Source organism: Setaria viridis, chromosome 6 (genome assembly GCF_005286985.2).
Source record: "Setaria viridis chromosome 6, Setaria_viridis_v4.0, whole genome shotgun sequence".
Classification (NCBI taxonomy): Eukaryota; Viridiplantae; Streptophyta; class Magnoliopsida; order Poales; family Poaceae; genus Setaria; species Setaria viridis.
In genome coordinates this window covers 1241110-1313198 of record NC_048268.2, presented here as the reverse complement: position 1 = coordinate 1313198, position 72089 = coordinate 1241110, and the positions used below count along the sequence as shown (strand labels likewise).

Below are 72089 nucleotides of genomic sequence, written 5' to 3'. Positions count from 1 at the left end.
AACAAGTTTGCTCATAGCACAGTTTGCATTCCTACTGTGAGATTGAGGAAATCAAGAGTTTCATCTTATAATCGGGTGCAGAATCCAGGATTTAAGTATGAAGCACTTCTAAGCTTGGATTGGCTTAAGCCAATGCCCCTATGAAGCAGGAAAACATCTTCAAGGATAAGTATGAAAAGATGACTTCTATAAACTTTTTGAGGACTTATACCATGATAGAGTTAACTTGCAGAGTATCAACACAGATAGCATGGTAAAGGAACTCCCTAATGACAAATCTCCTCAATCAGATGGTTTTAATGGTTTCTTCCGTAAAAAGTGTTGGGATACAGTAAAAGAAGACTTCTATAAACTTTTTGAGAACTTTTATCATAAGTTGCAGAGTATCAACTCCTCTTACATCACACTAGTCCCTAAGAAGGAAAACCCTGAAAAGGTTGCTGAGTTTAGGCTAATATCCCATCTAAACTATTCTCACAAGGTTACTACAAAAATCCTAGCATATAGATTGCAGAAGGTCATTTTGGAGTTTGTTCAAGAAAACAGCATTGAGTTATAAAATCAAGAAGCATTTCAAGACTGTTGGGACTGGTCCTTTCAATATCTTTATCAATGTCACCATTCCGAAAATGAAATAGTGATCCTCAAATTGGATATTGAGGAGGCGTTGGACACAGTTAAGCATGTTGCTATCTGCAAAATGGTGCAAGCAATGGGATTTCCATCTAAATGGTTGAGCTGGAAGTACAATATTTTGTCCACAGGTACTTCACATCAGTTTTTCTAAATGCAATACCAGGAAAGCACTTTGTATGCTTGAGGGGTGCATGACAGGGAGATCCTCTCTCTCCTGTTTGTTCTAGCTGGTGATCTCTTGCTGAGTGTCATAAATAACGCTTACAAGAAAGGCTTGCTTCTCCCTCCAATACCCCAAGATGAAGATGTTGAGTTCCCAATCATCCAATAGTCCAATATGCAGATGACACCTTACTAGTTATCCAAGCATGCTCCACTCAGCTAAAAGCTGCTACAAACCATTACACAGTATGAAGGCCTAAAGGTTAATTACAAAAGTCAAACATGGTGGCCAATAATGTTCCTTCAGAAAAAAATTGAAATGCTTGTAGATTGGGGAGCTTCCTTTCACCTACCTGGGATTGCCTCTAGGAACCACCAAGACACTTGAAAGAGACTTTGCCCCACTTCTTTGTAGAATTGAAAGAAGATGATCATCCAGCACCATGTATCTGAGATATGCAGGCCAACCACAGTTGGTAAACTCAGTATACTCTTCCTTGCCAACACAATTCATGTGCTACTTCAAGTTCCATGTGACGCGGTGATACATGAGATTGATATTTATATAGAAGAAAATTGCCTTAGGAGAGGGTCTGACATCAACAAAAGAGGATATAATTTAGCAGCTTGGGAAATGGTTTCTAAACCAGAAGAACATGTGGTCCAAGCGGTACACTCGGCAACTCTGAATGATGATCTTTTGCTGAAGCATCTAATAATTTATATTTCAAGAAAGATGCCCCTTGCGTTCATTTGATTTGGAAAAAATACTAATCCAATACTGTCCCTCACTTGACAAGACAAAAGTTTATTCTGGTAGAAGGACATCTTCTTCTGAACCCAATGTACAGAGGAATTGCAAAATGTATTTCAGGCATTGGGGACACCATAGGTCTTGGGGAACATCTTATGCTTCATAAAATGTTTGCCCATGAATATCTTAGGTTGTTCTCACATGTGTGCCCAAGTTAAAATACTTTGCATGGCTTCTTCTGAATAATATATTAAATACTAGAAACATCCTCCGACAAAAAAAATACTTTGTTGCAAACTGGGTATAACTGTGCCGTCTGTCTTGACAATGTGGATGAAACTTCTCTCCAGTCTCTCCACCATTTCTTGGAGTGCCCTATATGGTGTCTCCTGCTGGTTTGCCAGTGGGATCCGATGGGAATTGAAAACTAAATGTCTACAAAATGGTCCGAGAGTATTGATTATAGGAGCCTGGGGCATCTGGAAGCAGCGAAATGGTCTAATTTTGATGGAAAACCTCCCAACATTGCTGCATGAAAACACATCTTCAACATGAATTTAGTACTTTTCTTATCATCGAGGTTTAATATTGAAGTAGGAAGACCTCTTCAAAGACAACGAGACTGATTCGCATCACAAATTATGCAAAAAAAAATGAAATATGGATGCATGCCTAACGGTAGGGACGATGGGCCAAACAAACCTCGTTACGTGCGCAAAAGATGAATATTCACCCCTACCATTTCAAACAAACCGAATCCATTTCCTGCGCATTCCTAAACGTCTAGGCAGAACATGGACACATACCAGACATTTAGTCACTCCAAGAGTATCATCATATAGCAGAAATTAAACACGGAACATCAGATTCAGTCGGACATTTAGCAGGGTATTCCACACAACTACTGCAACAGCAGATCCGATGAAGACGAAACCAGTCAACCTCACTTCCTAGGTTCAGGAGATCCATATGATATGCATCACCTCCCTAATGGCAATAGAGGTCGCGGACGACATATCCCCTGGGCATGAATTTGTTGATGCCCCGGATGAGATAGGGGTGCCCCAGCAGAACGAGCTCCATGCGGTCGGCCACGCCGGCGACGCTCAGCCTGCAATCCACCGACAGATCAACGAAATCAGACCGTGAATTCCTGATGAACTAGGCCCAAAACTGCAAGCTAGAAATTAAGCTATATTGTAGCAGCCCCACCTCCCGAGTCTGTACTCGTCCAGGACGGCGTGGAACTCCTCGACCTTGCCAGGCTTGCCGGCGAACTCGATGAACTCGCGCTCCGCGGCCGCGACGTACCGGATCGCTTCTTCTATCGCCGGCCGGAGTTCAGGTGGCGGCGGCGGTGGCGGCGGCGGCCTGCTTGGCGGAAAGGCAACAACCAACAGATCACAGACGGGCAAAGGAAATCCATAGCAGAACTGAAAACTGGGAGCTTTTTCTTTGGATCGGATCGGATCGAGCCGAGCAGCACACGGCAGACGATGGATGAAGAAGGGTGAGGTACTCACTGGACGCGGCGCCGGGACGACGACGACATGGGCACACGGCGGCCTTCCTCACACGCGCGCTTCCTCATCGGCTCGGTCGTCGTCGGCGGCGCTCTCTGGTTCTCCTCTAGCTCCGGCCGCCTGCTGGCTAGTGCCCTCTCGAGACGATGGGGAATGCGGACGCGAGAGAATTGAAGCCGGGGCTCACGCTTTTCATAGGGCAAGAAAGGCAAGTCGGCGGCCCGGGCACCTAACACCACAGGTGCCACGACAGACAAGTCATCTCTTGTCCGTTGCGTTCGGAAGGGTCGAGAGACTCTGGAGAGTGGACACCGGACAGGCCTGCGCGGCCAGCGGCGTGGGAGACTGACGGCGCGGCAGCGGAACCCTACCGGGACGAGGCTGACTGACTGACAGTCGGGCCAGCCTGTTTGCATGACAGTGGGGCCTACCTGATTTTGTGACAGTCGGGCCCACACCTGAGTGTCTGACAGCACAGCGCCGAAAGTTGTTGTTGCTTTGTGCTTGTACAGCAAAGGAAACAGAGAGGATATAGATGGACTCGTTTTGGTCCATGGTGCCGCCACGACATTTATTCTACTATTTTTAATATCACAAGCTAATATCTATTTCGATTTGCATATTTATTAGACAAGATATTATTTGAATATCATGTGGGATGGAATTTGTATATTTTCCGTGAATCCATTAGATGGACCGATGCTACACTATCTGCATCATTTAATGGCGCAACCAGCCACTTTACGCTTTGTTTTTATAGAAATAAATTAATTAATTTTAAGTAACAATGTTTCTAGAGTTTGATCCAACTTATGTAAGTAACAATTTTTAGTAATTTAGTTCATGGGAACATTTGAGGGTCAAAATTTGCACCATCGATCAGTAATCAACAATTTAGAATTTTATTTTTTTACAATCAATTATGTAATTTCATGAATTTCAAAGTAAAGAAGACAACTTTGTTTTAAGTTTACCTACTCTGAGTACCTTTTCTAATCTTTGATTTCATAAACACAGCACTAACCAGCTGCAAATACCCATGCCATGCTCAATCTGAATGAAAGTGAAAGTTCCTACAAATTCTATCACTTCAGTTTGCATGCAACATACCAAATAAAACATTGCAGAACCCGACATCATTCCCTTGAGCGAGGCATGGTTGCACCGTGTACAAAAGCAAACTATAGTAAGCGCGAAGCACGTAGAGATGGTTATTCTTGCTTATGCATCAGATATCAATATATCTACACAAATTTTAAATGAAGAACGGATACATAACTTTCCAAAGACTTATTTTTCCTACTCTTCCATTACCATTGGTTGCGTTTACATCTCATGGATACGCTAGAATAAAGATTATTACTTCATCCAAAAGAAATTCGCTGTTACGCTGTTACCACGTTTGGAAATTCCCAATTGACCTGCTCAGCTAGAGATTTAGGGTTTAGGGTTTACAATGTACCGCCAAAATGGATATTTTCCTGTACGGTTTCAAACAAATCGAATCTATTTCCCGCGCATTCTAAAACACCTAGCGGAACTCCAAGGGTATCAAATAGAAACACGGGACAGCAGATACAGTCGGATACAACAGATCCGGTGCTGACAAAACCAGTCAACCACACTTCCTAAGCAGAAAGCACGGAGCTAGGTTCAGGACTCAGGAGTCCCTAATAGTAATAGAGGTCCCTGACGAAATATCCACTGGGGAGGAATTTGTTGAAGCCCCTGATGAGGTAGGGGTGCCCCTGCAGAACGAGCTCCATGCGTTCGACCACGCTGGCGACGCCCAGCCTGCAATTTTCACATACGGCAAAAAATTCAATTCGTGACCTACTAACCGCAGTGCTGCAAGCTACTTCTCGTTGTAGCAAGTAACAACAACCCCACCTCCCGCGCCGGAACTCGCCCAGGACGGCGTCGAACTCCTCGTACTTCTCGGGCTTGCCGGCGAACATGACGAACTCGCGCTCCGCGGCCGCGATGTACCGGGCCTCTTCGTCTGTCGGCGCCTTGACTTCAGGCGGCAGCGCCGGCCTGCTTGACGGAAATTAAGGGAAACCAACAGATCCATCACAGACCGGCGAAGCAAATCCTTGGAAGGATTTAAAACATGTGGAGGTTTCTTTGGATCGGATCGAGCCGTGGACACAGAGACGAAAACGGTGAAGAAGGTAAAGGTATACTCACTCGACGCGGCGCCGGGACGACGACGCCATGGGCGAGCCATGGATTTCCTCATGCACGCGCTTCAGGCTCCCCGAGGATCCCATCCGGTCTCGGTCGTCGGCAACGCCGCTAGCTCTCGTTCTCCTCTACCACCGGCCGCCGGCTAACAGCACCAAGAATGGAGACACGAGAATTAAAAGCCGGGCTCAACGCTTTTCATACGACAAGGAAGGCAAGTCGGCGGCGCGGCCCGGCCACCTAACAGCACAAGTCATCTCTTGTCTTTTGCGTCCGGCCGGAAGAGTCGAGACCCTGGAGAGTGGACGACAGGCCTGCGTGCGCGGCCCGCGGCGTGGGAGGCTGAGGGCTGCAGCGGATGTTTTACTTACAGTGGGGCCCACCTGATTGACCGACAGTAAGCCCCTAACTGGATTGAGACTGTTACAGCACAGCCCCGAATGATGCTGCTTGTGCGTTTGATCCTGGTTTTTTTTTGTTCCGACTATTTACACAGCAATATAATTTGCAATAAACAGATGAAATCCAGAAAACAACTTGGTCGAACTAATGCTATGGTTCACTATGTTTGTCGATTTTTCATATTTATTAGACCAGATACTATTTGAATAATATGTGAGATGCATGGAACTATATATTTTCCTTGAATCCAAAGACCGATGCTACACTATCTGCATCATTTAATGGCGCAACCTACCACTTTATTAGTAGAATGTTTGTAGTCTACGCTTTATTTCTACATAAACAAATTATTGCCAACATATTATATTAGTAATTTGAGAAATTATTGTAGAGTGCTCGAAAAAAATGAGAGTCATCCATCCAGCGAAATCGAACGGTAGAAACAAAGGAAGTACTATAAAGTACCTAAAGAGAATTACCAAGAAGTACCAATTTGGTGGGACCAAATACTAAAAATAATGAGAAATTACTATGATACCCTTTTAATTATGTGTAAATCTATTTAATTCTTTTTTGTAAGAAGGATAAGAAAGGAAAGTACCTGCAAGTATATATCACTGGTATTTTAAAAGCATTGTAACAAAGCTCAATTGGTACTTTAAAGCATTGTAACAAAGCTCTAGTAATTTATTTAAAAATGTCTTTAGAGTATTATACAATTTGAGGGTCAATTCAGTTAGGATTCAGGCATATATTTGATAAATTTGCACCGCTGCAGTAAACAATCAACTATTTAGAACTTCAACTTTTTACAATTAATTATTTAATTTCTCGAATTTAAAGTAGAGAAGGCGACTTGTTTAAACTTTGCTTACTCTGCACCACTTTTCTTACAACCATAGAACCAAGCAAGAATTTAAAGGATTGCTAGTTACCAACCTTAAAATAAGATGTTGACGTGCATCTTCAAAAAATGAGAGTTTCTTTGAGCAATTGAATGAACAATGGCCGCAACAATGGTGAAAAGAGTGGAGGGAGTCGGGTTGAAGAAGATGGGAGGATGGGAGAACAGGGTTTTGTACAAGCAGACTTTGTGATAAGAACCGACGGTGATAGCCCCTTTCACCGCCGGTCCATATAAAGAACCGGCGGTGATCACGGCTGGATCACGATACGAACCGGTGAAAGGGTATATCACCGTCGGTCCCAATGGCTAACAGCCCCACTTACTTTCGGACCGGCAGTGATATGTTCACTCAAAACTGGCAGTGATGGGCTGGCGATGATAGCCCCGTCTCTAGTAGTGAGCTATTGTGCGTTGAGAGACGTACGTGATGAACTTTTCTAATCTTTGGTTTCATAAACACTGCACTTACCAACCGCAAATACTCAGGCGAATGCTCAATATCAGAGTGAAAAATTTAAAAATTTGAACTTAAAAATGTGAGAACTTATTATAAAGAAATTTTAGACCCCTAAATTATCTATAGTATGGAAAAAATCAAGAGTAAAGTTTTGTATGCTGTTGAGCTCTCCGAATTCGTATGAAAGAGTTACAGGGACTATTCTAGGCGCAGGTTCATCTGCTTACGGACCGTCCTAGAAATATATATAGGAGCAATTTCAAAAGGCCTGTTCTTCGAGCTCACCTTTAGATTTGCAACAGCAGGTGTACTTCTCATCTGTTGATGAAAATAAAAGAGTGGGTAGCTAAAAATAGTTTCTGTATTAGGAGAAATACAATTGATAAAAAAACATTCAAAATTTATGAATGAATATTGGCGCAGTCAATTCGGAATAATGTTTCCAGTGCACTACAGCTGACAGGCCGTTACAGTGACATACCAAACCCCCTGTGCCAGGTAGATGTATGCTCTACGTTGGCAAGAGACATGCATGCATGGTCACAAGCAATGACGCCAATCATTCTGTACCGTACCTGATGATTCTTGATGTCCTCAAAGTGCTATATCTTGTATGTGCAATTCGACGCAGAATGTACTAATACAAGAATTCCACACACATCTATTATTGGAGGACATGGCCGAAGCACTTGATCGTACCAAAATTGAATAGCAAACACGAAACACGTTCTGAAGCCATTTCAAACGGAACATTGCATGGACATATAGCAAACACGATAAACGTTCTGAAGCCACTACTCTCACTCGAAGAGTGTGAAACAGAAACACGGGATAACAGAAACAGCAGCCAGATAAATCCCACAAGTACTGGCAGTGCAGACGGGTAATGGTTAGGCATTCAACTACCCGATCTGGTTGGTCATGGGCTACGAAGATCCATGAAAGAGAAACACACACAGCTGAGTTTAGCAGATCATCTAGGCCTCACCATCGCCTCCCTGCTCCTCCTTGAGCCCGCCTTCGCTTGGCATGAACACATTGAAGCCGCGGATGAGGTCTGCGTGGCCATGGAACACGACCTGCAAGCGGTCCATCGCGCTGGCGACGTCTAAGCTGCAACAATCCACAGATAAGGAACAGCACAACAGACAAAGAATCAGCACGTCATTACATGCATGTCATGAACTGACGACCTCCCCCAATATAGTACTGCAAGCTAGCAAGCAATTGTTACTGACTGACCTCCCGAGTCTGAACTGACGCAGGACGGCGAGGAACTCCTCGTGCTTCTCGGGCTCGCCGGCGAACTCGCGCTTCACGGACGCCACGTACCGGAGCGCGTCGTACGCCGGCACCGTCGGCGGCCGGTCTGCGGGTGGTGCCGCCGGCGTCCTTGGCGAAGAGGGAACAAATCAGATCACCGGACGAAAATTAAAACTATCAGAGCATGCACAGACCGGCCGAACAAGCAAATCTCTCCAAGAAATTAAAAATGGGAGAGCTTTCTTTGAATCGCGAATTCAACCAGCAGATTCCGCATCGGGATGGAGGCGCTAGACGGGGGTACAGCAGGGCGTGAAGGTACTCACGGATTGCGACGACGCCGGGACGCCGTGGGCGCACCGTGCTCCTCCTCCCGCGCGCGCTTCATTTCTCCAGCTCCGGCGGCCGCCATGCTTCTTGCGTCTTGCCCTTTTGCCTGTCAGTTTCAGAAGACTGAAGAGAGTGGGGAGAGAGGGCGGCGCTGTGTGGGAGACAGGGTGACTCAGGGCGGCAGCGGAGAAGGTTAATTTTGCTTCGCTCCCGAGACACAAAACCCTAAACCATCTGCCTGATTGGCTGACAGTGGGCCCACATGAGATGAGGCTTTTTACAGCCGAGTGGTAATTAGACCTCTCGGCTCTCGTCACGGGATGGGCCCAGGATCCCTATCAGGGCTAGATGGGCCGGCTTGATAGAATTGCAAATATTTACTCCCGTGATCACACAACATAGCTTGCTTTGCTTTATTTTTTTCACATGCTATTTAAATGCCTGTGGGTTACTATTGGCAGAAAAAATGTATCAACTAAATCTGTATCATATGAGGATTTTGCAACTTTGCCAAAACTCCCATAAAATACAACCTGTAACATTGTGTGATGCCAACACGCAATAGCCAGAACCACTCGAGCAAGCTCTTGCCAACCCATCCTTGCACCTGAGTGGGCACCTTTTTCTCACCACCTTGAGCAATATCTCAACATCTGAAGAACTCCACTTATACTTGCATAATTAGCTATATTGCTTTGGAGGCTGTAGTAATTTAAGATTAAAATAACGAGGCACTAACCATCATCCATGGCCAGCACCACCAAAACTTCTATTCCAATAATCTAGCCCATTGAAAGCAAAAGTTAAAATTGTTGCTTGCATTGTGTTTTAATATTTCTTTTCTTTTCTTATTCACACAGCAATGCAAAAAGATAGATTGACTCATTTGTTTGGTCTATATGTACTATTGTACTACGATCAGAAAGACGCAGTTGTCAATTTGATATTTAACGAAAAGAAAGAGGCAATCGCAATCGGCAGTTTCTTACATGCATGCTTGCTAAAAGACAGCATGCATCACTTGAAAAGCTTTTCTCTGTTTCATTCATTTCTTTATAGATATCTGCATATAGCCGTAAGAAGCATCGTAATCGGTTCCTCTCAGCCTAAACATCTAAACATCACAAATATAGTAGAAACTTATATTATACCAACATGAAGAAATTTTTTTCCTGCAAGGCACTGTATTCAACCAAGATTAACTTAATCCGAGTAACTTAACACAGACCCTGGAGTAAAAGATGGACTCTAGGAAATTCAAGATCCAATGCAACTATAGAATTAAAAAAAACTCTAAATGGATTTATTGAAAGAAGAAAATGTATGCACCTATATAAAGACGACAATGCCAACATCGAAACCTTGCTCAACTGTTCTTTCAGCTTAACCTTCTTTATAGGCATCAATGGAATGATGAATTGTTTTTTAAGGTTAATCATGCTGTGAAAGCTAATTTTGTCTAAACAAAGGGTAAGCTCTGTGGTGGGAGGCATGTCTAACAGTGGCAAATATATTGTGAGAATGGTTAATAATTGTGTTTCTTGCATGGTTCAATTATGAGAGAACATCTATATTAACCATCGTTTGATGCTAGGGCAGTTGCCAATCTAGCGCTTATGGACCTTCTTGTTTATCAACCAGCAGCTCCATTCAGCTGATATACAGCTCTACAACAAATCAGAAAATTACCGCAAAAGGTAAGAAATGATTATCTATAAACTTCTTCTCTTCAAAAAAAATTATATAAACTTGATTGTTTTGTGAATTTATATCAGATCATATGTAGAAGCAAACTAGTAGCATTTGGGGGCATAATATGTCGTTTTAATTAAGGTGATTACCCTGCAGTTTTGTTTATATGGTAGCATTTTTACATGAAAATTGAATTAAAATCGATGTTGCAAGAATCTTAGGAAATATGCCACCTATTCGCAAGCCCAACATGGGATTGAATATTGCTTCAAAAGATGAAATATCTCACCCTGGTTTCTTATTCCCAAGCCCAAGATTGGAAAGAATATAGATACCACATGTTTCATGAACACGTAGATCATCTGCAATTCAAAATATTGTTGTTTATACTTGGCAGTAGAGGGTAATCTTTTTTCCTTAAATTTTTCTTTTAGGTTTAACTTATGGCAAATGAATCCTTCATCATGCATAAATTGTGTATAGGATTAGATGATGCAGTTCTGTTTTCCGTTTTCCTAGCAGGACACACAGCTTGAAGATAAGAACAGGCGCCTGAAGAAACAACAAATCATTTGTATTTGTAGTTACAGAACTTCCATCTATCCGCTGGCAGCAAATAAAAGGCACGTAGGATGCAGACGCCTAATGTGCTAACTATAAAAATAAATGGTGGTTGCCACTGATAAGAAAATGTCCTCACTGAAGATGGATACTCATCTGAATATGTGATGATGACTGCATTGCATTCAGGAAGCTCACTTGACAACGATGATGGTTCTGATATATCATTGAAGCTAGCTATCGTTAGTATACTCTGGAGCATTGATGGGTGTATTTTGCCTTGGAGGTATCTAAGTTTTGATAAATTGCTACATATATATTCTAATTAAGGTTAAGTTGTCATTTTCAATGTATTGTGCCTATATATCCTGAGCTCTTATCATGAAAAGGTAAAACTAATAATTTTTCTTTTATTTTCTTTGCACTGTTAAATTCTAAAATTCTGAGGATGTCACCTTAACTCTGAACTTAGTTGCAGGTTGCCTTGAAAGTAAGGAGCAGTGTATATTATCTGAATGAGTGGACTGATGATTGTAGTAGAGTTGGATCTTAGAGTTGTTAAGGAAAGGGAAACTGGAATAAACTAAAATTGCAGCAATTTAGAGCAGAGCCAACAAACTGATCTCACCGTGGTAGTCATACCAACATGTACAATTGCCAACCACTGGCTAATCATCGAACAACCTTAGCTTCGCCCCAGCTTCAGCATACATCACATCCAGGATGGTCACAACCAGAGATTTAGATGATGCCAACTCTTTGTCCATCCCATCACTCGAGCACATGCTGACCTGTAGGAATAAAAAAATAAAACAAATCATAAGATCACAAGTAAATTGCCAAATATGAATTTGACAAATATAATTTCGTGAATCACTGTTCAAGGGTGAATCACAAGAATCCGCGAATTCCAGTCTCAAATTCTGGTAAATATGTATTTAATAAATTTAATGTTGAGTATAAAAACTTCACAAATCCATTTTGCTTTTCTGGTCAATCTGAGCAAACCTTCACTCTTTTGGACTTGAATGAGGTTGATTTCTGGCTATTATTGGACTTAATTTTGCTCCCACTTTTATTGTAGGACCTGTCTGTCAGGTTCATAAAAATGTGAGGTTTTTACCACACCTCACAAAACGTTTGGTTGTAGGAGTGACATAACATATAATTATTGTAAATTTAATAAAAAGGAATTACTAACAAAAATATACGATTTTTCTGGTACGGAGAGACCAGAATTCACAAGTTCGGAATGGAATTTTACCAAATTTTGAACCCTATCCCTGTTCAAAGTTCATACGCAGTGCTGTCTAGTATTGAACAAGATAACGCCAAAAAACCCTTGTCCCTGGTCTGAGTTCATTAGTAGTGCCTTCTAGTATTGAATAAGATAACACTGGAAAACCCTTGTCCCTGATCCGAGTGCATTAGCAGTGCCTTCTAGTATTGAATTAGATAACACTGAATTAGATCCAGTGCACAAACTAGATCAAAAGTATGCAGAATGAACCCAAAACCATCTTTACAAAGATATCAGTGGAAAAATAGCGAAAGGGACAAAGTTTCATATTGTTGGGGCAAAATGGATAAATGAGCAGGTGCTTTCGTGCATATAGTTTCAGAGAAGTTATATACTCTGTTATTCCTGATTTTAGAAAACTATGAGACATGTGTGGCATTACTCCTTTGTATGCATGGCATGGCTTATTCAGGCTTCATACATTTAGGCAAAAGGGAAACAGTCATTTGGACGCACAGCTGCCGGCCAGCAAAATATTTCAAACAGTCAGGCATCAATATTCTATCACCTAAATATATCCGACAATGCCCTGTTACAGACATGGCATATTCAACTCTTATATATGGTCATCATTCTTCCTTCACTATAATGTAACCCTTAGTATATATCATCAATAAGCTAAGGTCGATCTAACTGTAACCTCGCATGACAATTAATTATATTTTGTATGAGCACTTTCACATTAACAGTGTTCAAAATGTCGAAATTGTAGGTGTATGACCATCATGTACAGCGCTTAGATTCAGTTACATAATTGATTATATACGATGCCAATCTTAAGTACGTCCTAGCTAGTGGTATATTCTTTCCGGATATTGACAGGGTTAATAATTTTATGTTTGTCACACTAGCAAGTAAACCTATGAATTTACTGCATATATACATATACATCATGCCCAAATACTGAACTGAATCCTGCAGGATGCATGCATGAACGATGGCAGATATTGCATCCAGTTTTGAGAAAAATGCATAAATGGACTGTGCTAATAACACACAGCAACAGCGTCCCATCTGTTTCTGTACATCACATGCGGCTCTTCTTGCTTAAATTCTTTCATCCCTTAACATTATTATTACTGCGGCTACATAATTCCATGTTTTTTAGCGGTGATCAGACAAACTGCACTAATAGACCATAATCCCCGTTCATATCCGTGCATCAGACAGACTGAAATTGGTAAAGGCTGCTGCCATCTTAATTTCTAGATCATAGAGAGGAAAAAATCATATCTAAGCTAGCTTGTTAAGATATACATGGCAATATTAGAGTAGCTCCAGCAGCCAACAGAGAGGAAGGTTCTTACCGTTTTTCAGTCTTGGAGATCCGAAGCACAAAGGGATGAAGCTAGGTCTTTGCTTGAAGAATTCTCATCTACAGACGTAAGGAGAAATCATATTTTGTATCATAAAAGGTTGACGACAGAGAGAGCAAGTCTCACCAATGCTTTTTTGCTTGTCACGCATGTTCATAATGCACTTATTCTGCAAAGCCTTGGAAACAATATTGCCGCAGCCAATTGGGTAGGTAGATGATTGTTCCTTCCTTAAACATCAAAAATAAATGGATATACCTAGAAGTCCCGACAAATTATAAAAGGAGCATTTATTATTTTTAAATACTTTTTTTTTGTCCAGTCTTCTGTTACCGCTGGTTGAGAGTATCCCTCATGTAAGACTATTCATTTATCAAAAAAAAATCCATGTCAATCCATTACCACGTTTGGCACTTCCCAATTGTCAAGCTTGGCTGGTGCTGCCCATACGATGTACCAAAAAAAGAATATTCTCCCTTACCATTTTAAACGAGCTAGATCTATTTCCCGCGCATCCCAAGACATGAATATATATGCCCAACATGAGATATACGCACAGATTACTCTCACTGCAAGATTGTCAAATAGAAACATGCAAGACAACACAGGTACAATCCGGTATTATTTGGTAGGCTATTCCACACAACCACTGCAAGTGCAGAACCGGCGCAACCGTTCAACCAGTGACTCGGAAGTACTACACGGATCCACCATGTAATAGGAAAGCACAGCCATATCTAGGCATCACCTGCTCCTCCTCCTCCCTGCTGGTCATCCAGCTTAAGAGCGTAACCCCTTGGCAGGAAGGTGTTGAACCCACGGATGAGATCAGGGTACCCTTGGAGCACAATCTGCATGCGCCCGACCACGCTGGACATGTCGATGCTTCAATCGAAAAGAGAAAACAGATCAGTCACTGAAGTCGTGGACTAATAATCCCCCAAGTAACTAGCAGCAAAGCAAACGGAAGGCAGTATCTCCTGAATCGATCGATCGATCTAGTCGAGCAAGCAAAGGTACTGACTACATTAGGAAGCAACAGTCACCGACCTAGTGTAGTAATAGTCGAGCAGGACGGCCCGGAACTCGTTGACCTTGTCGGGCTTGTCGGCGAACTCACGCAGAAGGACCTCCAAGAATCGGGCCGCCTCGGCTCTCGCCGGCGCCAACGGCCTCACACGAACTGGTGGCTCCGGCGTCCTTAGTGGAAACCAAACACAAGCACATCGGAAGGAAAAAAATTAAAAGAAACATTAGGTAGCAAGAGCGGCCATGAAACAAAGCACATCGGATCGACGACAGCAGGTGTTCCATTTCCGGATCGTGGTGCCATTAGATCGAGGCGACAGCAGACCGCCGGCCGGGCACGGCGACGACGCCATGGCCATGGGAGAGCGAGCGATCGAGAGCGAGGATAGAGGGCGAGAGGTGCTGTGAAGCAACTCACGGCGGATCGAGGCGAGGCCGGGATGCCACGGGCGGCGCCGGCGCGCCGTGCTGGTGCTCCTCCTCCTCCTCCCGCTCGCGCTTCAGGCCGCCAGTGTACCCCATCCCGTCGGCCGCCGGAGCAAGCACCTCGCAGAGAAGGTGGGGAATGGAATGTGGAATCGACAGAGACACGGGAGACGCACGCGTTCTTTATACGACAAGCAATGATGGAAGGGACGCCATGTCATTCGTCCGTTTGCACTTTGCACTCGGAAGAGACACCAGCAACGAGCAACCGGCGTTGGAGCCTAGCTGGAGAACGTGCATGAAGGGAGGGCGGAGAGGTTGGGAGATTGTGGGCGGAGGACGGAGGAGGAGGATTTCGCTGCCGTGTTTTGGCTTTCTGTACACAGCGCTGACTCACTGACAGTGGGACCAACCTCAGCTGATTCCGTTTACACAGCACCGTAAGCCACCTACCGAAGGGTATTAGTTACACTATTAATTCGCCCTCTGACGGGCGGGCCCAGAATCACATCTATAATAGTACTGTTGATAAAATCGTAGCCACGAGCTAAGGTACAGTTTGCTTTGAGAATTAGATTTACTTATTAGCACATTACCATACTGAAAATTATGTTTACCATCCAGTTTTTTAACGTTACTCAGTTTTCCAAACTGTGCTTGTTTTTTTTTTTGAGTTTTAGGTAAACAAAAAGAAGTCGTCAAAGTTTTTGTTGTTGACTTCTAGAAGCAAATACCACGCGCTAACATGAAGCCTGTGACTTTCCGGCCTCTAGAGAGAGGTCTTGTGGCAGCCACACACGGCAGCTCTTATAGTAGTGACGAAGGTCATCTTCCGAACTTGCTATCGATCGCTCCTGAATTGCCTCATTTGCGGAAGGAGATGCAAACACCAAACACTAAACCTTTTCATATATATCCAGATGCTAATAATGAATTATCACCGTAGAGAATAACACATTATGCAATATGCCAAGCAAAAGATTCAGAGGTGATATCACATGAAGAGGACATGTTTCTTGCACACTATGCTCATATATAGTGAATAAAATCTTTCTAACAACTCTAGGTTGATTATGCAGTCATACTCATCATCAAGCAGCATGCAACATGCTCTCTTTTGGTCTTTAGATTAAGGTTGATTCCTGGCTAGGGGACTTAATTTGATTCAAAAGTTATTGTTGGACTGTCTCCATGTCTCATAAATATGTGAGATTTATTACCACTCTACAAACAGAGTTTGGTTTTAGGACTGACATAACATCTAATTGACTTAAATTTAACAAAAACAGAATTCCTTAAAGAATATGCAAATTTTCTTGAAGAATTCTCCTCTGCAGACATACAGCAGGAGCAACCAAATTTTGTATCATCGAGGTTCGCTACAGAGAGAACATGTCGCTCCAATATAATGCTTTTAGTGCTTGTCACAAATGTTCATAATGCAGTTATTCTCCAAAGCCTTGGAAACAATATGGTGACAGCCAATTGGGCAGGTAGATGATTGTTCCTTGCTTAGACATCATAAATGGACATACTTACTACTCCCGACAAATTATTATAAAAGAAGAACATTTATTACTTTTTTTAAAAAAATAGTTGTCCAATATTCCGTTACTGCCGGTTGAGAGCATGCCTTATGTAAGCGTGGCTACAACAAAGATTATTCCTTTATCTGAAAAACCCCACATTAGATCGTTACCATATTTGGCACTTCCCGTTTGTCAAGCTTGGCTGGCGCATTATGCGCCCGTACGATACATAAAAAAAGAATATTCTCTCCGACCATTTTAAATCAGCTATCTCTATTTCCCACGATATCCCAAGATACCTAGACGGAACATGGATATATGCCCAGAATGAGATATTAGGCTCTCACTGCAATTGTCAAAAAGAAACACGGGACAACATAGATTTAGTCTGATATTATTGGCAGGCTATTCCACACTTAGTCCGATATTATTTGGCAAGCCATTCCACACACCTAGTGGAAGTGAAGAACCGGCGCACCCGGAACTACACAGATCCACCATTTAAAAGGAAACACGGGACAACACAGGTATAGTCTGATATTATTTGGCAGTCTATTCCACACGACCACTACTGGAAGTGCGGAATGGGCAGCCCTGGCAGTACAGAGATCCACCAAGTAACAGGAAGCACACAGCCATGTCTAGGCATCACCTGCTCCTCCTCCTCCCTGCTGGTCATCCTGCTTGAGAGCGTAACCCATCAGCAGGAGAGTGTTGAAAGCACGCACGAGGTTGGGGTACCCTTGGAACACGACCTGCAGGCGGTCGACCACACCGGCAATGTCGATGCTTCAATCCAAAAGAGAAAACAGATCAGCCAGTGATAAATCTCCAAGTAAGTAGTAATTAAACGCAAGCTAGGCCGCCGTAGCAAGCTACTGCTGAGTGCTGACTAGTGTAGGCTGTCACGGACCTCATGTAGTAGTAATCGAGCAGGATGGCCTGGAACTCGACGATCTTGTGGGGCTTGTCGGCGAACTCACGCTGCAGGAAGTCAAAGAATCGGCACGCCTCAGCGCTCGGCGGCGCCAACGGCCTGATCACACGAACTGGTGGCGCCGGCGTCCTTCGTGGAAACCAGACAAGCACATCGGAAGGCAAGAAGAAACATTAGATCGCAAGACCGGCCATGAAAAGTCTCAGAAAAAGGGGAGCTTGGCTTCGGATCGACGACAGAAGGTGGTTCCGGATCGCCGGTGGCATTAGATCGAGGCCATTGCATGCAGGCCGCCGGCCGGACACGGCGACGAAGCCATGGCCATGGGAGAGCGAGAGTGAGGGTAGATGGCGATAGGTACGGTGAAGCAACTCACGGCGGATCGACGCGAGGCCGGGATGTGACGGGCGGCGCCGGCGTGCCGTGCTCCTCCTCCCTCTCGCGCTTCAGGCCGCCGGTGTAGCCCATCCCGTCGGCCGGAGCAAGCACCAGCAGCTGCCTGGCTCTCTTGACGGTGGGGAATGGAATGGGGAATCGAGAGAGAGACACGGGAGACACGCCGTTCTTTATACGACAAGCAATGACGATGGAAGAGACGCCGTTCATTTGTCCATTTGCACTTTGCACTCGGAAGACACCAGCAACGGTCGTTGGAGCTTGTCGAGACTCCCAACACACTGGTGGTGCTAGCTGGAGAGCGTGAAGCTAAGGGAGGGCGGAGGGGTAAAGAGATAGAGGGCGGCGACGGCGGAGAGGGGTTGGTAGTGCTGCCGTGTTTTAGATTCTGCACGGAGTGCTGTTTCACTGACAGTGGGACCAACCTCAGATGATTCCGTTTCAGTGCCACAAGCCCCCGAATAAAGGGTATTGTTAATTAACAATTAATTGGCCCTCAGGACACACCTGCCGGCGAATTGAATATCTATAATAGTAGTGTTGATAAATTCGCAGCCACAATGTACAGTTTGCTTTGAGAATTAGATTTTAAATACATAGATTCTGCCATCCATCTAGTAAAATTAAAATGAACTACAATTTAAAATCTATATATTTAGAAAGTCAGAACGATCGACAACTTGAAATGAAGGGAGTAACACAATAACATACTAAAAATTATGTTTACCCTCCAATTTTTTTTTTGAGTTTTAGGTAAACAAAAAGAAGTCTTCGTAGTTTTTTGTTGACTTCTAAAAACAAATATCGTAATAACACGAAGCTATGAATTTCCACCTCTGGAGAGCTACAGGGATAGAGCCAAGGTCATATGGCAGCCTCACACCAAGGCTCCTAGTTGTGAAGAAGGTCATCTTCCAGTTCGTCATCACTCCCGAATTATCTAATTTGTGGAGTGAGATGCAAACGCTAAACTTTTTTCATACCAGGATGCTACTCTTCAGCGTAGAAAAAAGCACATTATGCAACATGCCAAGCTAAAGATTCAGAGGGAAGATCACATGAAGAAGAGGACATATTCCTTGAACAATTGAAGCTCATATGGAATAATATCTTTGTAACAGCCCTAGGTTGTTTAAGCTTAAAGCATGTCATTACTAATCATCAAGCACATTAATTATGATTAGTTTAGAATTAAAAACTTAAATAATTTTGAAAACATCCCTATTTTTATTTATGCCTCCATGTCAGCATGGCTGACTTTGTCAATCACTGTCAAGTCAACACTTCACCATGCCGGCTGCCCCAGGCACGGAATCCTGTGCAGATAAGGCTTGGCCATGTTTTGGAGTCCTGTTATATCACTGATTCTGTCATTCTCCCTCATGGAGTTAGCGGAGTTCAAGTGACTTGGGTAGTTGTAGTTGGGTGGTTTGGATGAATACATGCAAGAGAAGTTGCAAAAGCCTCAATAAAAAACAATGCAGGCTAGTGTCATTCTCCATATTACTCTTTTTACTGTGTTAACTATATTGTATTAATAGAAATATAGCATAAAATCATTAAGCCACTTTCATCATTTAATTTGAACAAAGTAAGAGATGATACTTATTCATTTCAATTATACAATTTTCTGCTACCCAGACCCAGGGTAACTAGCATCTCCATTAGAAAAAATACAAATGTGGATTACAATTCTTGAGAGGGTTGTTCGATAATTGTTGAGACATAGCTTTCTGTTAATTACTACTCCAGTTCCATTATCAGAGGGGCCTAAAAAACTTTCTTACCAAAGAGCTTCGTTAAACTCTGACACATGGAATAAGCTGAAACAAATAATTCAAGGGAGATAACAATGTAAAGTAGCCAAAGCAGGTAAGAGATGAAGGGTTATATACAGTTGGTAGATCTTTATTGATCAAATCACATAGGCTAAAATAACCCTCTGCTTCGGACATCCAAATATTACTGGATCGTATTCGTCACACTATTTAATATATTAAACATTGCAAAGCGGCAGAGCGATCGACAAGATATTGATGGGGCATCAACTTTGTTTGGTAGGAACTAGATAAAAATACCTTGGGACCAACGGTGTAAAAGACAATATGAAGATAATCCTTTGTGAAAGTTGACCGGGACACTTGCAGATGAATGCGGTTGGAGTATTTAGCATATCGCAGAAGCTGGACCTCGTATCTCATGGCAGTCAGCCCTATGAGTACATGAAGAGAATTAGTGAAATGCTGCATTGACATACAGTTGAAAAACTGATAACATGCTAATGTCAAAGTCAGAATAGATTAGATGTTAATGATAACTCCAATAAATGTAACTTTGTCCACATCAGCTTACAAGATGAATAAAGGGGATAAATCGTGCGATGCCAACACACTTGTGTGCCATGCTTTAGCCAGAACCACTCGAGCAAAGCTCTTAATTGTCAGTGCCAACCCATCCTTGCCACCTGAGCCAGCAGCTTTGTCTCACCACTGCACCTTGAGCAACTCAAGAACTCCATTCATTGTATCTATCGTACTTGTTGCGTGGTCATTCGTACACAATTAGATTATGTTGGAGCCTGTAGAAATTTCTGACAAAAACAATGAGACACTTAATTATCATCATCACGGCCAGCACCACCAAAACATTTATTTCAATAATCCAGTCCATTGAAAGCAAAATATAAGGTTGTTACTTGCATTAAATCTTCTTTTTTTGTTTCATTATTTACACAGGATAATGCAAACAGATAAGATAGATTGACTCGATCTGTTATTCTATATGTACTACAATTAAGAGAAATACAATTGTGAATTGATATTTAAGAAGAAAGAGACAATCTCCATCGACAGTTTCTTACATGCCTGTTGCCTGCTAAAAGAAAGCATGTGTCACTTGAAAAGCTTTTCTCTGTTTTATTAATTTTTTATAGATATCTGCATAACCATGCTGTGAAAGCTAATGAGGCTGCCGGACTGCAATTCTTCATGGAAATCTTCGTCCTTGCCGCGTGCTAAATCTGAAAATTGCGCAATGCTGTTATCTTTGATGTTGTGAGTCCAAGCTTTAATGTTGGGGCTATGAAGTTCTGAGAACAAGCTACTCTCCAAGCTATTCGGTTTAGAGAGGATCGTCAAGTTCTTTTCATGAAATGGCTTAATTTAGTGTTGTAAATCAGTGTTATAATCTTGCCGTGATGTAACCCCCTGCCCCCTCAACCTTCCCTTCCTCTTCCTCTCTTCTTCTATAAGTATGTCTCTCTTTCTTCTATAACCTTTTTGGACTTCCTAACCGTAATGAAAATTGAAGTATCGTGAGGAACTCCCCCACAGTTTGTCTTTAAAAAAAAGATTGGTATTATTAAATTTGTCCTTGTGTCTGCACTTTAAAGTTTCGACTCTAAATTTTACTGGTGTCTGCATTACCTTGTTCCCAAAATCTGGTGTATGCATTATCCCTTGGGTTGTTTGAATTCTCTTGCTAAGCTTTCATATTGATGACAAATCACCATACAAACAAAAGTTGCAACATCATTGTGGCTTAAATAAAGCAGCAAACAAGCTTATCGAACCTTGGTAGTTGTACCGACATGTATATTTGCCAAGCACCATGCATTGCGTCGAACACCCTTCAAGCAGCATGCCGATCGAGCTTCCCTTTGTCCACACCACCTACACGTACGCCAGCTGTGGGAAAAAATAGAAGAAATCATATGATCACAAGTGAAATGAAAAGTACGAATTTCATAATAAAATTTTACGAATCACCAATCATGGACAGAATCATAAAGATCCGTGAATTCCAGTCCCAGATTCTAGTAAATATATGCATTTACTAAATATAGTCGATAAATACTTCACAAATTCAATTATGGTTGGCTGATCAATTCAAGCAAACCTGCACTCTTTTGGTCTTTAGGTTGAGGTTGATTCCTGGCTATGGGACTCCATTTGATCCAAATATTATTGTTGGACTGTCTCAATGTCTCATAAATATGTGAGATTTGTTACCACTATACACATAGAGTTTGGTTTTAGGACAACTGACATAACATCTAACTGATGTAAATTTAACAAAAACAGAATTCCGCAAGAGGCGGCGCCAGAAGATGACACTATGCCATGTGCCCCAACGAAGATGCCGCGGAAGATGAAGACATATTTGAGACACTTAAAAATTAAATTTACCCCCGTAAGGATATTGTTTGAGACATTCACGGTAATACCTTGAGATACTATTTAGACTATTGAGGCATACTCATAAGAATTGTACTAAGTAAATATGCAATAATTGGTGTGAGGTCAAGTTGGCTAGTGGGTGGAGTATTGTGCAAAGCAGTCTGAACCTCTATTCGTATTTTATTAAATATGAATAAAGTTTGTGTTTCCCTAATATTTATCTATTTATTTTTGTGTACTTAGTATACTAGCATGCCCACACTCTCTTTTCCCACGCGGAGAAAATTTTATTATTTTTCTCTCTAAACATCAGGCTTGCTACAACTAGTTATTTGGACAAACACAGACAAGCAACAAATTTCATACAGTCAGGAATCAACATTCTATGATCACCTAAATATATCTGACAATGCTCTGTTACATAGGTCATTTTTTCCTTAACTACAATGCAAACCTTAGTATATATCATCACTAAGATTTAACTTCTAACCTCGCATGAGAATTAATTATATATATATTTTACGTCATGTGTGTAACGTGGTGCTATTCCAAACACGGAAGCACTTTCACAATAACAGTGTTCTAAATGTCGAAATTGCAGCTGTATAACTCAAGAATTTCTCTAATCTACCTAAAAGGAGTGCAATTTAGATATAGCAAGCTCCAATTTATAGCTCATATAATCATATTCATCATTTGCATATAATGATATATACGGTGCTCAGGACTGCTAATTTAAAGGAGAGAGCCACATTTCTCACGCTAACCTTTCATATTGATGATAAATCACCATACAAACCAACGAACGACTGATCTCACCGTGGTAGTTATATATACCAACATGCATAATTGCCAAGCACCACTGGCATTTGAAATAGCACGCCCTTCGAACACTGTTCCCAGCTTCAGCTAGCATACATCCGAACCAGGATGGTTGCCATCCTATATTTGCAGATCCCATCGTTTGAGCATACACCAGCTACGTACAGCAATAGAAAAATAGGACAAATCATAAGATCACAAGAAAAATGCCAAATATGAAATGAATAAGTATATTTTTCTGAATCACCTGTCATAGGAAGAACCAAAAGAATACGCAAATTCAAGTCCCAAATTCTGGTAAATATAAAATTTCATAAATTAAATGTTGAGGATACAAACTTCAAAAACTTTGTTATGCTTGGCTTGTCAATCCAAGCAACCTGCACTCTTTTGGTCTTGAGATTGGTTCCTGGCTACGGGACGTAATTTTGCTCCCAATTTTATTGTGGGATCTGTCTGTCAGTCTCATAATATGTGAGATTTGTTTTCGCTCCACACAGAATGTTTGGTTTGCAGGAGTGACATAACATCTAACTAATGTAAATTTCATAAAAATGGAATTCCTAACAAAAATATACAATTTCTCTTATACAATTGCATAAGTTCTGAATGGAATTTCGCCAATTTTTTGTTTGAACCCTAGTCCCTGGTCCATGTTCATAAGCATTGTCCTCTAGTATCCAACAAGATAATACAGAAAACAGTACTGGTCCCTTGTCCGAGTTCATAAGCAGTGCCATCCAGCGTGCAAACTGAAGCAGAAATATCCGAAATGAATCCAAAATCATCTTTGCAAAGATATCAGTGCAAATAGTGAAAGGGAACAAAGTTTGTTATGGTTGGAAAATTGGATGCAGAGCAGGTGCTGTCCTGTATAAAGTTTCAGAGAAGTTATATACTTTGCTTTTCCTGATTGTAGAAGATAAAGAAACATGTGTGGCACAATCAGGCTTGATAAATTTAGAAATATTGGAAACAGTAATTTGATGAACACAGGCGAGCAACAGATTTCAAACAGTCAGGCATCAACATTCTATGATCACCTAAATATATCTGACAATTCCCTGTTAAATACATGCCAAATTCAGCTCTTACATATGGTCATTCTTCCTTTACTATAATGCAACCCTTAGTACATATCATGAAAAAGATTTAACTATAACCTCGCATGAGAATTAATTATATTGCCTACCTAATGTGTGCAACGTTATGCTATTCCAAGCATGAAAGCACTTTGAAAATAACAGTGTTCAAAATGTCGAAATTGCAGGTGTATGACCATCATGTACAGTTCTTAGATTCAGTCAGAATTAATTTTATGTGACGCCATTCTCAAGTCCTTAGCTAGTGATAACATTCATCGCAGACATTGATAGGGTTAATAATCTTTCCTGAATAAACCTAGCAAGTAAACCTGTGAATTTACCGCCATATATACATTCTAGCTAGCTCAAGTCCTATAGCTAGTGATAACATTCAAGTCCTAGCTAGGTTTGTCACACTACCAAGTAAACCTGTGAATTTACCGCATATATACATCATGCCCGAATATTGAACTGAATGCTGCTGCATGCATCATGAACGATGGCAAATATCGTATCCAGTCTTGAGAAAATATGCATAAAGGGGCTGTGCTAATGACACAGCGCTCTGTTTCTCTACCTCACATACAGCAGTTCTTTCTTAAATTCTTTCATCCCTTGACATTATTCTTACTGCTGCAATAACTCCATGTTATTTTAGCGGTGATCGATCAGGTATATAGCACTAATAGACCATAATTCCCCTTCATATTCATGCATCAGACGGATCGGACTCAAAATGTATAAGGTTGCTGCTACCACGTTAATTTCCAGATCACGCAGAGGCAAAAATCATATCGAAGCTAGCTTGTCTAGGATATACAGGGCAAGATTAGAGTAGCTCAAGCAGCCAGCAGAGAGGCCAATCTCGGTCGCAACTCCTCACTGAGCTGCAGGTTACAAGATCTATAGCGCTACAACCGCTGAACACATTTCTCACCCTTTTTCAGTCTTGGTGGGCACAGGGATGAAGGTCTCTGTTTGAAGAATTCTCCTCTGCAGAGGAACAACACAAATTAAAGAAGCAAACATATTTTGCATAATTGAGGCTCACCACAGGAAGAGAGGGTGCCTCCAATGCTTTTAGTGCTATTCATAGATGTTCATAATTAATGCACTATTCTACAAATCCTTGGAAACAACATTGCCGCAGCCAATTACGAAGGTATAGTTTTTTTTAGAAAATGAATTATCTCCGACCTCTACAACCACACAAATTCATACTAAATTCATCATTAGAGAGGTAGATGACTATTCCTTGCTTATACATTGGAAATGGATATATATGTATCCCGACAAATTATAAAAGGAGAACATAGTTTCCATTACCGCAGGTTGAGAGTATGCCTGATGTAAGAGGCCAGACAAAAAATTATTCCTTTATAAAAAACCCCTAAATTAGGTTGTTGTTACCACGTTTGGCACTTCCAGTTTGCCGAGGTTAGCTATGTGCCCATTTGATGTACGTGAAAATAGAATAATTTTTTCGAAACATTGGCAGGAGCGCTGAATCTATTTCCCGCGCATTCCAAAACACCTAGGCGGAACATGGGTATATAACAAGCATGAGATATACGCTGTCAGGTCACCCTCACTCCAGGAGCGTCAAATAGGAACACAGTAGAACACAGATACAGTCTGATATTATTTAGCAGGCTATTCCACACAACCACTGAAAGTGCAGAACTGGCGCAGGTGAGCCATATTCAACCAGTGTGCACACAGATCCAACATGTAATTAACAGGAAGCACAGATCTGTTTAGCAGACCAAGCTAGGCACCACCTGCTCCTCCTCCCTGCTAGCTAGTCATCCAGATTGAGCGCGTAACCCCATGGCAGGAAGGTGTTGAACTCACGGACGAGGTCGGGGTACCCTTGGAGCACGACCTGCATGCGTTCGACCACGCCGGGCACCTCGATTCTGCAACGAGAACACGAAAGAAGAAACAGATCAGCAGGTGAAGTCGTGGACTAATCCCTAGTAATTAGCAGCAAACGGAACGCCCTGCCTGCTGCATCGATCGATCTTCGATCGATCTCTCGAGGTCATCGATCTACTGACTACTGTAGGGATCGGAGCAAACTGTGACCGACCTCATGAGGCAGTAGTCGAGCAGGATGGCCAGGAAGTCGTCGACCTTGTCGGGCCTGTCGGCGAACTCGCGCTGCACAGCCAGCAAGAACCGGCACGCCTCGACGGTCGGCGGCGGCAACAGCCTCACACGAACTGGTGGCGCCGGCGTCCTTAGTGGAAACGAAACAAGCACATCGGAAGCAAGAAAAGAAAACATTAGATCGCAAGATCGGGCATGAAAAATTAATCGCCGGGGATAGAGCCGACAGGACAGGGGTCACGGCGACGACGGCGCCGGGCGGCCATGGCAGAACGAGAGCAAGAGCGAGAGGGCTATGGAAGCAACTCACGGCGGATCGCGGTTGAGGCCACCGGTGTACCCCATCCTCTCGAGCTCCTTTGCCTCTTGACGGTGGGGAATGGAATGGGGAATCGAGGGAGACACGGGAGGCACGGCGTTCTTTACACGACAAAGCAATGATTAAAAGCTCACTAGCGGCGCACGGCACGGCAAGTCGTTTTGTCCGTTTGCAGCTCGGAAGCACGACGGAGAGCCGAGACAACTTAACCCTAACTACCTGATTCACTGACAGCGGACCAAAACTGAGATGACGCTGTTACTGTACATCCCTGCACTGAAGGGTTGTAATTGCAAATATATAACTATGGTGTTGAAAAAAATCGTAGCCACGCACGTGCAAGATCAAGTTTGCTTTGACAAGGGCGTGGTTGGTGGGCAGAGGAACCTGATCAATACATAGTTGGCCTCTGGATGGACTCCGGAGAGCGCGTTGGGTGTCGTCATCCAGTGCAGCAATAACTTCTCATCGGCTGGGCACGCCTCCGTTAACTCTAAAGAGAGCGAGGCGGCTGCGAGGACGAGACGAGAGAGCTGCGTGCTGCGACCGGCGGCCGGAGAGATGGGGGTTCACCGGCAACCTGAAGCGCGCGCGGGAGGACGGCCAGGGTGCGCCCATGGCGATCCGTGTCCGTAACCCGTACGTGAGTTGCTTCTCCCTCCCTCCCTCCCTCCCTCCCTCCCTCTCTCTCTCTCTCTCTCTACCATGGCTTCCCTGATTCCCTCCCCGGCGTGATTTCGCCATTTGGGATCTGGTTTCTTGATTCAAGGAAAGCTCATACTTTGATGTGATCTTCTTTGTTGGCGTTTCTTGTGATCCCGTGGTTTCCAAATCCGATCTGTATTGTTTCCCTGCCTGCAACAACCTGACAGGAGGCCGACACTAACTATACAAGACTCGATCCGCTTCATGGCGACCATGAAGCGGGAGCTCTCCGGCGAGCTGGAGAAGTACAACGAGTTCATGGCCATCATTCGCGAGTTCAAGGCCGGGAGGTTAGTGATGCGAACCATCCTTGCAGGGTGAAAGATATTAATATTGTTTCAGCAGCCTGTGTTAGAAATTAGCTTCCATCCTGTGTTTTACTTTCCAGCAGCTTATCTAATGTGTGTTACTCCCTCCACTTATAAGCGCACACACATATCAAGATTTAAACTTTATAATCTTTGACCAAAGATTTAGCAAACATTTTTTAACTTTTATAATATAAACTTAAAATATTTGGATTCGCAATCAAATGTACTTTCCAATGATCATAAGTTTATAACCATAAACAATATAGTATAGGATAAATGAACGGTCAAATTGTTATTTAGGAGACCGTGTCAAATCATATCACGCCTTCTAAAGATAAATGGAGGGAGTATATGTCTATTCTATCTAGGCATCATGGGATGCGCGGGAAATAGATTATGGTCGTTTGAAATGTTTGGGGATACTATTAATTGCAAATGTCTTTATGCATATATTCAAGTCGGCATGTATTAGCTGAGCTGGACAAATGGCAAGCGCCATATACGGTAACAAGATTTTTTTTATGAAGGGATAGTCTTTATTCGTCTTTGGATAAGGCACGCATACAACCATTGGTAACGAACACTAGGAAAATGTTAAATTTTCTTCTCTTAAAATTTGTGTGGATTTCTAGCAAGGAACCATTCATCTCTACAACATTATTCATGCTTTTTTGCTACACCCAGGTACTAGAGAAGTGTTGTCATCAACTCCTTGTCCGATAACAGGAGGTCCAGATCTTCAAATGTAGTGCATAAGTTCCACCTCGTGTTGGACAAGATTGCACAATACAGTGAAATTATCAATAATCATCGGGTGGATACTGAATTGCATGATTGCGTGTCCATGTTTTTTGTTAAACTTGATAAGTTGATATACTCCACACCAGAAATTACTGTTATAGTCATTACATTACCTGGTTGTGGGAGGGCACAATTTCTATTGTTCTTGCACACAAGTTCACTGTTTTGATCATTACACTGTTCTTGCGCAAGGAAGTAGAACGGCATTGTCCTTTTTCCTCTCCTTTTTTGAGATAGCAAAAAAAATTAAATAAAATAGAACGTATAGGAACAGACTGGTGCTGGTAGAAATATAAACTGGGAAACGAACGGAATGCACTTGACATCCACCATCATCCTTTTTCCATTCTTCGATAGTTCTTTGTTTGGGTATTAATCCTAGATGATCAAGTTTTTCATCGGTAAACCACGAAGTCCTGGGACTGGTCCAATGGGCCTTTGCATTTCTCCTCTGTGACCGTTCCCAGGCTCATGATCGACCATACCTGACACCCCACACTGTTCCTGTAGGGCATCAGTCGTCACATAGCCATAACAGTAGGATGAATTGTACGTATAGTCAGGCAGAGTGCCGATTTTGGATTTAAAGTTATGAAGGTTGGATCTTTTTGGGGTTAACACATGCAATTTTGTTGTATGGTTAATTAGGTTTCATTGGTGAATCTGTTGTACCTAGCCACAGCAATATTGATCTCAGGGTCTTTAGATTGTAATGTCACCCCATCCCCTCATGCTTACTTATGATGTTGACCGTTTGTAACTAGCTAGCTCTAGAGGCATGATCAAGTTTTAGAAAGTCAAATATAGTATGTTTATGATTTCTACCCTGTATGGAGACACTGTTGGTCATGTGCCATAAATTATTAAGGCGTTTTACTTCTCCATGATCCTGTCAAAATTAGGCTTTCAAAATACAATTCGTTTCGTGCTGAACTGATGCGGAAGACCATTATCACAAAATGGTCATTTTGTTCAAGTAGGCCATGTTATCCATTGTTCCATTGTGATTTGACCATCTGCATATGGTTAAATAACAAGGTAAAACATCTTTTTTGTGAAAGAGGGTAGTGAGGTTGGTTCAAATGTTTCAGTTTAGCTTTTTAACGGGCAGTGAACTTCTTCATGTCTGCATGCCAGTGTTGATACTGGCTAGGCTTCTGGCTTCTGGGGCTGAAGGGATGGATCAATTGTATGAGGATGCTAAATTGCCTGCCCACTCATGTATTAAGCTGTGGTACAAATTAGTACTGGTTCTTTCGTTGCATTTGCTTGTAGCTCGTCTTGCCCACTCATGTACTGGAATGGGGTTTATTATGTTACTGAAATGGGTTGTAAGCCTGGGAGTCTCATTCATGTGCTGCTACTGTAATCTTAAAAGGTATCATTCTCATTCAAGTGCTGCTATACTGTAATCTGAAAAGGTATCAAGGATATATACTCATTCAGGTGCTCGTCAGCCTATTGTAATTATGCTAAGCATTTATCTGACTAGATATGATTTCTGGTTATACTTATGGATGAAGAATCTTTTGTTATCCGTTGGTCGATATCATGCCTTCATGGCACAGATATGCTTATTGAGACATTCAGTCCTCCGCATGTTCACAATACAGCTAGGATGTTCATGGATGATTAGATGCTTGGTGCTTCACTAGCAGTATCCTATTTTCATGTTAAAAGTCACAGACTAATAAAATGGATCATGCTAATGCCTCTTTTTCAGTTTCAGTGATAAACAAACTACAGCAAAATAACCACCTAGCTGCCATAAAAACATTTCTGCTAGACGATTGTTGGTTTATTTTTCTACTGTATCCTTTATTTCACTGTTTGTAACTTGTATGTTTTTCTCTTTCTCTGTAAATAAATGGCAGGGCGAGCTCTGTTTCTCTGAAACCATATTACTCTATTTTTCTATGCAGCACTCAGGTACGCAATATGGGAAAGTCAGTGATTTGCAATGGTTTCCAGTTGTCCTTATCAGACAGGACTTTGTAGGTAAATATCAGTGAAGATGCAAAATCATAAAGGACTGAGATTTAGAAAATCACGTATTAAGACTCTACAGAATTAATAATAACAATTGACATGTTCGGACATGTGCAGAATTTTTTGTTACTTGAGTAATCATGCAAGCATGAATTACTTCGGTATGAAATTCCTTGGAAATCTTTGCTTCCTTCTTAAAATTTGTCAATACTTTATCATTAACACATCTAATCAGTTCTGACTTAGTGCACTATGAACTATGATATTAGCATGCATGTTAATTAGTTTTTCAACTGTATGCCAATGGAGCACTTGACTACTTCTCTTCATGTACTCTGGTAGGGCTGCCATGCAAAAGATATGAGGTCTGGCTTATGCGATATGCTTTAAATGCCAACCGCCTTCATCTGCATGTGTCCCGTCAGTAGTACACCTTCACTACGGATTATATACACACACACACACCGTTGCTTTATTTTTTTATTTGGTTCCTTCCAATCAAAAGTTATTGCCGCCTTGTTGATCGATCTGCCATTCTGTCAAATAAGATCCAGTTCTTCTCTTGCTCGCCGCTACTAATGGGGTCTCAGTTGATTTTCCTTCCTTTAGCTACTCAGATGTTTCAGTTCGCTAAGTTTGAAAGCCCAAAGAGCGCAGACTAGCCACAGAGCTTGGATACAGTTCCCCGATCAGAGAGGGTTATTGTAGCCTATGTGATTTGATCACTTAAGATCTACCAACTGTATCTAACCCTTCATCTCTTACATGATTTGGTTCCATTACATTGTTATCTCCCCTTGAATTATTTGATTTGTTTTAGTTGATTCCATATGTTGGGGTTTAGTGTGCGGTCGCAGAGGCTGGAAACTATTTCCTTTATCTAATAAAATATATTGGCGCTTAAACCTCTCATGTAAGTATGTTTTTAAAACACTTCTGATAATGGAATTGGAGTAGTAATTAAGAAAAAACTATGTCTCAGTAATTATCGAACCACCATCTCCCAATGGTAATCCACTTCTATATTTTCTCTAATGGGCATGCTAGTTGCCCTGGGTAGAAAAACAATTCTGTAATTGAAATGAAAAATATCATCCCTTACTTTGTCTGAAGCAAATGATGGAAATAATGTAATGATTTAATGCTATGTTTCTATTAATACACTACAGTTAACACAATAAAAAGAGTCAACTGGAGAATTACACTAGCCTATATGCTTATTTATTTAGCCTTTTCGCAACTGCTCTTGCATGTATTCATCAAACCCACCCAAGGCACATGGACTCAGCTAACACCATTGAGGAGAAAGACAAGATCAATGATATAACAAAGTTTGGTGAGTTTGTGACACAATGCTGTTTAAATTACATACAGAGAAACCGAGCTTGTTTAACTTTTCATGAAAAAAAGTGCAGAGAAACAGCAGTGGATGGGCAGGTGCACAGGAGTGGAGCACTGGTATGTCAACAATAGTTAACTTCTAATTTTCAGGCATATGGTACAGGAGCGGAGCACTGGTATGACATCTATTCCATACTACCATATGTATCTGTTGTAATAAAAAGACTAATTTCAGTATTTAACATACTTTTGCATCAATGAAGAATCTAGAGCCAACTCTTTTGTTATGTGTTGGATAATGTCATACCTTCATAACATAAATGTGCTCACTCAGTGCTCCACATGTTCACAATAATACAACAAGAATGCCCATGCATTAGACTTTTCATGCTTGGTGCTTCACTACCAGTATACTATTATAAGAGGAGGAGAGCCGGAGAGTGGAGGATTTGGGGATGGCCAGGAGAGGGGCGCGGGGAAGCACGTGAAGGGGGCGGTGGCGGGTAAGGGTTTTGCTCATGTGCGGGACTTCTTCAATTTGGGGTGACGCTTTCACGCGTTGGGCAGCGAATTGAGACCGGCAAGCTTTTTTGCACCGAAAAAATAAAGAAAAAAATTGTTGAGCAGCCCGGAAGCTCGCACACAAGTCACGCGATTTTAACGGGTAATATGCGCGTGCGCGATCCTTGGGATTCGAACCCACAACATCTCAACCTCACGTGAGCCTTCTTTACCATCTCACCTATACAGCACATGTGATGAAGTTAGATATGCTTTTCTTACCATGAATGCAAATCTATGTGTACGTACAAATATAATGAGTCCATGATTATATATGCATTTAGTAGTCATGTATCAACACATATAACAATTAAAAGATGTATGAAATTGTGAGGAAAGCACACATTTAAATGAGTATACGTGCACTTAGTAGTCATGTATCAACACACACAACATAGAGGTACATATTCATTTTATAAGCATAATGAGTGATTCACTATTGATATTATATACAATTTGTTTGGCAATTTAGAATTACCTCAAGATACTGAACAATTTGCATGTAGGTACGGATTATAGAAAAAGAAATTGTGCAATTTACTTAGCGGCTCAACAAAACTGCCAAGAAAATGCACACTTTAGTTAGCGGTAAACACAAAAACAGCCAAGAAAATGCACGCTTGCCTTGGCAGTGTATAAGAACGGCCAAGGAAATATGCAATTTACTTGGCTGTTTACAAAGACCGTCATGGAATTACTTTTTTTTTGCAAGTACTGCCAAGGAAAACGCTATATATCTTGGTGGCTTCAATTTGCTGCCAAGGAAATCCCTAGCCGCCAAGGCAATTCCAGTTTGGTGTAGTATGGATAAAATATACGCATACCCCATACCCCATATGGCATATGATCAAAGCTAGGTGGGCTTTCACATTCTTATGCAGAAGCACCTACAATCCGATATATTATTTGGCAGGATACATATATCCCGCGCATGCGACTACTTGCAGTGCAGATCCGATCCAGTGCCTCCCTTGCCACGATCATCAGTTGCTGCTTCCGCCTGCTGATCCATGAGTTCTGATGTATCCCCATGGCAGGAACTGGTTGAAGGCATGGATGAGCTCGGGGTGGCCGCTGAGAAGGACCTTCATCCGGTCGACCACCTCTTCAGTTTCGATGCTGCAGTGCAAAAAATTAGCACGAAGAAGAACGTACATCAACCTTAGAAATCCACACCACATGAAACAGCAGCTAGTGGTCGACGCCATGTACGATACCAGCTACCAGCAGAGGGGAATTCAATTAAGGATATGGATCGTGAATTCGTGATACTGACCTCCCGGCCCTGAACTGGCGCATGACGGCGAAGACCTCCTCGTACCTCCCCGGCTGGCCGGCGAGCTCGCGCTTCAGTGCCGTCACGAACCGGGTCGCGTCCTGGAGCGTCACCTCCGGCCTCCTATTAAGTATGATCAAGAACATGATGGCAATGAAACATTTGGTCGCATTTGAGAACCATGAGAGATCATCACGAGCAGAGTGAAGAAAAACACAGAGGATAATAGACAGGTGTAATCGATCAAAGAAAGCTGCTACCACTCACGGATCATGGACTCGGGACGCCATGGGCGCCTGCTCCCGCGCGCGCTTGCGGCCGCCCGTGTAACCCATCTTCCCCTCTGCCGGTCGTCTGCCGGAGCACCCCTGGTTTGGCAGCAGCCTGTGCCTGCGCGGTGGCTCTTAAAGGTGAGGAAAAGCGGCGAGAGGGGTCTCATCTCACGCCCCGTACGACAAGTAATAGGAAGTCGCACACGTCCACGGCAACTCGGTCTGTCCTCTTGCTCTCTCGGAAGACGTGCACGGGAGAGTGGCAGAGTGGGGGATGATGGCGCGCGTGCGGCGTGGCCGGCCGGCGAGGTGGATCGACGAGATCGACAGCGAGGCAGCAGCCGGCCGGCGGTGGCGGAGAGTGGCCGCGCGCCGCGTGCTGGGCATCGGAGAGGCTGGGAGGGCGGAGAGCAGCGGAGGGCCCTCCGATCCGGCGCTGGAGTTTCGTCGGCGCGCGGCTAGCTCGATCACGCCGTGTTTGCTGCCGTACGTGTTTTTTGCTGGCGTGTTTTCAGCTTTTCTACCTACGTAGGGGCACCTCAAGGTCCGTCCTGCTTTATTTCAACACTGAGACCGAGCACCGTTCGCTGACAGTGATGCAATATGACCTTTTTGCCAGCAGTCCAGCAGATCAGAACCGGCCATGTACTGGTGGGTCCACTGACCGGTGGGCCCAGAATCCCAACAGAGAGTACATCTGCCTGCCGGCCTGCTGAAATTACAAATATTTCGTGGTGAGTAAAATACAGAGACGGTTGCTGAATTTGTCATCGGGTGTCATCTAGATCTTCTTAAACTCTCAAAATGTATCTTCAGATAACTCTGCAATTACAAACTTGCTTACAATAATTTCAAGAAGTATTGCAATTATGCCAACCATTATCTACCTGATGATTATTGATATCCTCAAGTGGAAATACGACAATTCAGTATATGAACCTACCATTATTTGACAATGCAAATAGTTTATGGCAACAATTTTCTAGTAGCTAAGTATAGGAGAGAAGCGTGAATAATGTAGAGATGATTGTTCCTTGAGTATACGTCACTGGTATATCTAGACATCCCGACAAATTTTATCGTTTTACTAATGTTCGTCACTGATACTTGTGTGCATTCCTTATCAAGAGGTGAATAAAGAACATTCCTTTTAAAACCAAATCTACGGCGCCACCATTTGCCCAGCTTAGCTCTGCCAACTTGGATATATGCTCATACGATGTACCAAAAAGACATCCACAGTTAATATTCTCCAACCATTTCAAATGGCTAGGATCTATTTCCCGTGCATATCGCAACGCCTAAATATAGATACATAACTAACATGACTAACAGTGCTTTTTCTCGGAAAATAGAATTATCTCCGGCTTCTGCGATCGCACACAGCCAAATTCTTACAGCAAATTAAGCATAAAAGCTGATCACCGAAATGAAAAAAGTTCACTTATCTTATGGGAAAAAATCATAAGCAAAATCAATTATTGCTTCTCCATCTACTCTTGGAAAGAATCAGAGGTGACTTACTTACGGTGCTTGAGTGTCAAACAGGAAGCCCGGTACCATGGATACTTAAAACATGCAGTGCCAGCGCAGAACCGGCCACTGATGAAAACACAGATCCTTATGAAAGAAAGCAACGGCTATATATCCTTGTTTAACCATCTTATTAGAAGACCTGAGAGCAAATGAAACCTTCATTTGTTCAATATAATGACAGGGCCGCTCAGATGCCACTGCCCCCTGCTGGTCCATGAGATCTTACATAATCCCATGGCAGGAATTCGTTGAAGGCGCAGATGAGGTCAGGGTGACCGGCGAGCAGGACGTTGACGTAGTTGGCCACGCCGGCTATATCCATCCTGCAACAATCGACAAACAACAGCACCTACAATTAAAAATCTGAGATACATAATTACTAATGCAGGTTGCTGAAAGACTGAAATAATATCTATTACTACTCTGAAAGGATGGTTCATCACTGACCTTCCGGCCTTGAACTCGCCGATGGCGGTGATGAACTCGTTGTACTTGTCCATCTCGCCGGCGAGCTTGCTCTTCATGGTCGCCAAGAAGTGGAGCGAGTCTTGGGTCGTCTTCCTGGGCCTCCTGTCAGGTACTCATCAGGTGATGGGCAAAGAACAAATAAACAGATCGGAACTGGAAACCATGAGATCGATCACAAACAGATCGAGACGACCCGGCAAGAAGAGTGAGAGGTAGGTGAAAGAAGGTACTCACGGATCAGTGGTCGCGTCCTCGAGTGTCGTCACCTCCGGCATCCTGTCATCAGGTACAAGGTGTTGGTGAAGAAACAATTTAATTGATCGGATTTGAAAACCATGAGATGGTCGTCACAAGCCAAGTGAAAAAAAAAACATGTACAGAGAAGGGAATTCCGGATCAGAAAGAGGCCGGATTCCGACTGAATTGATTGCGCCGGATACTACAGAGACTCAAGAGTCAAGAGACGTCATGGGAGTCAAGGAGGGAAACTGGGAAAGAAGGTACTCACGGATCACGGGCTCGGGAAGCCATGGGCGCCTCCTCGCGCGCGCGTTTCCGGCCGCCGGTGCAACCCATCCCCTCTCGCCGGACTCGTTGCAGGTTCTCAGCAGTCAGCACCAGCCACCGGATGGAGCGAGGAAGAAGAGAAGAGAAGGTGGGGAAAGCGACGAGGGTCTCACGCGCCTCATAGAGGTCCTCCCGGCCACCAAACCGCACACGTGCCACGGCAACAGGTCACTTTGTCTTCTTGCGCTCGGAAGGCACCGGATGACGCCATGAATGCCAGCAAAAGTTGAGAGGGCGGCGTGGCCTGCAGAGTGGCGCGCGGCAGCCGGTGTGGGAGAAAGGCGACGTGATGAGCAGCGAATAGGCTGGGACTGGTAGGGCAGAGCGAGAGGAGCGGAGGGCCGTCGGCATTGGGATTTCATCGCCGGCCGCAGGCGGCGGCTCACGGCGAACGCGGACAGCGGGTTTGCTGCCGTGGTTTTTAACTTTTCTAGGTACCTAGTTGGGCCTTAATTTACCGCACGTCTCCGTTCTGTTCTTCAATCGCGCGCTGTGAGACGACAGAACTGAAGCACCAGCCACCAGCCCGGTTCACGCTGACAGTGGGACGCAACGGAGTTGAGCATTATACAGCACAGCCCCGGTTGTGTACTGATAGGCTTGCTGTCAAGTTGAGCTTACCATATTGCTAAGGGAGTGTTTGGTGTCCTCCACGGGCTGAGCCAGGCTCACTGCATGCAAGGTCCCTCAATTTGGTTGCCTAGTCCACCGCCTGAGCCAGGTTGTGCCCATGCAAAACAGCCCCGCTGCCAGGCTCCACGGAGACGAGCGGAGCGGCCATTTTCACCAGGCCAGGCTCCTGCGGTGCCGCAGCGGGCGTGCGAGAGATGAAAAATCGGCCGGCGGGAGCTCGCGCCATTTCGCTAGGGTTACCTCCCCCTTTCGCGCCACTCACCGCAGTATATATCCCCCTTTCCGCCGCCACCCTCTCGTTCGCTCACCATTCACTCATCTCCTGCGCAACAGGTGCTCCCCTCTTTGTCTCTTCCTCTCTTGTTCGTCAATTAGGGTTCATCGATTCGTGTTGTATTGGTCCCCTCCCTCCTTTGTTGCTTCGTAGGTACTCTGGATCTGAGTTCTTGCACAAGCAAGTGAATCTGGTTCCCATTTTCTCCCCCTCTTTTTCTTGATCTTGTAACCCTAAGTTATTGGAGAAGCGATCCATCCCTCACTCTTTCTTTTCAAACTCGATGCAGGCACATCAGATCTGAGTTCCCCGCCTGGTTCTAAGGTATAAATCCATGTCGTTCTTGCTTAGGGTTCTTTTTTTTTTGTTTATGTCATTTTCCTAACAACTGTATGCAATATTTGGTTGTTGTTGGTGCCTGCTCTCGCTTGTTTGTTCATCTGCGTTTGTTTGGGTGCTTCCTATCCTCGTTCGGTATAAGAAATCCTCCCCTTCTATCCCTCTCCTCGTATTCTGATGAATGCGGATAGTCCTTGATGTGTGTTGTCGATGCTGATTGTGTGCGCTACAGATCTGAGAATCCTATTTATTTCTGAGCTTATGTCCAAGTCAGTGATGATGCCTCTTTTAATCTGAGCATATGTCCGTGCCTAGGATGTTCTTTCATTAAATATGAGCATTTGTTCAATGTCAATGATGTTCTTTCATACCTGAGTAGTGTTCAATGCCAATTGTTGTTGTGTTCCTTTTCTGCCCTGGTCCAGGAAACCAAACACGCCCTTTTTTGCATGTCACTATTGTGTTGCTTTGTTAGTCATGGTAATTGTGTTGCTTTGTTTGATGGCTTTGGAGAACCAGCGATGCATGTTGATTGCCCGAGCTGCTACTCTTATCACGGCTATGTGTGCATTCTTGTTCAACAGGATTATAATGCATCATAGTTCAAGGCCTCACCAGCACGATGGATGAGGAACGCCAAAAGAACTTGGATAAAATTTACAGCTGCAATGATATAAAGTGTGTTGCTATGCTTCACATGAGAAGAGCACCTTTTTTAGACTATGCAACTTGCTTAGGGAAAGCAATTTGCTGATAGATAGCATACATAGTATTGTTGAAGAGCAAGTAGTAATGTTTCTTCATATTGTTGGCCACAACCAATGCTTTAGAGTTATTCACCAAAACTGGAGGAGGTCAATAGAATAGTATATAGATATTTCAAGGAGGTCTTGTATGCTATTGGGGAACTTAGGCAAGACATGATTGGAGCTCCTTCTAATGAGACACCACTTAAGATAAGCAACAGTCCAAGATGGTATTCATACTTTAAGGTAATCAATTTGTCATTTAGTTTGTAGGTTGTTGCGGCGTACTTGGGTGCATATCATGTAACAAGCATTAGTTGGGTGTTCATGTAGGACTGTATTGGGGCAATAGATGGAACTCATGTCTCCAACCAAGATGCAACCAGTGGGGTAGTGCTCCCTTGCATCATTGACAATAAACCATTTCATCCCTTCAAGACACAAGTGAAGTTAGTATTTGCTTGTTGCATATTGCATAATTGGATATTTGGGCATGGGGTTGATGAGGTAGTTCTTGCTAAGTTCTCTTGGGTGCCCAACAACAATGCAAGTCATGGCCATGGGGTTCAGATGGATGACAATGCTGCTTGGGCTCAAACTAGGGATGAATGGGCTAATCACATGTGGGTCAATAGGGGCAACTCTCACATTTAAGATGTCTATGTATTGTATTCTATCTATGTTGAACAATGATGTTTATTTCAAAACCGAGATATTGAACAATTGCAATGATGATTTTAATTATTTCATTATATGAAATAGCTGAGGCATTGGACATGTGCAATGATGTTACACCAATTTTGATACTACACTTGAACTGAGGCTTGAGATATTTATAATGATGAATTTTTTATTCCCTGATACTTCTTTTGAACTGAGGTTGGAGCCGCTGGAGACATGTGCAATGATGATTCTGTTCTTTATAGACATGTGCTTTTTTTCTTGAATGCAATGCATTTTGATAACATAGGCCAGATGACACATGCAATGATGTTACACCAATTATTCCTTTTTTTTCTGAGTAGGGGTGCGGCAACAGAAAATAGGAAATAGCTAAGAGCAACTTCAAAAGACTGTTAATCTTACCCCCTAATATCTTCTTTAGGGGGAAAATGAAAAAAAGAACTCCAATAGTTCCCCTAAATCTTCCCTAATTTTTTCACGACGCTAAAAAATAGTCTGCCACCGCATATATTTTAGCGTTGGCATTCCTCCCCCAATCCCAATTCCTGTGCGCGCAGGTCAAGCCGCAGGGCGAGGGGCCACGTGCTTCGCGCAGTACGCCTACTACGCCCTCTTCTGGAACTTCAGCAGCGAGACGCGCCCAGACTGGGCCATGAACCTGTGTATGGTGCTCGGCCTCGGCTTCCCCGTCATCGCCACCCTGTACATGGTCTACGGCCCGCTTGGCAGAAAGGTTGTGCTCCCAGTGTCTATCAATGACGAGGACACTGTGGCGGTGCTGGACGAGTCTACGGCCATGAATGCCTCCTTGCAGTACAACAATGGTAGAGTGGCGGTCGCCAAGGCGGAGTGGGCCGGCGGGCTGTTGGACCTCGCCGACAACCTGACGGTGGCGGCGATGTCCTTGACGTGCACGTTTTGCGTGTTCGGGTGGAACATGGAGTGCTTGGGATTGGGGAACCTCTACGTGCACATCTTCATGTTCACGCTGCTCTATGCCGTGTTGGTGCTTGTCTTCGCCGTCGCCACACTCAACATCCACGACGCCGCACTAGGGTTCATCATCAGTGCCACTGGCGCGCTACTATCTGTGCTCGGCCCGTTGTACGGCGGATTCTGGTGAGCGCAGATGAGAAGGTGGCTCGGGCTACCAGCCGACCGATCGATGTGCGGCGGCTGGCCATCGACCGCGGACTACGTCCATGCTTTTTTAGTGAAGCACAATGATCAAAGCACTTCTGCTTTTATTAATGAGCTGGCAACTGATTTTGACGAACGGCGGAAAATCACGGTGCAGCTAGAGATCGCTACGCAAGTGGGCTCCTGGTCACGGCGGCACCGCTGGAGATCACGACGCGAGAGGGCTCGTGCTCACGGTGGTTGGAAAAAAAGCAATGGATCCTAATGGACCCAATACGATGACATGGCCTGTTTTAAAATATTGGGAGCTATTTATTAGCGATCTACTGTGGATTGATATATTTTTGGGGGAAATTCTTTTAGGAGAGCTCTCAATATATAATTTTGGGGAAGAATTTTTTTGGGGTACTTTTGGAGTTGCTCTAAAGAGATGAATGCTGAGATCCACCTGAACCAGGTTCCTTAGGCTCTTCAGGAGTTCAGTGGCAATGATGTCACTAGCACACAAGTGTACAACCACCTGAGGAAATGGAGGCAGAGGTGGATTAGAATCTCGAAGCTGAGAGAGCTAAGTGGAGCTTTGTGGGATGAGGACAATTCCATAATTTTACTTGAGGAGCACTACAATGGCCATATCAAGGTTTGTTCAATGATCATTTACTTTTTTCATGCTATTTACTTTGTTCAATGGTTATCATTTAAGGTTTCTAACTTAAGTTGGTGTAATGGCATGCACACCCCAAGGATACTGAGTACCTAAACAAGCCAATTCATCACTACCAGCAGATGATGGTCATCTTTTGTAATGGTTAGGCAACATGCTAGTATGCTATGGGTCAAATGAGGCTCTTGGTAGTCCTTCTGACTTTGCTGAGAGCTCACTCAGGAATGAATTACCTGAGGAGCTCAAGAGTGGCAAGACGGAGGAACCAAGTCAGAAGTGGAAGCAAGAGAAAGAGGTCCATGCTATCAGAGGAGGATGTCCTTGTGTTCATTAGCATGACTGATGCAGTGAACAATGTTGCAGATGCTATCCTACATTGTTAAACAGAAACATGGGACATATGGTCCTATATTTAGCAGGATATGACACGGAACATCTATCAGTACAGAACAACACATCTTATCGGCACACCCAAATACCAGCAAAGCACGATAATGTGGCTGACTGAATGAAAATGTTTCAAAAAGACTGCTTCTGTTCCGAAGCAAATAAGCAATTTTTTTCACAATCGAGTCCCGAGATCCAAAGGTTTCTAACTGCTTTTGAATAAAATAAATTACAAAATCATCCGGTGGAAAAATCTGAAGTCATATGTATTGATATTCCAACAAAGATTCAAACAAGATCCTGAGACTGACAAAGTTGAAATAGGGTATAGTTTGCAAAATGGTAACTGCATAATTCATTCTTTTAAGAAGTGGTCAAATGAGAATATAAAGTTGATCATATTGTTCAAAAAATTAGCAGTAATGTTGCAGTTTGCTAATGCTTCAACCTGAATTCATGGTTCACAACAAATTTGGTCATGTCTCGTGATAGCAGTGTACACTGATGATAGTCTGGCGAATTACTCACTACTTAAAGAAGTGGTGAAAAGAGAACATGAAAAAAGAAACATATTAGCAGAAAACAGGTCCATTCATCCTGCAGATCAGAATGTCTCCTGTTTGTTTTATCGGAAATGGATGGAATTGGAAACACATTCCAGACCAGCTTGTTTGGCACGTTCATGGAATTGGAATATGAGATTCCACCCTTTTCCATCTCCTAGAATGTTAGCCTGGATCAAATTCAAATTCACAGCTTACAAAATGGAAAGTGATTCCATATCGGCTCATCCCCGACCTCGAGCGCCCCGACGGCCGAACAATATTAGTGAGCTAGCATATAACCATGCATCGGGTGTCCTAGCATCATATACCAGATATAAATTTTGCAAAATCTCTACTAATAATCTCCTCCAACATATCTCTAGAAACAAATTAAAGGGCGATCGGACCTCCAGTTACAAGGCCCAGCTAATAAGCTAATAATGCAGAAGTAACCTAAAAAGCCGAGCTCTGCCTACCGATTCTTGGAAGGCTCTGCTGCTTTCTTCCTTATTTCCTCGACGACATTGGGACATGCTACTTTGAGGCGCTTATACCCTTCGGTGGCCACAACATCATCCATTCTACCTGAAGAGGTGATAAACCCAATGCAATTGTCCTTGAGCTGCCTGCAGTGATGCCAGATAGCTAGATCTAAAGTGGCTGCCACATTGTCAACGGATAGTTCCTTGCAAAGGATGCTCGCACACATCAATTTCAGCCTATCCAGACAATATTTGTCCGCAGCCTCAAGTAAGCCCTTGACGACCCTTCTTCTATTCTGGTCGCCCTCAAGATCATCCATGGCAGGCAAGGAATCTGTGTAGACGAAGTGAAGTAAGGCCTTGAAAACATCAGGCTCCATATGATCAATTCTTGTCCGGTCATGATCCACGTCGAGCTCCAGCTCGATAAAGACAGGCGACCGCACTGCAAGGACAGACCTGTGGACACGGAATTCCTCCCCCTTCACCGTGATCATCACGTAGTCAGCCATCTGCCCATCTTCACCTGATCAAAAAGATTTCGAAGGTCAGAGGGTGGCACTTGGATATCATAGCACGGTTCTTGGGTAGCAGAGGGTGGTGCTCTGCTGTCACAGGGCAGTGCTTGGATATCGGAATCAGATGGCACTACTGCTTGAATTGCCTCGGATTGCGGCACAGGTGTCCCCACGATAACAGTGACATCGCACTGGATCACGAGGCAGTCACCCCGCAGATACTCCGACGCTTCCAGAACGGTCCTCTTCTGGAACATTTGATAGCCCAAGGACCCAGCTGCATCGTTGAACATGGCCGGCCTCTCCATTCTGATCGACCTCGACAGGCCGCCGGTTGCCGGGTTCACGAGCCTGAAGTCGAAGAGCGCCCTGACCTCAACATCCTTCGTCATGAGCGCGAGGAAGACGGCGATGCAGCCACTATCACTGCAGCCGTCGCTTTCGGGGCAGTACCGGACGCACCAGTCGTAGCCGCCGACGGCGAAGGTAGAGGACCGGACGAACTTGCCGACGCCGAGGCCCTTGAGGAGGCTGTAGCCGGAGACCTTGAACACGTGCCTCCCCCGCACCGTCTCCGGGGTGACACTCGACGCCGTCGTCGTTATCTGCGCCTGAGGTGGCGCCACGGCCGGCTTCTGCGAGGAGGAATCGGCGGCAGCTGCGGCGGTGGCGGTGGGAGCGGGCGACGACGACGGTAGAGTGGAGAGGGCGGCGCGGCCCGCGGGGCCAAGGAGAGGCGGCAGCCGGCGCTGGAGAGCTGAGAAATTGGCAGTTCTCCTGCTCAAGAAGGCGGGGAGGGCGGAGATGAGGGCCGCACGGACCGGAAACATCATTGTCGCCGGTGATTTGCTTCGCGCGGAGAGACTGTGGCGGCGGAAAGGGTTTTGCCCTTTCGCTGAACGCGACGACTCCTTGACTTGATCGCTGTGGTGGTGTGGCCTGGCACCAGCCCACTAATTATCACAAAAAAAAAAACACCGGCCCACCTGAGGGGGGCTTCCACAATCGAGTCCATTTTGAGCTCTATTTTTACCTGTTTTAATGAAATGATAGCCTCTTGTATAAGTTATATACAATGTTATTTGTAATTGATATTAAAAGTGGTATACTATATAAGATATTATGAGTAGCATTTTGTTAGGAGGGAGAAAAGTTATAGAACACTATATTTAACTAACTTATAAAAACATACATTTGCTCCCGCTGTAGTGGCGAGAATTACGGTTCGAAAAATAGATCATAAATTCTGGCTAACAATTAATTATATGCATATAATTGCATATCTATGTTATATCTCTCACAAATCTTTTAATGTGGTATTAATTTTGTACCGGCCAATAGTATAATGAAAGAGAAACCAATGGTTGAAAAACACGTCAAAAGACTTCTGCAAATTCGAAAGCAATTTATAAGAAACATACAGGGATGGATCCATAGCAGAGCTAGGGGGATTCACGCCCCCATAGCGACGCTAGGACCGTGGACCCCCCACCCCTACCCACAGCTGGCTTCTGCGAGGAGGAACCGGCGGCGGCGGTGGGAGCGGGTACGACGGGAGAGCGAAGAGGGCGGCGCTACCCTCGGGGCCAAGGAGAGGCGACAGTCGGCACTGGAGAATGGAGATATTGGCAATTCTCCAGCTGAAGAAGGCCGGGAGAGTGGAAATGAGGGCCATCCGGACCGGAAACTTCATTGTCGCTGGCGATTTGCTTGGCGCGGAGAGATTGAGGGTGCAGCGATGGCAGCGGAGAGGGTTTTGCCCTTGGACTAAATACGACTCCTTGACTTGCTTTATCGCTGTGGGCTGTGGCCACCCAAAGCACCACCTCATTAATAATTACTCCCTCCATCCTGTAATACAAGGCATTTAAGCTTCCTAAAATACAAGGCATTGTAGGCACATTTGGATGATTGTCATTTAATTCTTTCTATAATTAACATGATAAGGGTGGCTGATTGGTGGATTATTACTAAAAATAGGTTTCTTGTTATCTGCAACTACCATTAACTCAGGGGCACATGTGTCTTTTGTTATTTGTGCTAATATATCCTAAAAACTCTAGGATGCCCTATATTCAGGGACGGACCAGCCCACCTCACTGTTGAACCACCCGAGAGGCTTCCACAAGGTAGTCCATTTTTGAGCTATATTTTTACCTATTTTAATGAAATGATACCCTCTTGTATGTTACATATAATCAACTAATAAGTTATATACAAATGTTGTTCATAGTCGATACTAAAAATTAACACTATAAAAGATACCACATGAATAGCAAGTTGTTAGGAGGGAGACAAGTTATAAAACACTATATTTAACAATCTTATTAAAACATGTATATCCTCCCATTGCAGCGCGAATTACGGTTTGAAAAATCAATCTTCAAAGATTCTGGCTAACAATTAATTGCGCTGTTTGACAAGTTTATGATAAATAAATTTCAGCTCCAACTCTATCTGCTTCCTTCTCTCCTCTATAAAAAAGGAGAATGAATTAAGATATGAGCTTGTCATATTGTACTATAAAGAATGGTATGTTGATTCAGCATACATGAGCCAGGCCAATCAGAGCTAAGGTATGAGCCAATTAAATTATCAATAATTGACATAATATTTGTGCTCAAGAACAGCCGCCTAAAACTGCAAATATAGAGCTAGATATACTACGATATGTTGACATGGTATTACTGCAAAGTTAGCTTTTAATTCTTAATCATGGCAGGAAATAAACATGTCCAACAAGATAGCAAAGTGTCAGATACTAGTGGTGTGGTCAGGCAAGGTTCTGAAGGTAAGCAATGTTTCTAAGGCATGAGTTCTTCTGGATAAAGGAAAACGAGCCATAATGTTGTACATGACAGAATGTTTTGCAACAAAATGCAAGCAAACAGATTTGGCCTATTTAACCTTTGAAATAAAAAGCAATATAAGTTACAAGATATACTAGTACACGACAAATCCAATGAAGCACTTTCTGAGTTCAAGGTCCAGTAGAGAAATCACATATGTTCGGTCATGAGGAAAGTGCATAAATGCGCATAATGCTGTACTATGATCAATTGTATAATGAAAGAGAAACCGATAGTTGAAACACACATCAAAAGACTTACCCAAATCCTAAAGCAATTTATAAGAAACAGATTACAGCCTTAAAATCCTATAGGCCAAAGCTTTTCCACCATAAATGCTTGCAGACAGACATAACCAAATCATTTCTCCAAAGATCACGTCCATCTAAACTCGATATTCTAGGTTTTGCAAGAGGCAAATGCAGAAGCATGCTGGATCGCAGAGTCCGAGCTCATTGAGAGAGGTTTCTCCATTTGAGATCGTGTTGTTCCATAGACAAATGTGCGCACAAGCCAATACATAGATCATCATATTTATGTTCGGTCCACGTATGAAAAGAAACAAACACAAATATCTTGAATGAAACAGAGACGTCATGCTATCATATAATCAACTGCTCTGTCTTACAACATTTATTATAAGGGCTTGCTTGTTTGGGATTCAGATTTTCCAAAAGCCACTTTTAAAGCTGCCATTGAAAAGGTCCTTCTCGAAAGCTGAGTTTAGATTGCCTTTCTTTAAATTAATTATATAATATATAATAATCATTTCATAACATCCTCAGAAGCAACAAGCTCCTCCGGAAGCTGGTTGAGTTTCCTGGTTCTGAGCAGTAAAAACCCTTTATAAGCTAAAATAAACAGGGCAAGATCCAAGGACTAGCGTTCAGATAATATATTACAATATCTTAATTCCACAAATAAGCAATTTGAGTCATTGTCAAATATCCAACATCATATTTCCTAGTAAACATACTGAATCCACACGTAGGAAGCTGACACTAAAAGTTTAAGCTGGAATGCAGCTAATAGTTGCAGTTTCAGAACACGTGAAAATGCAGATAGGGAGGCTTCCGTACTCAACTCCAACTTCATCCTGGAAGATGGGACGTGTCTTCATCTCAAGATGCAAGATGCATAGAAAGCCATCAAAGTAACCTGTAGGCTGTAGGACAAGCAAACTGGAAAAATGCCAGGTGAACTATGTATAGCACTAGCAGAGCAAACATCTAATTGATGTTTTATGCCAGGTGAAACTATTTAACACTAGTTGACAACCCCATTCCTGTTCTACAGTATATCTATCGAATGGATGCTTTATGCTATGGGTGAACTATTTGAACCTAGTCGCCATCCCATCCCCTGTTCTTTAAATCTCATCACAACTTCATCTTGAGTAGCACTTGCTACTCATATTACCATTGTTCAGACTAAATGTTTAAATATCTGCTAGTCCTAATTAGATAGAATAGTTGACTGATGCAGCTGGGACTAACCATGAAGTCATAGCCAGCCCCATTGTCTTTTCTGTCATTTTGAGAATAAACACAGGTCAACATCTAACTAACCTACATGCAATTGAGCTGATAACATGGCATATTTTGTGATGCTAGAACACACTGGCAGATCAGTTGGGTTTGGATACGAGCAAAATTAAAAATTAAGACATGTGCAGCACATCCACCTATAACCAAAATTATATTTGCCATGGATGGCTCCCATTGAATCTGTCAAAACAATATTAGAAAAATGTGGCAATTGGTCAACATAAACACCAAAATTCAGTAGCTTATTTGCAGCAGTGGTAGATGGACCTTTTCATTGGATGGACTGGTACCTGGAGTCCAGGATCCTTGCACCCATTGAAAATGATATTGATCATAAAAGGTGTAAAAAGCTTCATGACTAATCAAATTCAGGAAAGCCAAGACAACTTACAAGCAGTGGTGGAGCTAAGTATATTCATCGGGGTCAGCTGACCCCGATGACCTTTCAAAACTCAACTACAAGTCGCTCTTTTAAGCTAGCAAATTGCTCTTCCAAACAAACAATAAAACACGGTGTTAGATGTAGGACCCCGGTGGCCTAATACTCTGGCTCCACCTCTGCTTACCAGGACAGCAACAGCAAACCACCACCATATTCCTTCCCACCAGTTCAGCAGACAGATTTATAGAAAGAATGTAAGCCAAGTGTAACATGAGGAGCCATCACAAGCATGTAGCTACTAAATGAATGAATGTCTGAATTGTGACCCTACAGGACATTCAAATCTAGATGCTTGAAGAAAAATAAGAAAAGCATTCTGTAACCTTTTTGGTTTTGGAGGATGGTCCAGTAAGGTTCAGGCTCCAGCACACTAAGCAAGCTAATGTTTCATAAAATGCATAGCAGATTTGCAGGGTACTCAGGCAATGAATATTTCTTGCAGTTTGATAATGAATGTTGACTGCAGTTTGTTACTGGGTAAAGTGTGAAAGTAATCACCACACCAAAACTTCAGTTTAGGACAAAAGTAAGAACAATTCGTAATGTCAGATCAAAATATAAGATATACAGTCAACTAACAATTGTGCTGTGCAAAGTGGTTTCAGTGTTGCATACATCTAATATGCACTGGAAGGTCTGAAGCAACAAGACAGAACATGTGAGAAGGGGAAAGACAGAAGAATCATCCTTTTTTAGGTCAGAAATTTGCAGTGGACTAGTCTAAACCAACCTCTTCGTTTAAAAAATCCTAGCACTTTTTGTTAGAAAAGTACTGAAGAAGGGTGCATTTAAACAGTCATCTGTAGTGTTTTTCTTGCCGTAAGCCATCTGTACAATTTTTCTTGCCTGAAGTCATGTGCAGTATTAATTCAATGGTCAGAAGACAAAGTATCCAGACATAATACAGATAATAAGAAATCATTGTGGTGATATGGAGTGGTGGGGCAACCATAGTATATAACTCTCATTATGCCATCATCCTTGGTTTAATTTCTTTCATTTTGTACAAGAGCACAGAAAACTGAGGACGTCTCTGTATTATAGTTCAGTGGACAATTATACAAGAACACAGCAAACTGAGGAGACATTTATATACTATACTACAGTTCACTGCAAACATTTTGACACAAATTGATCGTGTTCCCAATAATATAGCTATGTTTAATCACAATTCTTTGGGCTTGGGGTCATGATACATGCTGAAACTATTCATTCATGTTATACAGGCTGATCATAAGCTATTTGAAAAATTGAAAGATCACAAACGAAATTTATTAAAGCAAGTGGGCTTTTTGCTTAATTAGCAGACTGAAGCATGTTATATAATATCAGTGGGATAGCATCAATTCATATCTATGTAGTAATAAGCAGTGGGGAATAATCACATAGCAGACACATACTCTGCATTCTGCAGAACCTGCTCATCTCTAATAGGTCACTGCAAACTGAAGCACAAGAAAAACTTTAACTGACAAAGCTATGTTTCAACTTCACTACCAGACTCATACTTTGCAAAATCTACTCTTTTCATGCAACAAGTCACTGCAAACTGAAGATCAAGCAAGGCTTTAACTAACAAGGCTATGCTTGAACTAAACTACTACTCAGAAGTTACCTAGGATAAACATATTAGATTTTCTGAGACTTCGGTGCGTTCTCCCATATATCCATAAAGATAGCAGGGCATACTCTCTTGAGGTGCTCATAACCTTTGCTTGCCATCACATCATCTTTCTTCTTAGAACTGATAAATCCAATGCAAGCATCTTTGAGCTTGTTGCAATTATGCTGGTCAGCTAGAGCTAAAGTGGTAGCCACACTGTCAACATGAAGTCGCTTGCAAATGATGCTCTCGCACATCAACTTCATTCTTTCCATGGCATACTTGTCTGCAGCAACAAGTAAATGCTTGACCATTTCTTCCTTCTCATTCTCATTAAGATCATCCATTGCTGGCAATGAATCTGTGTAGATGAAGTGAAGCAGTGCTTTAAAAACAGCAGGCTGCATATCCTCAATCATTATCTGCCTTCGCTTATCTGCCATTGGTCCGTAAAGCTCTGCCTCGAAGACAGGTGATCGCATTGCGAGAACAAACTTGTGGGCTTGAAAAACCTCTTCTTCGACCTTGAATGTGATGTCCGTCCTCTTCTCCGCCTCCAGCAATTTCCTAAGATCATCCATTAAGTCTGAGGGTGGAACATAGATTTCACACACTGTCTCCGATGCATGCACTAGCGTCCCCACGACAACAGCAATGTCGCACTCGATTACAATGCGGTCATCCTTCAGATACGGTGACGTCTCCAGCTCGCAGGTCTTCATAAAAATTTTAGTTCCCCAGACCAAGTGTACACCCTCGAACATCCTTGTTATCACCTGATTTTTTAAAACCTTGGAATCTCCAGTGGCTTGGTTGAGCAACCTCAAGTCGAAGCACGCCATTACCCCAGTCCCCGTGGTTTTGCTCATCAGTTCGAGGTAGATGGAGACGTACCCTTTGCAATCTTCACTCCAATCTCCGTTAGGGTAGTACCGGATGCACCAGTCGTGGCCGCCGACGGCGAACGAGGCGGAGCGGATAAACTTGCCGTCACCCAAGCCCTTAAGCAGGCTGTAGCCGGCGATGTCGAACACGAGTGTGCCCCGCTCAGTCTCCGGATTGCATCTCGACACCATCTTCTTAGCCGGCCTCTGGGATGGCGCCATCATCAGCGTTGAGCGGAGGAATTAAGGGCGGCGGCGGCCGGGGCGGAGGAAGGGAGGAGGGGGTTTTCCGTGGTCTCCCGGTGAAGAAGATGGGAGACTAGAGAGGGGTTTCGGCTGGGGGAAGGAGATACACCTGGAGGAAGAGCTAACCGCGGGTCGGGCGGCGGCGGCGGCCGCTGGAGTGCCGGTTGGGGTTAGGGATCGGGAGATTTGGATTTGGGGTTTTTTTCTGCTGTGCTTAATTTTTTAATTTTAATCTTTTTTAAATAACATTTTAAAAATAAGCCCTCCGTACAAATATTTCCATTTGATCACATTTTAGTCGCGCCGCCTTACGTGGCGTGATAAAATAATGTTGTTACGCCACATGCACTTACGTGCCACGCTAGCACGACGAAATGACATGGACTCCTCTTGTCACGCCACTTTGCATGGCGTGATGAGAGCCAACTCAGTTTAATTTACTCACTTTATCCATAAAGAAGGGAGGGCGCGGCGAGGCGGCAGAGCGTCGACAGGGCATGGCGGAGCAAGGAGCGACAACACGGCATGGAGCGGTGGAGCTCCGGCGGGAGGGCATGGTGGTGGAGCGTCGACAAGCGTGGCGGAGTAAGGAGTGTGTGGATCTTGGAGTAGCGGCCACCTCTCCCTCAGATCCGGCAGCTGCGGCAACCGGCAGCGATGGTTGAGCAATGTAAGTACGTCGCCTCCCTCCCTCCCTCTCTCTGGTGCGGGCTTAGGCTGCGGCTCCGGTCGGTGGATTCTTTTTTTATTTTTTAATACCCCTTTAGTACCGGTTATTTGACCAGGTATTAAAGGTTCCCCTTACACTACAAGGTTTTCCCCCTAATGCTACGCCACACCATTGCAACACCGCTAATTTGGTAGCGATAGGGGGGTCATATTCCAACCTTTTCGTAAAATGGTTGCAATATGCACCTATAATGTAACGGACTAAATGTGTTGCAATATTTGTGATTACTGCAACTAATTTAGAATTGTGTTGTAGTTATTGGCATTATTGCCATGGTGCTTTGGAGTTGCATTAGTATTGATTTCCATTGCAATTACTTTGTGTTATTGCAACTATATTGGATTTGGTTGTTTTTCTTATAACTATTGCCATGGTTGTTTTGGGTTGCAATAATCTTCCTTGGTGTTGCAATTGCTAGGTGGTTATTGCAACAAGAATTTTGAATGGATGCAATAGCATGTTCCTATTGCTACGGTTTTCTGGGGTTGTAATAATCTTCTGTGCCGTTACAATTGTTAGGTACTTATGGTAACTATAATCCTAAATGGACGCAATATCATATTATTATTGCCACGACTTTTTTGTGTTGCTATAGACTAATGTATTTAGTGGGCCTTTCTTTGTCTAGAGCCTAGCAGCATATGTGAGCGTCATGTTGGTTAGAGATACGAGGCTCTCTCCATCGATCGATCATCATCATCTGGATCAGGTGTGCGTGTCCAACAATCTTCGGCCGACGCCCTAGGTGTGTCATCTCCTAGAAGGCCAGTCAGGCGTGGCCCTAGGGGTGTTGAGCTGTGCGGCCGCACTAGACCCTTGAGGTCAAGGGGCCCAACCCCGTATATCATGTACTAGATATGTGCCCATGCATTGCATGGGGTTACAAATTTTTCCCACATCTATAGCGACCTACATATATTTTACTTTGTTTAATTAATATACTCGTATGATTTATTATTGTGCATTTTACAAGTTTAAGTTGTTTTGATCATTTTAGAAAATAATAAAAAGCTAATAAATAATAGAAAACTAGAGCATTGCATTTTTAGCATGTGTGATACATACATCGGAAGCAATTTTGGATGTAACGTGTAGTTGTTTGTCCTTTGGCCGTGTTGAAAAAATATATGAAAAGTGTTGAGTTGCTTTGTATGTGGACTGACCGAGAGTGAGATTGGAGCACTGCATGGAGACATTGCGGGCGAAATTGCTTTGCATGTGGACACAAGGTATATTCCAAAAAAAAAGGTCCGCATGCGCTGGCGGAGGCGTGGAGCGACTGTGCAACGGAGCCGAGGCTGATCCATAGGGCTGGCTCTAGGGGGGAAGGCCATGCGATCGCTCGGGGCCCACAAAGCTGGGGGGCCATGACCATATAGATAGTTAGTATCACTACGAGAAATCTGTTAATCTATGACGAATTTTTTGTGATGATTTCAGAGACCATCACTAACTATACACAATCCGTGACGATTTTCAATTTCCTGTCACCAATATGTTAGAGTGGATATAAGGGACGTTTTATCAATTTTGTCATGAAGCGCCCGAAATATTCTCAAGCACCCAAATCATAGTAATATTCTTGAAAGAGAATTTTCTAACGCTTCCGGGAGTTTTGTATATGCATTTCAGAGGTAGCAAAATAATTCAGTGGAGGTCCCTTGCCGGACCACAATTTCAGTACTGCAAGACAAAAAAAAAAGTGAAATCTAAGATGCAAACAAAAGGAACTGTAATCTAAATCACAGTACCTCATATTGAATGTTTCTATGCCAGTTGAAAAGAAAAGCATATAAAATCTAAGATCAATTAAGGTAAAAGTGAATGACAGCTTTGGTGCACGAAAATAAACAGAGCCTGTTATAACATGAACAGGAAAATGTAAAGCAAGAAGACTGGATGCCTCAGAAAGGGAAATAAGAATGGCCATCTTTTCATTCCATATTCAGTCATAAACATGACTACATTATTATTTTTCTTGTTATACAATTATGAGACTTCAGTAGAAAAGCACCAATGAAAATTGCTCGTGAATGAATAACGAGATGCACAGCGATACATAGCTAGAGAGAAATCCATGTGGTTCAGGAGCCCGTGAAATCTACACATAGTCTCCATAATTGGCATACTATCATCCTTGCTATTTCATATTTTCGTCGACAGGTCAGGACAACAGTTGAAGTAAGTCTGCCTCTCAATGCCTCACCATGTTTTACCATTTATATGACAACAAAAGAAAACTGTTGCACGTTCAATTTGTTCATGAATTTTCAATTTGGTTTTATGCTTGTGACTCATTTCGACGTTGCTGGGTCAATTAAACTGCTTCAGAAGTCACTTGAACTCATTTTGCTCTGTAACTAAAATTCTGGGCTGCCACACCTGCATAGGCCCTTTTGGAAAATCATATATATGGGCTAACTGAACTCTTTCGATCCAACTATTTGTTGGGCCTGGCTAGTCTGGGCTGTACAGTTTTGTTTGGTCAGGACTATTTGTTAGTCTGGTTTTGCTCTTGGGCCTGACTGGGACAAAAATACCCAGGTCTAACATGTAGTAGGTATCAACATACTTTCCATCATGATCGTACCGGTTCATGTTGTGAAGCCCAATTAGTGTGAGTTACTAGGAGCTAGTGTGCCCTGGATACAAAAACATGTTGTATATATAGTTCTGTGCACTGATCACAAATTAGCTCTTTTCATGAAACCACATTAATTAGCTACTTGCGAACAGTTGAGTTAAGACACCACAAATACGGAGCCCTCAAGTTTCAATTAAAAGCAATAATAATGCCTGCTTGGTAGAGTTCCGGTTCCTGAAGTTTTTTTATCAGTTGGAACCAGATACTGATAACAGCAAAAACTTATGGAATTGGAACTACTACTGCTGCGGCTTGTTGCTTGTGCTTCTGCTTCTGCTACGGCTGTTGCTGCAGCTCCACAGCAGCTGCTCGGTTGCAGCTTGCAGCTCATGCAGTTCCAACTTAAAAACAAGCTATGCGATTCTCACTCGCATGCTGACTGTAGCTGCTGTTGGCTTCCTGTTGCAGCCACGGCCGCAGCGCAGCTGCAGTCAGCTGATCCGATCAGCTGAATATGCCCGGCGGCCTTAATCACTGAACGCGCGTACCCAGCAGCTGCACACCAACGCGGGCAAAGAACGCCGCCACCGCTTCCAACTCCTTCAGTAGCATCTCCTCCCTCCCATCCCGGTAAATTGACGGGAAGATCAACCAAAACGATGTGCCCGTCAAGAATACGAACACAAGAGACGTGGCCACTGGCCGCGGCGGCGGCGGCCACCCCCTCGCCGCCCACCACCGCGCGCACCACTCCTCAACCACGCGGCACACGCCGTGGAGGATGAAATATACGGCCATCTCCCCGGTGGGAGGCTGCAGGATGAAGTAGTATACCAGGGCCTCATGCATCAGTCCCGACACGAGGAACGTGGCCAGGATGCCGGCCTCCTTCCCCGCCCGCGCGCGGACGGGGTCGTAGACCGACGCCCGGAGGACGGCGGACACGGGGAGGTTCCACCGGCGGCCCCAGAAGTCGCGCAGCGAAAATGCGAGGTGCGGCCTGTTGAACTGTGGCTTCACTTCCATGCCGATGAGCGCGTAGATGGCGGCCGCGGCGCAGGCGGACAGGAGCTCCATGGAGCACCAGATATGGAGGCCGTACAGCAGAAGGCGCATGTAGAGATGCAGCCGGTTGGAGTACTGGTAGAGGTGGATGATGGCGGCCATGGCGGCGACCTTGAACGTACAAGAAGCAAGAGACACCGGTTCGGCTTTGGGTCGTGCTGCGTCGCGATGGCCGTGGCTTTGGATGAGCTCGATGGGGAGAGCTGCAGCGAGGAGGAACTGGAGCACGGGCAGTCCGGCGTCCAGCGGCCCGGAGTCCAGGGCAAGGAGGATGATCTTGAACGTGCCCAGCCATGCCAGGTACAAGGCGGCGGCGCAACGGATGAAGGCGGAGGAGGAGCCCAAGGGGACCGCAACGAATAACACTACCACCGGGAGAAGCATAGCGAGACGGCAAAGGCCGGGTTTTACGAGTGAGGACACGGTGCGCGCGTACAGCGCGGCAGCGGAAACAGCAAGGGAGACCAGAATGCTGTCCCGAAGTAGCTCCATGGAGGCTTAGGACTGAAAGGCGAGGTATTTCCATGTGTTCTGTGGGAGTAGAATGCTGTACCATTTATATCCATGGACAAGCAATTAATGATATCCCAACTCCCAACGCTAGTTCTGTACTTCCGTCAATGACTTGCCTGCCCCCGTACTGAAAGTGAAATCACTACGTGATTGCATTCGGGTATATAGGACCACCAATTCGGAAGTTCTGGACCATCCTTGCGTAATACGCCGCTGGTGCCTACTCGTGGAGAGATAAGAGGAGAGTAATACCCCGCTCCGTACCCGTCAGTGCTGGTGGGCGCATACATCGAGCCATCTGTGTGCTGGTGGGCACTAGTCCGGTAGCTCCGGTCACCTTTGTGCTGATGGATGTCATCACGCTAATTTCGACGTGGTAGCACAAATCGTGTCTGGCGTAGTGTTACGGTTATTTCAGTTTGGTATGCGGAGGGGAGCAAAATTACTTATGTGAACCAAGTAGTATCTGGTCTGGTCGTTGCCACACTACTGCTACTGCTGCAATGATGATGAGGCCATTGCCGTCTGCGAAGATGACAGGACCATTGTTTCTGATTTTATTTTAGTGATTAAATGAGAACATAATTATTAGGATTAATGATTTGTTAAGACAGGACCATTGTTTCTGATTTTATTTTAGTGATTAAATGAGAACATAATTATTAGGACTAATGATTTGTTAAGAATATGATTTTTAGGCTTTATAGATCCGAAAAATGGATTCTAAATCATGGTAAGATCCAACATCATCTGAATCAAGCCACCCAACCCATAGTAAAAAGAATGATTTGAAAATATTCTCAAGCACCCAAATCATAGCAATATTCTTGAAAGAGAATTTTCTAACGCTTCCGGGAGATTTGTATATGCATTCGAGAGGTAGCAAAATAATTCAGTGGAGGTCCCTTGCCGGACCACAATTTCAGTACTGCAAGACAAAAAAAGTGAAATCTAAGATGCAAATAAAGGAACTGTAATCTAAATCACAGTACCTCATATTGAATGTTTCTATGCCAGTTGAAAAGAAAAGCATATAAAATCTAAGATCAATTAAGGTAAAAGTGAAAGACAGCTTTGGTGCACAAAATAAACAGAGCTTGTTATAACATGAACAGGAAAATGTAAAGCAAGAAGACTGGATGCCTCAGAAAGGGAAATAAATCAGAATGGCCATCTTTTCATTCCATATTCAGTCATAAACATGACTACATTATTATTTTTCTTGTTATACAATTATGAGACTTCAGTAGAAAAGCACCAATGAAAATTGCTCGTGAATGAATAACGAGATGCACAGCGATACATAGCTAGAGAGAAACCCATGTGTTTCAGGAGCCCGTGAAATCTACACATAGTCTCAATAATTGGCATACTATCATCCTTGCTATTTCATATTTTCGTCGACAGGTCAGGACAACAGAAGAACATATCCCTGTACTGTAGTTCATCTGGTAACAACAGGCCAAAAACTAGCCCATCAGAAAACAACAGGCCCCAAGAGCTCTCTTAGTTCAGGAACCACTGAATAATGGTGGCCTTCATGTTATATTCAGTTAAGGTTATTCACATGTTAATAATGTTGAAGTAAGTCTGCCTCTCAATGCCTCACCATGTTTTACCATTTATATGACCACAAAAGAAAACTGTTGCACGTTCAATTTGTTCATGTATTTTCAATTTGGTTTTATGCTTGTGACTCATTTCGACGTTGCTGGGTCAATTAAACTGCTTCAGAAGTCACTTGAACTCATTTTGCTCTGCAACTAAAATTCTGGGCTGCCACACCTGCATAGGCCCTTTTGGAAAATCATATATATGGGCTAACTGAACTCTTTCGATCCAACTATTTGTTGGGCCTGGCTAGTCTGGGCTGTACAGTTTTGTTTGGTCAGGACTATTTGTTAGTCTGGTTTTGCTCTTGGGCCTGACTGGGACAAAAATACCCAGGTCTAACATGTATTAGGCCTCTATTAAAAATAGTACACCTGAATTTTATTTTGAAAGAAAAAAGAAGAAAGGACCTCCTGAGCTACGTAAGGTAGTAGCAAATAGTTTATCCGGATTTATTCTTTAAAAATATAAAAATGATTTTCTTCTATATTCAAGGCATCTATATCAAGTCCTTGCTTTGAACTCCAAGGCTCGAGGAAGGTGCTAACATGAAAATATTATCCTCGCTGGCCCAGCAAGTAGAAAGGCCACTGATACCTAGCAGCAGGCCGGCGGCAACACACCTTTCTTAAGCGCCAAAACATTCTGGTCTATAATTAACCTTAGACGAGTTACATTATCATCGTATATCTTTCTTTTGGAAACTGACAACAGGAATGGAACTTGAGGTCAATACTGTGCTTATTTCAAACCGAAGACGTAGTAATTGATCTAACAATAATCTTGAGCTGCACTTTGCGAAACTTGTCTACCTCTTGTGTCGAACTCCAGAAGCAACAAGTACTATGAACTGGTGGGAGTATTGAACAAAGCTGAGGATGGTAGCTAGCAGCAGACCGTGACATCAACTCTGCTTTCTTAAGCTCCCAAACATCCCATGGTCTATAACTACCCTTGTATGAGTTAGATTACCACATATCTTTACTACGGAAATCGATAGCAGGAAATTAAGGAACTCCAAATGTGCTTATTCAATCTTTAAAAAAGAAAAACAAAATTCATTTGTCGACCTTGAGGTACTCTACACTTTGCGAAACTTACTTGACTTCTCCAACACCTCCACCAAAATCAAAGAGCGTTTGCGGCGAAGTTGCTTGTAGCCTTCACTTGCCATCACTTCCTTCATTTTGTCCAAAGCGACCATAGACTCGATACAAGCATCTATGAACATGCATGCTGCAGTGCTGATCGCCTGCGAAGGCCAGCATATTCGCCACGTTATCCACATTGAGCATCTCGGAGAGTGTGTGTTCGCACATGATCCTTAGCCTCTTCACTTCATATCGGTCCGCAGCCATGAGTAAGCCGCACATCATCTCATTTACATCTTCATCGTCGCCCCCGCCATCTGTGGTAGGCAAAGTATCGGTGTACATGTAAGGCAATAGGCCGGGCCCCGAAAACATCATGCCTCATGTCCTTAACCTAGATGAGCTGCGCCATGCTCTCTCCATCGGCAACAACGAACGGCGCGGTCAATAATGAGCTTGTCTCCTGCTGAAACTGGCTGACGTTGATGTCAGCTAGCTCCAACATCCTGTTGCACACGCTGTCCAGGCGCATCCCCGGCCAGTGCGTCAGGATGTGCTCGAGACCCTCCACCTAAAGGTGCTCAGTCTCAACATCCATCAACGCCATGGAAGACACTGTAAAGTGCGAATATGATCTCTACACATGGTGAAGTAGATCATAAGGGTTACTTTGGTCCTTTTGATGTGTGTTATATCTCCCAGCTGGTTGGAAATGAGTATTTCAAAGGAAAGAGGTTTCAGAAAATATTTAAACTTTAAACTCATGCAGCACATGATGCTGCTGAGACCGGCTAAGAAAGTATATTACCTTAGCAATCTCATAGGTCGTCTCATACATTGCCATGTAGGATTTTTGCTGATGTGGAGAAGAGAGAAAGATGTCGTTATTTCGCGAAACAATCGCCTCATAGGCTAGATTTTAGGACTATGAGATGACTACTCCACTATTATACAAGTTCTGGTTGCCATGCAACTCATAATATTTTTTTTCTATGCCCAAACTAAGGAAATAAAATTACGTAGTTATCCTAATTCTGATGGATGGACTCAATGCAATGCATGGAAAAGCAGCATAGGGCGCACGCAATCCTTCCCCCACCGTGGGGCCCAGCCCACTGCTGCCAACTAAATCGTAGATATCCTGATCGAGTTCCTGACCCATCGTATATACGAGATGCGTATTTGGCTGTCCAAGCTATTTAACCGATCGATCGCGCCGCGAGGAAGTCCGCCGGTTGGCCATCAACCGCTGCCTGTCTCGACGACGTACCACATCGACCATGGAGATCAAGGGTTCGACGACGTTCGAGGTGGGCGGGTGCGACCCCGTCTACGCCGCCGGCCAGCTCTACATCCCGCGCCCTGCACCATCCAGGCCCCCGTCTTCGCCATCGCCGGCCACTACTGGAGCGCCTGGTTCGACAATAACTTCTACCGCTTCTCCGTCAGCCTCAAGCTCATGTCCAGGAGCGGCGGCGCCAGTAGGGTCAAAGCGTCCTACGAGGTGAGCGTCCTCGACCCCAGAGCCATCCTGCCCCCAAGGTCACTGTCCACCACGCCGCCGCAGTACTTCGTGTCCGACAGTGGCGGCGCCGACGGGCGCCACTGCAACCACTTCTCCGGCGCCGGCGTGGACCTCTACAGGACCGCACTGCACGACCAGTGCCGTCGGGTATGTCCACGACGGCTGGCTCCTGCTTCAATGCACCGTCACCGTCTTCCCGGAGGCGCCGGACCAGACACCGTCGCAAAGGATGGGCCAAGTAGCTAGCGGCGACCCAAGGCTAGGTGCAGCTAAAAGCTTCTCACCCGTCCTTTGAAGTGTTGGAGAAGTCAAGTACTTTTCACTAGCTGGTAGAGTACACGTCATGAGAATAATACTAGATTACTCCGAGGCGATAGTTCACTCTCAAGCATATTTTTCAGGCCATAATGAAAACCCTTTCTTATTACCCATTGAGATTTCATTGCATGAGAGATTAGCACACATTAGTCCGATCAAATTGCTGGCTCGGTAGCTAGGGACCGCGCCCCTCCTGTTCCATGAACAACAAATTTGCAGGCTCGTTAGTCCTATTTATTGAAGCACCTACTGGCCCGTGAAGTACTTTGACAGTAAGAGCACAGTGGGCAGTGGTTATTAGATTGTTGCCGGCCGGCTAGCTAAGGACAACAAAGGAGCAGTTCCTGGCTTCCTGGCTGCAGCTGCCTGTAACTGTAACGCCGTTGGATTTCCTGAAGTGCGGTCACCGCCTCACTAGCCAGGCTTTGCTGCCTAAGTCCAACAATAGTTTGACCCTGAGTAGACTTTTATGTGGAACTGTGAATTTTTTTTCCTTTCTAGTTCTTTTTTTAAGGGCTGGGCTTGACCTAGTGGTAGAGAGTAATAATAAGACTTTTGGCCTAGTGGTCTTGGGTATGATTAGGAACCAGCCTCTTGCAGAATTGAAGTTCTTTGGGTATGCCTTTTTTTTCCCTGAGACAGTAGTTCTTCATAGTCATCACAGTCATCCCAGTCTAATAATTCTTATATCTGACTTTGGTGGTGGTAGTAGTGCTTCCGCCCATGCTGAGGTGGAGCCAGGAAAAGGTAACACTGGTAAATGTCAAACTCATCATATCTTTCCTGTAGTTACTAGAGGAATTCAATGATCTTATTCTTCTTGAATGGAACTTCAAGAAGCTACTAGATGACAAACTCATTTTTCCCCTAAATCAACATAGGATCTATTAGAAACAGTGTGGTACTATTTAATGGGAACAATTTGGGGGTGAAGGGTCAAAGTTTTTCTATGAAAATGCCACAATTCGATTCAAGGAAAACATGGTAACATTTAATATGAAAATGAGTATATCAAAGATGTTGAAAGTGCATATCAAAATGTTGAATAAGTACATTTCAAATGTTGATTTTAAAAAAACAAAAAAATCAAAATATATCCATATCAGATTTTATTTCCCAAGTAACATTATGGTTCAAAAAATACAAAACACATTTATGTTTTGAGTGAAAAATGAAATCAAAATTTTAGATAAAAAAATTACTCATGAAGTGGATCCTCCACGACTGAAACGACACCCACTGCGCCATCATCCTCAAGAACTGCTACAACACGCTGCCAGCGAACGATAAGGTGATTGCAATCGAATGCAGGGGCGGAGCTAGGAATAGGCCAGGTCCCGGGCTGATCCAGTGTTAACTAGAGCTCAAGTCCATCTACCCTTTGACATTTGGACATTGTTTAATGAATCCCCATTGTTTTATACCTCTTCAACTCAGGCAGCCCGACCCCTGGCTCCTTGATCGAGTGCATCCTGCCGCTGAACCATTGAACCCGGAGGCAACACCCAAGGCTCAGGGCGTGTTCCGCGTCGACATGGATCATGCTTGTGCACAACACAGCGGCAAGGAGAGGTAAGAGAGGGAGTTCAGGGAGCTCGCCAAGGGTGCAGGCTTCACTGGGTTCAAGGCCATATACATCTTAACATATACGCCAACGCATGGGCAATAATATCCCACGAAGCTGAGAGTAAACTGATCATTTTGAAGCAACAATCGGCAAGAAATAAATCAACAACCCTTTCATTCTCTACTCCCTCCAAAATTATTTGACTTTTTTCCAAACGGATCAGTTCACAGACAACAATATTCGCCGCCGTTAAGGCTACACCATTTTACTGTGGAGAACAGCAGCAGTACTCCCCGTCGCCACCCTTGCCGGGTGGAGGATGCCCACATCGCGCGTCATGATCGGGGTACCCCTGCAGCTTGCAAACTTGGTTGCACACCTGAATGTCGCATGGCTTCCCTTCTGGCGAGGGGTAACAAAGGCTATCTGCACAGTAATAGCAACAACAATAATAATAAGCAATAAAATGATGAGAACAAATACTTTCACATGGCCAAAAAACCCAAGTAAAAAAAAAGAAAAAAGGCACAAGTAAAACCTTTGTCGGCTTGCGCAAGATAGGGTGATGATAAGAGCACGGCCATTGCTAGGATGGATGTTAGGAATATAGCGATGTTATTGTTATTTTTGAGAAGCGCCATGAGATGAGCGATGGTGTTTTCTTGTCGGTACTCTGGCTCTTGTTCAGCTGTAGGGCTGGAATGCTACACCTCTGTGACAATGCCTCTTTTTATATATAATAATAGCGAAGGCATATTCTTTGGCCGTATCAAATCAATAATTAATGACCATATCTTACCAGATGATCATAGGATGCTAGCTGTCTACAAAACATTTATATCGGTATAATATCTCATATTGCTAATAATTAGTACCTAAGATACGATATCTTGGTAGCTGCATTAGGGGATCATCCTCGGATACGCGAGGCCTGGGAAAATAGAATTTCTAAGCATCTCTCTGTTGATTCTGTTTTCTATTTTTCACCCAGTTTTTTATGGCTGGGATTGTTTGAAGATTTGTGCTATTTTTGTGTTGTCTACTTCGTTTGTGGGCCGAAATTGTTACTTTGGACCACCATCGTCCTTCAACGCAAGGAACACTTCAGTCGGTTCCATGAGAGGTCATGGTGATGGAAATTTCGGTGATTTCCTTGTTTATTTCATTCAATTTTTTATCTGTGCTATTTCTTCCCATTTTCTATTGAGAAACCATCTTCCATCATTGAGTTTCTTTCTTTCATTGTCTTTTTCCGTATTTTCTGATATGTCATTTTTTTCATTGGTCTAAAATCTGAGTAAAAACTAAATGCAAAATCATCCGGACGACGAGCAGTCACAGGAAAAAAAGCTCACAAACAAGAAAAGCAAGAAAATAAAACTGGGTCAAAAGAAAACCGGAGCCTAGAGAAAGTAGCCCACGACGTCAGGTGGAGGCTGCAGCAGCCCAGTTCCGGCAGAGACTTTTAGCCCAATTCCATTACCAGAATGCCAGGAGCGAGCCGCGAGCTGACCATTTATGCATCCAACATGCTCTCATGGACATGGAGGTACTGCTTGTTGGATTTAATCTTGGTTTAGTCGTAGGTTTGGGAAGTCAAGTTCGTGTTGGTCGATGAATTAGGAAGTTGAGTCCGTGTGCATGCTGGTTAGTATTACGTGCATGGAGTTGCACACGTAGGAAGCTAGCTAGGTTAGTTTAGAAACGGAATTACATTGGTCGGCAAGCCTGATGGAAGCTAGCTAGCTAGGTTAGTTTAGAAACGGAGCGTCAGACGGGTCAGGAAGGGATGACCAGACGGAGCGTCAGACGGGTCAGGAAGGGACCTGACCAGATGGAAAGATGCTCGCCGTACGGTAAAAAAAGAAAGAAAGATGGAAACGGTAAAAAGAAAGAAAGATGCTCGCCGTACCGCTCAGGCTCATGCAGCACATGCATGGGAACGCCACGCAAAGTACATTCTCTTGTGAAAGCCAATTCCTGAATGCATGTCTAATTTGAGTACATGTATGACGTCCGTGATTTTTCCTATGGATTTGCCATACATGAAATTTACAAGTTTCAGTGTTATTGAACATTTTCCATCTCAAATGCCTGAATACATGTATCATATATGCCTAATTTCCATTAGAATCACTTTTAGTTTGATTACCCAGTAGTAGGTTACAATCGCATACCAAAATAGAGCTGTGTATATGAGCTATCTTTCAAGTTTAATCATGACTTATCATTAACTCTTTTTAATGAATACTGGTTTGTGCCTTTTTTCTGGTCATTATCATAACCATTAGTACAAGGTTGGCTTTTAAATGACCACGGTACGACATTTACACCTCTCGGCAAGTTTTGAGAAAGCACATCACAAGCAAATACTGAAGGAGCTACTACATTAAGTTATTCCTGGTTCTTTTGGACAAACTTTTTTATGGTTTATGACTTCAACACTTCCACTAGAGCATGCTAGCATTGGTCTGGATGTATCTCGTGCATAGTTCTTTTTAGAATCAAATAGCTTTGATTTGTATTCAGTTTGCTTGTGATATTTTTTCGAGGTGGAGTGAAGCTATGTGTTGATAGAATGGATTGCTAAGTGCTAACTCGAAGATGCAATACTGTGAATGAGTACATGATCAATGTGGGCTTTAGACTTTCATATCTCTTTTTTCTTACCATTCAGTCTTCCATTTAATATAAATATGTTCTTTGATTAAATATTTTTTACTGTTCATGTTTATTTTCACGTAATCATTATCTTGTTGAATGCTCCATGGATTGCACTATAAATATTTTGCTGTTCGTAGCAACACATAGGTACAATCCTAGTCAGAAAACAAAAGCCTATGTATGAGTCTTTTGATAGCAAGAATTAACATGCATCAGTATCAAGAGATCGACACTATAGAATATTCAAATCCCTAAAAAGAAACTTTACTCCCTAATCACTCCTTTTAAGATGTTCTAGTACACATTGTGAAATATCAAAAACTTCTCTAGCACATCCACCAAGATCAAGGGGTGTTTCCTGCGGAGCAGCTGGTAGCCCGGGGTCTCCACCACCTCCTCCATCCTGCCCGAGGTCACCATGAACTCGATGCAGGCGTCCTGGAGCGCGCAGCAGTAGTGATCGTCCGCGAAAGCCAGCATCTTCGCCACGTTCTCCACGTCGACGATCTTGGAGAGCTCCCGCTCGCACAGGAGCTTGAGCCTCTCCAGGTCGTACCGATCTGCGGCTACGAGTAGATCGCACATCATCTGGGTTGCATCATCGTCCTCATCGGATTGACCCTCTGTGTCGGGAAGAGCATCGGTGTAGATGTAGCTCAGAAGGGCCTCGAAAACATCAGGCCGCATGCCGTCGACCTTGATGATGGCCGCCGGTGCTCCGATTGCCTGCTTCTTCTTCATTGCTTCGGACAGCTCCGCCTTGAAAACCGGTGACTGCGCTGCGAGTATGGCCTTGTGGGCGTGGAAAAGCAATCCCCAAACCGAGTATGTCACGTCCGTCGCTGGGACCATGGACAACGGCGCCACATCTGGGACATCGGACATGGGTTCCGGCACCACATCTGCTGTTGGGACCTCGGGCCTTGGCTCCTGTACCGGCGTCAGCTCCGGCTCCAGCATCGGCATCGGCATCAGCTCTGGTACAGGGATCATCAGCTCCGGCTCTGGCACATAAATCACGGTGATTGTCCACTGAAACAAGAGGCCGCTTTGCCCCTGCAGGTACCCGTGGCGTAGGGCCTCTCTCAGCACCCTCTTGGGCACCCAGTGTGTCACCATCCTTCTGTCCTCATCCTCGGAGTCGAACCTCAACGGCGGCGATGGCTTCACCAGATTCAACGGCGGCAGGGTGGCCTTGGGATCGAGGAGGCTGACGCTGGACGATATCGTCACCTCCGTGCCCCTGGACTCGAGCTGCAGGCAGAGGTCGATGCTGTCGCTGTCGTAGAGGCTGTCCGGGTAGTAGCAGATGGACCAGTCGTAGTAGCCGCCGGCGGTGAAGACCGCGGACCGGTGGAAGTGGGGCCATATGACCAAGATCCCGTCGGAGGTAGCTAACCCAGGGACCTTGAAGGTCGTCCTGGATGTTGTTGTAGCCATGGATGATCTATGCGATCGGTGGCTGCTGATCTACGCACGGCGGCGGCGATGACGAGAGCGCGTGGATGGTTGGGAGCCCTGGCGTGGGAACGTGTAGACGGCTAGACGTCGTTGGTCCTTGGTGAGTTGGGCCACGGCCGAGCTGAGTCCCACGTATATATGAAGAGATGAACGTAACCTATATGGACATGGACTCCGATCCATATAAGTTTCTTGGCAAGTATGGTTACAAACTATAACTCTCTACGAATTAAGTTCGATGGAAAGTTGTAATCGTACCAAAGGGAAGCGAAAATATTAATCAAGGAAAATACTTGCTTTTTATTATCCACAAATAATATGCTGATAGGGATCATCAAGAAAAAAAAACTTTCCTTATCGTGCCCTCACAAGTTTAATGTCATTGCGGGCACGGTCGGTCTATTTTGAGAATTATTTTTGAGTCATTTTAATCTACGATGGCAGCAAATTATTGGGCTCAGCGCAACAAGTTAGGCCCAAATCAATCTACGACGACAGCAATTATTTGGATCGGTCCAATAACAACTAGGCATAATTCAATCTATGATGAAACAGTTCATCACAACGGTCGTGCCACATGAGACTATGGTCTGATGTAGCATGCAACGCACGAGTCAGTTTATGAAGACTTGTGGGACGAATTTTCATTCATTATTATCTCAGTGACGTACCAAAATAAGGAACGCCACTAGTCACGATTTATGACACTCGATTAATGACAAATGGTGTGTGAAACTATAAAACTTTTTTTCATTGATTTTTTGGTGTGATATGGGCTGAGCGGGCTGGCACACGCCCACGGGCTCACAGGTTGGAACAACATGACCAAGGATATACCTTGTGCCATGATTGGGTCCTAGTGGAAGCCTATGGGATGTCATGGTATGGCTCGGTAAGTAATCGTGCCTCACCAGTTGGGTAGGTTGACGAGCCATCTCAACTTGTTAAGGCTCGACTCATTATTCATCATGAGTCGTTTAATAATGAGGCAAAATAAAGGTGGCGTGTCTGTCCGATGCGCTGATAAAAATCTAGATCAAAATGCTTCTGTGTGGGCTGGGCGGTTATCTTAGTTACAGTTGTAGGGGTAATTTAGTCTTTAGCCATGAACCTTATATACAATGGGATGGCTGGTTGATGGGGTAGGTGTAGTGTTCTGGTTGTGTGCCTTTTCTTCTTCTCGTTGCTTTTTTCTTTTGGCCAGGCTAGATAGGTGCTTCATGTGAAATCAAGAGTGGGAGGATGAGGGTGGCTTCCTATCCTTATATTAAGATCTTGACTTATTTGCTTAATCCATGATCTGACTAATTCGTCAAGTCTTGCCTCTCCCATCTTGTTCTTAGATATTTCCCTTTTACTCTATTTTCATGAGATTTTCTTGTGTTTTTCTTTCATTGGTTTGGAGCCTGAATCTCATGAAATTGGTTGAAGGAAAATGCTGCTAGGACCTTAGGGAGCATCTTTGATATGATCCCCCTCCAAATTCCTTGAATTTTGAATTTCCCCCAAAATCGTGTTTGAGTTAGGGTATTCGGTTTTCTCCAAATTTTGTGATTAATACTTGAGATTTTTTTGATTTGTCTCATAGATCTATTTGCCCTTGGGGTATTGCTTCCTTATCTCAAGTTTCATTTTGATCCGTGAAGTATGGAAGGAGTTCTTGTGATTTGAAGTGAAGGGGTTGTTCTTGGTGTTCTTGTATTTCTTCTGTCTGTTCGTGCGCAGGTGGAGGAGGAGAGGCCAGTCGCAGAGTGCACACGGAGTACGCAAGCTGAATTTTTTTATTTTTATATTTTTTTATGATTTTGCAAAAATATATAGTCGAATAAAAAATTTGTAAAAATAGGCTTATACCGCCGGCTGAAACGACGGTAAAGGCCTTACCGTCGTTTCAGCCGGCGGTATAAGCCTATTTTTACAAATTTTTGATTCGACTATATATCTTTGCAAAATTATAAAAAAATATAAAAATAAAAAAGGCCTTACCGCCGTTTTAGCCGGCGGTACGGCGTACCGCTACGTGAGGGGGTATTTCAGCTGGCGGTATGGTGTCGATGGCTACGTGAGGGCAGTTCAGCGAGGCTCTTTGCCGCCGTTTCAGCCCGCGGTAAGGAAGCTACCCCTACGTACGGGCGCCGAGCCACCGATGGATCAGCATCTGGCGACCATGCTGAATTGGAGCTGGTGCAGGTCAGCCGATGCAGCGATGTCGTTCTGTTGGCGTCGGTCAGGCACGGCCCCGCCTCTGTTTGTCGTATGCCCGTCGTCCCGTGCTAGTGCATGCAGGAGCATCAGGATAGAGTTGTGCTTGCTGCTGCCTGCTGGCTCCCCTCCGGCCGGTGCGTGATAGACTCTGCTAGTGCTATACGCTGCTTCTGACAAGCGACAACTAACACATAGCGCTACTGTACCAGGGCTGCCAAAGACAGTTTCAGAAAAAAAAAAGAACACGTGGGAGGGGGAAAGCAAGGTGCGTACCTGGTCCGTGGCATTATTGATCGATTCCCCAAGTTCTTCATTTCTCTACATTTTCATGCGGTTTCGTGACCAAAGTTGCACCGGATCACACAGCTGCACGACACTTGCGTAGCCGCAATAATTGACCGGCCATGAACGAGCACGGTCTTCAGGGTAGGACTGGCTACCACGACACGACACGATGGGCAGAGGGGCTTCGGCTCTCGTCCAACACGATGGGCAGGGACGCGCCCGCGACACTCACGCCTCCCGCGCAGGGCGATGGAGTGGGGAAGCCGGCTGAGCCGGCGGTGAGGGTCTTCAAACGGCGGGGGTTTCTCCGTACACGGTCGGTGGACAGCCGTTTAACGGTAAGATTCTACTGCTAGCTGAAATGGTGGTACGGTGGATACTACCGTCGTTTCAAATGGTGGTAAGGATTCTACCGCCGTTTCAGTCGGCGGCATAAACTTATTTTTCAAAAATTTTATTTAACTGTATATTTGTGCAAATTCGTAAAAAAATAAAAAAAATCCAGCTCAGGTGGACGCGCGGCCCAAGCGAGGTGGCCCAGCAAGCTGACAGGGAAGGCAGGCCAGGTGCTGGTCACGGGCAGGCCACTCTCCCGCCCCAACGCAAGCGATACGAGCGCCAGCAGCAGGCCAAGTCCAGTAGCAGCACGCGTCAGGCGGCCCAGCACAGCACCCGCAGTGGTCCAGGTGACGCAAGGCCTAGGCTGACTCACAGCTCGGTCCAGCAAGCATGCATGCCCAAATCAGCAGGCCAGCTAGCCGGTGGTGACTGATGAGCAGCATCAAGCAATCATGGCCAATGTCATTTGGATATTAGTTTATTAGCTTTTGCTTGAGTTCATCACTTGATCTGGCATCCGTGGCCGGCTGGAGTTTTTATTTAGTTAATCTTTATCACCTTGTCTAGCTTAGTTCAGTAGTTTGTCACATGCTAATCTTGGATTCTTGGTTTGTCTTTAATTAATTAAATCAAGCATGCTTAGACAAGCGAAGGTTTAGTCGTATCTTTATTTTGCTCTTGTGCCTCATTTTGCTTTGCTTTCGCGCTATACTTTGAGCATTTGTAATCGTTTATAAGGTGAGCTCGTTACGAGTTGACTTGTGTCATCTCGACGATTCGATACGAGGTGTGTTTGGGATGGCAATTGGGACATAGGCCTTGTTCTTCTAGAAGAATTTTAAAGGATCCCATTCAACACCCCCGGTCGGCCGTCCCGGTCCTTCACATGATAATATAAGTCAATAAATTTGGATAATATAGATGTTTAGATAATCAAAATAGACTTAATTAGTATCAAATTTGAATTACAAACTGAATGACCCAAAAAAAATGGAGACTAAACAAGAACCAAAACTAGACATTATACTATCTTCGAATTTGGCTGCTGACCTGCCATAGCTTGAAGCAATCTTGGCACAGGAGGTGTCTCAACTTCGCACAGACACTCAAGAAACTGCACCACCTCACTCATTGTAGGTCGATCAAGCTCAACATCCTGAATACACCAACATGCGACTTTGCAAAGTCTTTCAACCTCCTCCAGGTTTGCTTCACCCAACAAATTCGCATCCACCAGACTAGCAATGTCTCCATCGAGAAGACTGCGTGCAACTTGCACCGGGAAATATGCTTCATGGACGACGCCATCAAGGGTAGATTGCTTAGTTGAGTTCCTGCTGCCTGATATGATCTCTAACAAAACCATCCCATAGCTGTAAACATCGACTTTAGATGTGATAGCTGTACCGCTAATCCACTCCGGAGCAAGGTACCCTATGGTTCCTCTCATTGTAGTCACAACATGACTGAAATCCCTTCCCAAAAACTTAGCCATTCCAAAATCAGCAACTTTCGGAGTGAAAGACCCATCAAGAAGTATGTTCTCTGGTTTGATATCACAATGTATAATACAGTCCCGACAACTCGCATGCAAATAGGCTAGTCCTCTAGCAACTCCGACTGCTATTTGGTACCTGGTAGTCCAATCCAATACCGTGCCATTACCCTGGAAGAGATGGGCATCCAGGGAGCCATTGGGCATGTGTTCATACACAAGTAACCTCCTATCACCTTGACAGCAAAAGCCAATCAGTTTAACTAAGTTGACATGCTGAATGACCCCAATTGAGCTCACCTCAGCCCTGAATTGCTTCTCTCCTTGGCGGGCTCCGTCCAGCCTTTTCACAGCTATGTTAGTTGAGTCATTCAACGACCCCTTGAATACTGAACCGAAACTACCGGCCCCCAACTTGTCTGAAAAATTCTTGGTTGCATTCTGTAAATCGACATATCGAAATGCAATTAACCCCATACCACCCTGGACATCGTCACCATACCGCCCCCCTTTTCTCATCCAAATAATCAGTAGAAAGATTAAAACCAAAGTAGCAGTACTTGCACCAACAGCAGCACCAATGATCACTCCCATTCTATTACTACCTTTACTACTTTGTAATTCTTTTGCAGCGAGGCGAAGGTGAAGAACACTGTTACCTTGTTGCCGTACATTGAGCAGCTTATCATGCCAAATGGAGCAACCACCTTGATCGTAGGAATATGCAGTGCAGGAGCAGCTTCCCAGGCAAGCAAGTGAGCATTCTCCTGCACTTGTAGCTGTCCCAACATTTTGGGCATCAGCAGGAAGTTGCACAGAAGACATAGGGTAGAACTTATCTGCCATGCCGGCTGCACTAGTGTTGCCTTCACAGGACAGTGGAGTATTCCTTGCGCATCCACCTGTTCGATCGTCAAGCTCCCAATCTTGAGGCGATTGTATGGAGTAGCCCTTCATGCAGGTGCAGGAGGGGAATGGTACATCGTTGCAGACTGTGAAAGGGCCACAGGAAGCATAGACATCGCACTGAGATTTTGGTGCCGTGAAGATGGCCTGCCAATCTCGCGATCCCTCAAACCACACGAGCACCTTCAGTTGCCCGGAGACATCCATTATGCTGCGTGACAACACTGTTGGATCTTCAATTGTGTACTCGACGTACTTCTCTTGCTCGGTGCTAGTGAAATTAACCGAGAGCCAGGTCTGCCCTACCGTCTCTGGCATGTTGCTGAAGTGTCGGCCATCCCAATCCCCACTGGACCAGTATGTTTTGGACGAGTTGAATGTAGAAACCATGGAAGTATAGCCATTGTGACCAAACAACTCGAAATAGTACATGCCGGGAGCTTGGTCAATTGTGTTCTTGGTGGAGACGAGACGGCGGATCAAGCCGGTGGAATTGTTCCAGCCGAACTTTCCACCTTGAAGAAGGGTATCGGTTGGGTGGTCGAAGCTTTGCCAGAAAACAATGGATTCATTGGAAGCGCTGCGTAGGACAAGGTTTCCATTGTCCAGGAGAGCAGCTATGGTGTTGTTGGTTGTGGTGTTGGCTTTGCTGGTCCAAATCATGGATCCGAGGGCCTGGTGGTCGTTGGCTAGGATGACAAGGTTGCCATCATGGGAACTAAGCAAGAGCTTGCACGATGTGAGGTTGGCGATTGGGTTTTCGCGATTGGCAACCCACACGGGAGTGAATTTGGGGATCGTATGGAACCAAATTCCAAGGTACCATTTTGGAACGTTGTTGGAGGAATTACGCTCGGTTTGGAAGAAACCGAGCGCGAACCTGCCGTTGGTGGACATGAGCTTGTCGCCGCTGGCAAGCTCTTGGCCAGGTGAGATGGTGTCCATGGCAGCATGGCATGGGAGAGTGTGTAGGTGCAAGGTGAGGAGAAGGCCGCCCAAGATCATGAGAGACTCGGCCGAAAGCATGGCTATTGATGGAACAATGGGAAGGAAGACTACTGCTGTTGAGTGCTGCTTCAACGTTTTGCAAATGGGTATTCCTTTAATAGCACTACTAGCACCCCACTAGGCGTTCAATGATATTGCAATTGGATGAGAAACGACACATCCATCAGTCCAGTGGACACAAAAGGACATAATGCAAACGTTTTTGTATTTGGTAGGAGTCTAGTAGACTCTAGACCAACACGCATGCATGTGTATGCATGACCGGGACTTGAGGAGAGATAATGGTGCACATATATTAACAGCATGCATGGATGTGTATGACCGGGTCTTGAGGAGATAATGGCGCTGAGATTTTTTTTCTTTATTTTCTAATTGATTTAATTCACATCTTACCTTACCGTAGCATTGCCCTCCATTTTATTTTTTTGGAATTTGCTTCCTGCATCCTTTCTTGCTATACTCTGTTCTGTTTTCCTTTTTAATATCAATAAATAGGGGGGGTGGGGGTGTCTGTACAACTCCAGGTTGGCCAAGACTGAAGTCGGTCAGTGCAGTGCCCACAAGCTGTACACACAGCAGGGTGGCCACG

General features: G+C 44.0%; 6 protein-coding genes across 6 annotated transcripts; all 6 read right to left on the bottom strand.

Moving 5' to 3' along the window:
* Positions 1 to 16982: 16982 nt before the first annotated feature.
* LOC117859505 (paired amphipathic helix protein pst1) lies at positions 16983 to 18053 on the bottom strand. Its single transcript, XM_034742625.2, has 3 exons — positions 17788 to 18053; positions 17388 to 17540; positions 16983 to 17263 (listed from the first exon to the last, which is right to left on the bottom strand). The coding sequence occupies exons 1-3, from the start codon at positions 18015 to 18017 to the stop codon at positions 17116 to 17118; spliced, it is 531 nt and encodes a 176-aa protein (XP_034598516.2). The 5' UTR covers positions 18018 to 18053; the 3' UTR covers positions 16983 to 17115.
* Positions 18054 to 42034: 23981 nt separating this feature from the next.
* On the bottom strand, positions 42035 to 43395 carry LOC117860709 (BTB/POZ and MATH domain-containing protein 1). Its single transcript, XM_034744082.1, has 2 exons — positions 42660 to 43395; positions 42035 to 42570 (listed from the first exon to the last, which is right to left on the bottom strand). Exons 1-2 carry the CDS (start codon positions 43393 to 43395, stop codon positions 42035 to 42037), a joined length of 1272 nt encoding a protein of 423 aa, XP_034599973.1.
* Positions 43396 to 48677: 5282 nt separating this feature from the next.
* On the bottom strand, positions 48678 to 50272 carry LOC117862104 (BTB/POZ and MATH domain-containing protein 3). The gene has a single exon (XM_034745614.2). It carries the CDS (start codon positions 50110 to 50112, stop codon positions 49030 to 49032), a length of 1083 nt encoding a protein of 360 aa, XP_034601505.1. The 5' UTR covers positions 50113 to 50272; the 3' UTR covers positions 48678 to 49029.
* A 3234-nt stretch (positions 50273 to 53506) lies between these two features.
* On the bottom strand, positions 53507 to 55035 carry LOC117860253 (probable long-chain-alcohol O-fatty-acyltransferase 1). The gene has a single exon (XM_034743511.2). The coding sequence runs from the start codon at positions 55002 to 55004 to the stop codon at positions 53979 to 53981; it is 1026 nt and encodes a 341-aa protein (XP_034599402.1). The 5' UTR covers positions 55005 to 55035; the 3' UTR covers positions 53507 to 53978.
* Positions 55036 to 64095: 9060 nt separating this feature from the next.
* Positions 64096 to 65241, bottom strand: LOC117860708 (BTB/POZ and MATH domain-containing protein 2). Its single transcript, XM_034744081.1, has one exon. The coding sequence runs from the start codon at positions 65239 to 65241 to the stop codon at positions 64096 to 64098; it is 1146 nt and encodes a 381-aa protein (XP_034599972.1).
* A 3780-nt stretch (positions 65242 to 69021) lies between these two features.
* Positions 69022 to 71588, bottom strand: LOC140223067 (G-type lectin S-receptor-like serine/threonine-protein kinase At2g19130). The gene has a single exon (XM_072294477.1). The coding sequence runs from the start codon at positions 71516 to 71518 to the stop codon at positions 69113 to 69115; it is 2406 nt and encodes an 801-aa protein (XP_072150578.1). The 5' UTR covers positions 71519 to 71588; the 3' UTR covers positions 69022 to 69112.
* Positions 71589 to 72089: the final 501 nt, after the last annotated feature.

Coding starts and splice junctions, on each gene's coding strand:
- LOC117860708 (XM_034744081.1), bottom strand. CDS start 65,241: ATGGCTACAACAACATCCAGGACGACCTTCAAGGTCCCTGGGTTAGCT.
- LOC117860253 (XM_034743511.2), bottom strand. CDS start 55,004: ATGGAGCTACTTCGGGACAGCATTCTGGTCTCCCTTGCTGTTTCCGCT.
- LOC140223067 (XM_072294477.1), bottom strand. CDS start 71,518: ATGCTTTCGGCCGAGTCTCTCATGATCTTGGGCGGCCTTCTCCTCACC.
- LOC117862104 (XM_034745614.2), bottom strand. CDS start 50,112: ATGATGGCGCCATCCCAGAGGCCGGCTAAGAAGATGGTGTCGAGATGC.
- LOC117859505 (XM_034742625.2), bottom strand. CDS start 18,017: ATGAACGGCGTCTCTTCCATCGTCATTGCTTGTCGTATAAAGAACGGC. Junction 17,541..17,787: donor CGGCCTCGCGTCGATCCGCC/GTGAGTTGCTTC, acceptor GTTTCCACGAAG/GACGCCGGCGCCACCAGTTC. Junction 17,264..17,387: donor CTCGATTACTACTACATGAG/GTCCGTGACAGC, acceptor TTTGGATTGAAG/CATCGACATTGCCGGTGTGG.
- LOC117860709 (XM_034744082.1), bottom strand. CDS start 43,395: ATGATGTTTCCGGTCCGTGCGGCCCTCATCTCCGCCCTCCCCGCCTTC. Junction 42,571..42,659: donor CGATATCCAAGCACTGCCCT/GTGACAGCAGAG, acceptor CTTTTTGATCAG/GTGAAGATGGGCAGATGGCT.